The 72,089-nt window shown below is 40.9% G+C and overlaps 1 protein-coding gene across 1 annotated transcript; it reads right to left on the bottom strand.

The window, feature by feature from the left end:
- Positions 1-535: 535 nt before the first annotated feature.
- LOC133763626 (fatty acid desaturase 2-like protein FADS2B) lies at positions 536-37,164 on the bottom strand. The gene is made up of 12 exons (XM_062197424.1): positions 36,844-37,164; positions 26,918-27,028; positions 22,049-22,246; positions 20,386-20,487; positions 12,168-12,293; positions 10,254-10,314; positions 6,247-6,323; positions 5,982-6,079; positions 4,917-5,013; positions 3,341-3,420; positions 1,926-2,051; positions 536-587 (listed from the first exon to the last, which is right to left on the bottom strand). The coding sequence occupies exons 1-12, from the start codon at positions 37,162-37,164 to the stop codon at positions 536-538; spliced, it is 1,449 nt and encodes a 482-aa protein (XP_062053408.1).
- Between the last annotated feature and the right edge of the window lie 34,925 nt (positions 37,165-72,089).

Genomic DNA, 72,089 nt, shown 5'->3' on the forward strand with positions numbered 1-72,089 from the left:
TTTGAAGAGATTTTAATGTTAATCATGTTTAATTTTAAAGAAAAAGTTCTTATATTTGAAAAGAAATAAACAAAAATTTGTGTTTCAATAGAAATTTGTTAAATACAACATTGTTTTCCAAAAGCAAGTACATTTTTTTCCAAAGTACCCCATCAGATGTTTCCGCTTTGGCTTTCTCCACTTATCCTATTTCTACTTCTTCAGTAAAACTTTTACCTAGTTCCTGCACTCTGCCCCTTGATTGAGATGACCCAACTAAGGTCTGTTAAGTTCAAGACCCTAATGAAAAAATAAGAACAATGAGCTCCCTTTTCCCTTTTGTAATCCTGGACAAAGTAATCTTGTGTTCGTTCTGTTTCTCATTCGCAGAGATCTTGTTGGAGAGGGTTATCATGTCTGTGGGACAATTATTCCTGGCACACTCAGGCATGCCAATGTGCTAATTAATTCCCAGTTAAGCAGGGAGGAGCTCTTGAACATCCACCACCCCCCATCAGAGATGCAATTAAACACATGTTAAGGCAGATGTTCTGCTTCATGTTTCATAGTAGGCATCCATCCAAAGGGCTGCAGATTTCTTCAAGGCCCTGTGGGTGGAGCAAATAAAATCATCAGGCAGGTGCAATTCTATTGAAACAAGAATTCATCCATGGAACATTTGCTTGCTTGCCTGGTTCAGATCAATCTAGTAGTTTCCAGTTTTATCAGACATTCTTGTTTGACCAATAGAAGCAGTTAAAGATATTGAGTTGTTCTTAACTGGTGCACTTTTTTTTCCTTTCATGGAGGGGATTGAACATTTTTCCCATTTTATTTTCCTCTGTAGCTATAGACTTATATGGCAATCCCTCCTTTATCTGCCCACCTACCCCAGTTTCCTAATGCAAAAGATAAAATTTTTCTAGACTAGGATACAAAAATGGAGAGGCCAGATGAGGAGTCTTTTTCTCACAGAGTTCCTCATCTAGCTTGGCAGACATGGAAAAGATAATTTATTACAACATGTTATGTTACCACAAATGTGGTGTGGAAAAGATCACCAACGAAGAGATCCAGGTCCTTCAAGAATATGTGACAAAGGTAGTCTTGGGGACCAGTGAAGACTGAAATAAGGAAAATATCTTTGAGATGAACCTTGGAGATAGAGTGGGAATGGACAAAGTGACATAAAGGGAGGTTGTGGTTTGGAGGAATGTTCCAGACAGAAGAAAAAGTGGCAAACAAACAAAATGACCAGGAGAGGGGAGTTTTGTAGCAACCGAAAATGGGTCACAAATCTGGAGGACAGAGATGCAGGAAAAGAGCAGTGGAGCAGTGAGGCTGAGACAGTAGGCAGAGATTTAATCACATCAGGCCTCTCCTTGTTGGTCGTATTCAAAATACATTTTGATTTCCCCATCCTAAAAGAAAGAGAAAGTTGTTAACCCCAGACTAATGACTGCTATTTTGACCAGCACAATATTCTGAAGGAAACTCAATGTAAATGCCTCTGGATGAGTATGATTTTTCAATTTCAGTAAGCTTCACTACCCTGGACTGGCCATCTCAGTCTAATTTGCACATTTGCTGCAGACACCTTAGGTTGCAACACTACACCAGGTGACTTGACAAACTTTTAAAATATGTGTGAAGCCCTTTTGGGGGTGCAAAACCAAAAACGCAGCCTTTTGTTCCAAGAAGCTTGAAATATCATCAAGTAGTAAGGCATATTTACTAAGAAGTTCCCAAAAGCAATAGGAAAATGGTTATGTATTTCCATTATCATTGATTTTGTTGCTGTTGATCCCTGCAGAGTGTTGCGTCCATCTTGGGTTCAAGGGTATCCCATAATGGCTCTTGGGTGAATGAAAACAAGCCAGTGAATAGTCTGGGGGTGGCAATGAAAAGAGATGAGAGCTATAAGCTGGAAGAAATTATGTTATTACCTGACGATATCTCCAAACGCTCGCAACATGGGCTTATTCACGTACTTCAATCCATGCTTGGCACACAGTGATCGCACTAGAGGTGCCACTTTGTGATAATTATGCCGAGGCATCGTGGGGAAGAGACTAGAGAAACGGACAAGAGATATGAAACAGATCTAAACAGAAATGCAAAAGAGTTCTCTTTCTTCCATTACCAGAAATGAAGACCCACCTTGACTTTGCACAATGTTTCTGTTCTAGGAAGTTCAAAAACTCTTGACAAAACACTCTTCTCTTATCTCTTAACATGTAAGCCATGTGGGTGAGCCATGTGGGTGTTAAATGTTTGGGAGATGCTAATAGAATAAATAGTAGCTCCACTGAATATGTTTATTTTTGGTCAAGGTTATCTACTGATCAGCCAGGTGACTGACTTGGGTTTTAATCTCTCCTTCTCTAAAATATAAATAATAATCCTTTAATGTTGTGCTGAGGTTTCAAAAGACTATTATAAAAGGAAGGATGAGAAAATCTCATGAATGGGTATAAAATCTTTCTTTTTCCTGATTATTCCAGATAAAGAGAAAGTGGAAATTTCTCCCCTGAATATTGTGGAGAGATTGACGCTCCAAGGATTATCCTTTTTTTTTCTTTATTATATGTTTACCTATTGCCAAAAAAACCTTTTAGAAATTACATCAGGAACTGGTTTTTATTGTTGGTTATTTTATAATTTTGCTTGAAAAATATATTTAAATTAAATTGTAGTTAAATTTCAACACAACTTGATTACCCAAAGAGTATTCTCTTCCTCAAGTTTCACTAGCAAAATAAAGGCACAGAGAACAATGACCAATTTCCAAGTCTGTGTGTCTGGAACTGAGTCACGTTCAGATTCCACTTCATTTTATCACAATTGTTAAATCCCCTTCCTTCCCTCTCTCTCTCTGTCTCTCTCTCTCTTTTTATTTATTTGACAGATAGAGTTAGACAGTGAGAGAGAGAGACAGTGAGAAAGGTCTTCCTTCCATTGGTTCACCCCTCAAATGGCCACCATGGCTGGCGCTGTACTGATCCGAAGCCAGGAGCCAGATGCTTCCTCCTGGTCTCCCATGCAGGTACAGGGCCCAAGGACCTGGGCCATCCTCCATTGCTTTCCCGGGCCACAGCAGAGAGCTGGACTGGAAAAGGAGCAACCAGGACTAGAACCCAGTGCCCATATGGGATGCCGGCGCCGCAGGCGGAGGATTAACCAAGTGAGCCATGGTGCTGGCCCTTCCTTCCTTCTCTTAACATTATGCTGATAGAAAGTAGCCTTTAGAGGAAAAGATTTATTTTTCTCTTTTTCTGAAATTCTGAGCTTAGAGCTCTGCTCTGAACTTTGGGGCTAAATGACTACCTCTATCCTACCATGAACTGTTTCTATTACTCACTGGTGCTCGATTTGGAAGTTCAGGTGCCCTGTAAACCAATCGTTGAAAAAGGACTGTTCAATATTACAAGTGGCCAAAACCTGCAAAGAAAAAAGGTCACATTAAATATAAATGAGCCAAAGTATCAAACAAAGGACATGTTTATTTGTTCTTTTACTCAGTCAACCCTTCTTATAAGTGTGTATTGTATACCTATGTTGTATAAGAATCTGTAAGGATCCTGAATCTGTATATATGAAATGCATGAAATTTGTATAACCTAATAAAATTTTAAAAAAGAAACTATAAGGAATATTAAAGACATACAATCTTAAGTCTCAGGAATTTACAATTTAAAAAGGCAGTAAGATTTTTCTATTAAGTACATAAAAGGCAACAGATATGCAAAACAATGCAGGATTTGAGGAAGAAAGTCACTATTGACCTTGGTGTCATGAATGAAGACTTTGGAGGTGGGATTATTATAAAACTGGTTGAGATTGTCGGGGTTGTATACCATTTCCACAGAGTTAACTTGAAGGAATTCTGAATGAGAAGTGAGGCATCCAAGGGTCTAGCCAAAGGTTCTATGCACAGAAATGTGTTCCAACATAAATAGTTTTCTTGGTATTCATATGTATTTTATTTGAGGCATTTGAAAAACATTATCTTGAGAAGGAGTTCATGGGCTTCTCCAGACTGGCAAGATTAACATCCAAATGAATGCCATCTTATTCAATGACTTTTGAGGTTTAATTCTAGCTGAGATTTTTGTCATTTTGAATGTTGTATGTGATCATTCTATGTTAGAGTTATCCAAAGTGCAATTTAGAGAATCTTGAGGTCTCCAGGTCACCTTCATGAGACCTGCAAGGCCAAAAACTATCTCACTTCTTGTTCTATGGTGGAATTTTCCTGATGTTATTAAACTTGATATGGCATTATCACTCTGATGATATCATGTTTGGGCTTTATTCTTGTTATTTTAACATTAATGAATAAACAGATATTTATTAAATTTTTAATTATCCATTTTCACTTCAAATACAGTAAACATCAATGGATAAAATCCTACATAAACAAAAGCTCTTTGAGGTTATCAGTATCAATAACTTTTAAGAGTGTGAAGCAGTTGTATTATTTTGGTTATTATAAGAGAGACAGAGGACATTGGAAACACCAGAAATCTGCCAGGCTAGTGAAGGAGTCTTCCTAACTTTAGATGGTAGCTATAGACATGAAGTGATAATGTACTATTTTAACTAAATCTCTTGAAGTGACTTGGGGAATAACCATCACAGAGTAGGCCAGATCTGTCCTCTGGACTTCAGTTGGCTAATCCTTTGTTTAGAGCAGAAAGGCTCTATAATTAAGTTGCGTAGGTTCAAACTTCCTAATTTTGACCTGATACAAGTGACTGAATCTTTTCATGGCCCACTTTTATCATCTGTAAAGTCACAGTAATCATAGTGCCTACCTTAGTAGCTACATGGCCCCTAGCAAGCATTCAATGAGGATGAACTGTTAGTATTCAAGGTAACTAAAATTTAAAGAGGTATGGTTTGAAGGAGTCTCCCTTAGTGAGTCCAGCATTTACCTGAGTGCTGAGCCAATCCCGGTTCTCCTCTTTGCTCATTTTCATTGGAATGTGGCTCATCTGGGTAACATAGGCAATCCAGGGACTTTCAAGAAACCTTTTGGGAAGTGAAAAAGAGGAAGTGATGACTCTTGGAGGTATTTCAGTTGCAATCGCTGGGCTTGCATAACCACTTGCAGAGCCAGCTGAACACTGGAGGAAATGGAAGAAGTTCAAAGGTTCCAGTAAACGGAAGTCATTCATTTTCCTTTTTGAACTTCTTTTCTATCTACAGGTGCCACACTAGGACATTCAGTCTATCCTGAGGGCGAACGTATGGAAGCAGCACTTTCAACGGTTTCTGTAGTTTCTGTGAAATAATAAAAAATGCCAGGGTCTCCAAGGACATATGCAAATTTGTTGATAGCCTGGATTTTGTCATCAAATAGAGCTGGGTTCAAGTTCTTTGGCCTTGCCCTAACCTGTTTTATGACATTGGGCAAGTGGTTTAGTCTCTGTGAGCTTCACTTCCCTTAACAGAAAAATAAAAATGATTCTATCAACACTGTAGGATTGTACAAGGATTACATCAAATAAGATAATGCATAGAAAGCCTTAACAAAGTGTCAGATGCATAGTAGCTACCATTATCCTTATAATTACATAGGATTTAGAGTAAGAGTGCAACGGAATGAGGGAGGAATAAAGTGGAAAGTTGAAGGGTGTAATTTGCTAAAAATCAAAGTCAAAAGCCATTTGGTTTTGGGAAAATCTATTCTTGGAAAAGAACTTATAAAATTCCTGTGCTGTCAGGGGTTATGATGTCCATTCTAAAGGACTTGGTGGAGGGAAACAGAAATGCTGCAATTAGGATCACAGCAAATGGAAGAAATATGGACCAGAAAAATTCTTGCAAGGAGCTTGTGTTTATCACTGATTTCACTGTTTTTATTTTTCACATTTGCTTGAAAATACCTCTGTTTCAGGACATGGGTCATGGCATCCTAGTCTTCTGCTTATCCCACATACCCTAGTGAGAAAGGTAAGAGGACCATCTAGGTTATGAGAATAAAAGAATATTCTTACTTGACCAAATATATGAGCAGAAAGCTTCCAAAAATTCCATAGAAAGTGCTGAATGTGATGAAATATCGGATATAAAAGCTGCTGACCCAGGCAATGTCCTGCAAAGAAAACAGTTGAAAGTTAGACACTCCAAATATAATTTCATTTCCTCTTCAGTGGCTGGGGTCCCTTCATTTGCTGTCATCTTATGCTTTGTTACTCAAGGAAGCTATGTCTGGAGGTCACCAAGTAGGTTCACTTTCAGAGGCTCAGCCAAGTTACTCACCACCCAGTACTTCTTAAGATACATCATTTGCATGGATTGCAGATTGAAATACACAGGCATGAGGAGAGGGAGCCCAACTGCAAAAGGACAACAATAACAACAAAAGACAATGTCAGTAGATGAGCAGAATCCGACCCCAATGCAAGTCATCAGGAGTCTGTCTGTTAACATGCCACTCCTGGATGTTGGCTCTGGACAGGACGCAGAGTGCAGATCCAAAGCCACATCCTGAACTTGGGCTTTCCAAGTCTAAGTTCTAGATTCAAGCTCCTTAAAAAAGGATTGAGAAGTTTTGAAGACTTGAATCATTTTTTTTTTTTTTGACAGGCAGAGTGGACGGTGAGAGAGAGAGAGAGAGAGAGAGAGAGAGAAAGGTCTTCCTTTTTCCCGTTGGTTCACCCCCCAATGGCCGCTGTAGCCGGTATACTGCACTGATCCGAAGCCAGGAGCCAGGTGCTTCTCTTGGTCTCCCATGCGGGTGCAGGGCCCAGGCACTTGGGTCATCCAACACTGCACTTCCAGGCCACAGCAGAGAGCTGGCCTGGAAGAGGAGCAACCAGGACAGAATCCAGCACCCCGACCAGGACTAGAACCCGGGGTGCTGGCGCCGCAGGTGGAGGATTAGCCTAGTGAGCCGCGGTGCTGGCCTTGAATCACTTTTGATGGAGGCATCCTTGAAATGCGTTTGCTGTGAGCTTTTAAATATTGTAAGGCCAGGCCATTGGAACCCTTCAGTTTCCCCATATGCTCAAGGTTGGGCTCTATCACAATATGTTGGGGTGGCAGAATTAACAACAGTGTGCTCAGTTCCTGGCCGGAGAGCGATTTGTTTGCTTCTACCTCAGAATCATCAAAGCCTTTGAAAGCACAAAAGAATCTTGTGGTCCTTTGCTTGTGGCAAAGACTCTCCCTTGACCAAACTGTAGTCATATCCTCCGAGCCCTCTTCTCAACAAGGGCTCCATCCTTGGCTATGAAGACCACAAACTCTTGGCACAAATGATTTCATTTGCTCCCCATCCCACCACACACCCACCAAGAAACTTGAACAAGCACCAGCATAGTCTCTAAGCATCCAAGGCCCTATCACTGGAATGATCCCAGTCCTCTTAAAATTCCTGTCTGAAAAACTCAGTTGCCAAAAGAATTTTCTGTTTGTTCCAGGCAAAACATGACTGTAAGTACCTGCTCTTCCTCTTTTTAGAGCATTTACTTCAGAAACTGACACTTGTAAGGCCTTTTCTCTCCTTTTGAGATATATTTTCTACAATCCAGAAATATCTTTCTCAGGGACCTAAAAGCTGTCCTTTGGAAATGTAATCATCAAGTATAGAGCCTCTGTCTCTGTGGGAGGGCAGGGACTTAACTTCAACAGTGCCAGTTAGCAAACTCAGATGGCCTGACCTAAGCACATAGACCAACTCCGCTACTCGCACCCCATTCCCTAGTGTTTTCTGTTAAGATATTTTGGCCTTTAAAATTACCTTCTCCACTTTTGTTTCTGCAGAGTTAAGCTCAGCTTATACTGATGTTTCCTCTATTGAAGTAGCCTGAATCAAATTTATCTTGTTCCTTTTGACAAATGTCCAGCTCATTTTCTCTATGACTTGTTAGTATCGAAGATACTAAGCTGGCATTGAAGGGGAAGGTGAAAGAGCTCTTGGTAGTGGTAGTGGCGGAGTAGGGTAGTCTGCTTTGTAAGGGGATCATGCTACAGTGAATAAGCATGGTTAATGCATTCCTTATAAACTAAGGGCCTATTGCACTATCACACAGGGGAGGCAGATTAAAGAAGCACTATATATTTTTTAAAATTGAGAAAATTCATCACTACCAGACCAGACTTACAAGAAATTACAGTAGAAACAGCACCATGGAAACACAAGACACTACCAAATTCACTAACAAAGCAAATACTATCAATAACTAATTAACAAAATGACAAGTATTAGGTCTTATCTATGATCATTAACCTTGAATGTAAATGGATTAAATTTTCAGTCAAAAGATGAAACATTGGATAAGGAAACAAGGCCCAACTATATGCTGCCTACAAGAAACTCACTTCATAAGTAGACACACATAGGCTGAAAATGAAGGATTATAAAAAAGATATTCCAGGCAAATGGAAACCAAGAACAAGCAGGAGTAGCTATATCCATATGAGATAAAAGAGCCTTTATATCAAGAACTGAAAGAGACAAAGAAGGACATTATATATTGATAGAAGGATTGATTTAGCAAGAAGTAACAATGATAAATATATGTACACCCAACATAAGACCCCCTGGACATATACAGAAAAAACTATTAAAGACAGAGAAAAGTTCAGAAAAGGAACTTCCTTGTGCAAACACACACCCGGTTAGACAGGGTTCCACTCCCTTTCAAAATGGGGTACCAGTGTCCTTATTTGTCTTGTCAGTCATGTGGGGATGGGGCAGAGGATGAGTGTGTGATGAGGAAGAGGCAGCAGTGATAGTCAACCCCAGCTTCCCAGCATTTTACTCAGCAGCTGTCCTTCGCAGGCAGGTTTCAGTGTTACAGTGGTCTAGACGTGGGCAGATCGCTCCATCTGCAGCAGGGTTTCTCAGCCTCAGTGTGGGTGTTTGGAACCACACAATTATTTGTTAGGAGAGGCTATCATTTGCATTAGAGAACCTTTAGCCGTCTCCCTGGCTTCTCCTCACTGCCTGTCACTACCATTTCTCCCCATCCTTTGTGATAACCAATAATGCCACTAGACATTGTAAAATGTCCTGGGTGGCAAAGGGGAAGGTGGATTTCCCTTGGTTGAAAACCTTTTGTCTCTAGGAAACATTTGGTTTCTTTTCCTGATTTTGGTTTATTTCCCAAATGTGTAAATAGGTTTTTGATAAGAAGATGTGGGCGTTCTTTAAAATTTTTCTTTGTGAGTTGTAATGAGGTTGATTTTGGTTAAGGACAGAAGCTCTTACTTATAATGTTCTTTTATGCATGTCAGAATTATTCAGCTACCCTTATATTTTAAGTCTATCCCACAATCTATCTCTCTCTCTCTCCCTCTCTGTCACACACACACATACATGCACACATACATGTATATGTATATGTATGTGTATACTTATTAGTCAGATTTTCATTACTACACCCAAATACCTAAGATGAAGGAAGGAAGTTTATTTTGGTTCACAGTTTTGGAGACTCACAGTCCAAGAGGAGGTGTACACTACTGGTGAGACCATGTGGTGAGGTCGGAGGATGGCAATGTCAGAACAAGTATGGTAGAATGATAACACAGAAAGCCAGGAAACAGAGACAGTGGCTATGCCCAACTTGGCTTTCATAACCACCCCTCTCGTGAGCACTGTCTTTGGAGGGCATGCCCCCAGTGACTGAAGGAACTCCCTCTAGGCTCTCCTCCTAAGCACCATAATTGAATTCCACTTTCCTAATACCACCAACCCACAACTCAGGATTTAAATATTTGCACACATTTGAGAGTTGAATCCTATTCCAACCATAGTGGCCTCATATATCCTACAGCCATATGTAAGCCATGGAGGAATAGCCAGTTCTCTTCCACGTGGAAGCTTGATCACTGCCTTTTGTTTATGGACTTGATCTCTTCCTGATAGCATACTATAAATGCTTTAGCATTATTTTCCAGTCTCTTTCCTCTCTGTGTGAATACCACTGTTTCTTTCTCTTGAGAGGTGTTTAGTCTTTCCAGGATGAGAGTGCCAGATGGAACACCCCTCGGCTGGCATTCTGCCTTCCCTCCCACCTGGAGCATCCCTTTGCTTTCCTGCCAACACCGCAGAGTGGTGCAATACCTGCTAGAAATGCTTATTTGCTTTTCCATTTTTCTTCTCAGCCTTGGGAGTCTGAAGTTAGACATGCTACTTTTCTCAGTAACAGTAAGCCGTCGCCTGAACTCTGTGAGGAATTCTAGTCACTTATTTGGGCTCAATAAGGGCTGGCTTTAAGAAAATGGGATTATTAGGAATGTGGCTCTGGGAGACTCACCCATGTAGAAGTACAGGTGCTGCTTTTCGTAGTCAATGTATTTGATTTTCTTCTTGCCATACTGAATGGAGAGAGAATAAAACCATAATAAGAGGCAATACTTCTGGCTTCACACTCAAGATGTGTGTGTGTGTGTGTGTGTGTGTGAAAGAGAGAGAGAGAGAGGAGAGAGAAATCTTCATGGAAGAAGTCATCTGATCAGTACTCACTGACTGTCAAACCTGATGAATTTGAAGAAACAGAGTGGGATAGGAAGGAATATTGTGGCATCTTTTTGCTATAATTAAAAGTGGACAATTCTTGCATGGATGGATTTTTTCATTTGACTATGGGAATTGTGGTCTTTTTTTTATTCTTATAGAATACATTTTGAAATTTTTCCCCTTGTGTGATGCAGAATGGTGGTTGAAAAGGCGATAGTTCAGTTGAGTTTTTCTGGCTCTTCTTCAACCTTACTACTGTATTTAGGATTCTCCTTCAAGCTGTGCTCCATCTCCTTTCATTTATCTGACAGTCATTGGTTGTGTAACAAGAGATATAGGCATGTCCCCCTCCTATCTGTCTCATTTTTCCTCTTTGTGTTCTCCTCATGGATCTCATGCTATGATTTACTAAGACATGATGGCATGATATATATTCATTATATATTAAGTAATAAATTATTATTTGTAATAATTGTTATATTTCATTCACTATTGAGAATTTGTGATTCATTTCCTAGGAGTCCCCTTCATTAATTTGACTTGTTCTCAGTTCACAAAGACAGAATATGCTTTGTGAGGAGACAGAAATAATGGCTGTATAATAATGTAATGTCTGCTAGGTTAGGAGTACTGAGTAAACTATTTATTGAAGGAATTGATGAGTGAATGATAATTTGTACCCGCCATATATTTTCTCCTATATTCACTCACTTATAACTCTATGGGCTGATTAAATTCCTGTTTTTCCCATTCCTTTTTTATATTCCTTCTTATATATAGATTTTTCTTTCTATTTGGAAAGTTTATAGTTGGTCCATTCTTCTCTTATTGTTACAAACAAAAATATGGTGATGAAATAATACAATTATTAGCAGTTACTTCTTAGCCTTCAAATATTTAAACAGTGGGAAACATGGGAAAACGACTAATAAAATGCCGGGACTTGAAAAACCTAAATGGACTGGTTGAGAATTGTCTCCCTCCTAAAATCTTTGGTAATTTAAATAGTCCTTTACATGTTGGTTTTTAGGGTGAAGTATTTTTAAAAAATCAATAACTAAGAAACTTTAGAGATAAATTTTTTGCTCCTTTTTCTGTTGTTTAAGAAGTTCAAATCGGAGTTGGAATCTCTGGGTGTTTTACCTATTTAGGCTGTGGTTCATATACAAATGAACCAAAATGAACATGAGATAAAAGTAAGCAGCATAATTTTTTCTAATTGGGCTAAAATTAGTTGAAATAACTAGGTATTTAGATGTTTGTGATACTGTGCTTAGTGAATGTATGGATTTGTCTTATCTTGGTGAACATTTGTCCACATCCCTTGCTAAACTTCAGAGAGCCATGCCATCCCTAGTTCCACTATCTATTAGCTTGTGTTGCCTCAGAGTAGTGACAAGCACTGGGCAGGGACCTGTCATTGAGATTGCTCAAGCAGAGTGATATGGGTTATCAAACTCCTGTTGTGGGAGGTTTGACTTGATGACCTTTACTGTCATTGAGTCATAACTTCAAATGCCCTTCTATTTTTACAACCCCAGAATCCGTTATTTTGTATATGCATCCTGGACCTAAAAGGATCAATGTACTCAGATCATTCTCGAAGACAGAAGTCCATCTGTATTTTTTTTTTTTCTGAGTCAAGGCTGTAAGTTGTTCTAGAAACCTCTTCCAGGAACACTTCTCTGATGTCACAGGATTTGAAACATACCTTGACAGGTTGCGTCTCTCCAAGCAGAAAAAGTGGGCCCATGTCAATATCTGGGTCTTTGGGGTAGATGTTTGGTTTTACATGGTGTTGAAAGTGTCGGTTATTCCACCAGTTTACAGACAAGCCCTAGAAGAAGAAAGGGCTCATTAGGTGAAAGATTTATTTTCTGAAATACCCACAACTGTCAGACTTTTGTGCACGCATTCCTGTAGTCAAAATGAAATATTTGAGTTCTTGAGTTGCTTCTTCTGCTGGGCCACAAGATGCCTCATTGGACAAAGTATATCACAGATTACAAAGAAAGAATTCTCTGATCCAGGGATGTAACTTCAGGCTAAAACAACTTTTGATAATGAAAACCATTAAAACCTGTTGAGACAAAATGTTTTCCCATTCTTCTCATATTTGATCTTTTTTAAAAATTCCAAAGGTAGGTGGAGCAGAGTATTATTCCTATTGCACACATAAAAAAGCCTTAGATTCAAGACTTTAATTAGTTCTGGGGAAAAAAGCAGCCCCAAGTATCTTTCGTCAATGAATATTTCAAAGAATCATAGCACTGAGTGATCTCCTTGGGGGGCTTGGCTCAGATCATTGTACGGCTCTGCTTCAGTACTTTCATATAAAAATAAATGAGAATAAAAACATTTTAGCTGGTGCCAAGCTTGAATCCCTCTGATTAGGTTGTTTGTGATTTCTCTCTCACTGAAAGTCTGTAGGTTGCTGGTGGTTTTCCCTATCACTGAAAGTCTAAAAGTTTAAATAGAGAATAGGGTTTGGAGGTCAATCAACTTAGTTTCATCCAAGTGGATGGCTACTACTGTGTGATTGGGGCAAATCACCCATATTCTTTGAGGCTCAATTCCATCTCCAGTAAATACAGCCCAATGACATTTGTCTATCTGGGTTGTTTGAGGAAGATACGGAATACTGATTTTAAGATGTTGGCAGATTGCATTATTATAAGTTACAGAAGAATAAACAGGAACAGTAAATTTTTTTTGCATATTTGACATCTCTTAAAAAACAAGATCAAGAGCCGGCACCACAGCTCACTAGGCTAATCCTCCGCCTGCAGCACCAGCACCCCGGGGTTCTAGTCCTAGTTGGGGCACCGGATTCTGTCCCGGTTGCTCCTCTTCCAAGCCAGCTCTCTGCTGTGGCCTGGGAAGGCAGTGGAGCTTGGGCCCTGCACTCGCATGGGAGACCAGGAAAAGCACCTAGCTCCTGGCTTTGGATTGGCACAATCCGCTGACCATAGTGGCCATTTGGGGGGTGAACCAACAGAAGGAAGATTTTTCTCTCCGTCTCTCTCTCTCTCTCATGGTCTAATTCTGCCTGACCAAAAAAAAAAAAAAAAAAAAATCAAGAATTCTACAGCTACAATGTCTAATACAGTAGCCACTAGCCTCATGTGGCTATTGAATATTTAATATCTGACCAGATTAAGATGGGCTGTAAAGTATAAAATAAATACTGCGTTTTGAAGGTTATATGAGAAAAGGAATGTAAGATACGTTATTAGTTATTTCTATAGTGTTTACATATATACGTGATAATCTGTTGAATAGATACAGGGTGATAAAGTTGCCATTCAAATGTGACAATTAGAAAATTGAAAATGACATATGTCATTTTAATGTGGCTTGTGTTATATTTCTGTTGGGGCATGCTGGTCTATATACTATACATCCATGGTAGGAGGGGATGAATGTGTTTGAACCCTTAAGGTTAGCATTGTCTTCCATGGTCTTTGCAGAGTCCTCTCTTAGCAACTCCCCACCCACCTCCTGCCAGCAGGAGCAGTATTCTCATCTCCAACATGCCCTAATATTCTTGTGGTGGAATCTCTCCTCCAGGCCAGATCTTCCTTCTAAAGCTCATGCAATTTCTAAATATTTTCTTTTGTTTAGCTCATGAATCGCAATCTCAGAGCATCCCAAATTGAACTCATCATTTCTATTCTCCCTTTTAGAGCCCCTTACACTCTCAACTTCTCCCAGCCAATTGCGTATGACCTACTCACTCTTCTGATTGTGCATTCACTCATTTATCCATCTGCTCATTATTTTGAATCAAGTCCCATGTGTCAGATTACTGAGCTATGTATTTGGTGTGTCAAGACAAACATAATAAAAATGAGGTTTCCACACTTATAAACATGTAATCTTTTGGGAGCTATAGATAATTAAACAAGAACATTGTGGTAAGGAATGATTCTTTTTTTTTTTCAATTAAGCCCTCTGAGAGCTAACATTTGATTTTCTCCACCAGTTGACTATATTCTTTCAGCCAATGACTGTAATAATTGGTAATTGCGAGACAGGTTTTAAGTCACAATAGGCTAAGGACCAGATCTTAATAGCATCAAGCCTTTGAGATTAGAACAGTAGTTACAGTAATTATAGGTGTGATCCGAGTAACTGACTCCACCCAGGCCCTCCTACCTTGAAGCCAGTATTACTGAAGAAAAAAAAAAATGAGTGTGTGAGAGAGGATGACAGCTGTATGTTGGCTCCCTGTATCAGGCCTATCTATGCAGGAACCACCCTGAATCATTCCTCACTGCCAAGTTGGGTCCTTCCTTGGTACAGGAGGAAGGGACAGGCTTTGGGCCAAAACCAACTGAATTTGAATCTCTCTTTGGCAATCTGCTAGGTGTGTGACTTTGGACAAATAACATGCTTGACACTCCTCTCCTTACCAGTGTTTTACGATGCAGTCACAGAAAACCTAATAGGCCAGCTATTCTAGGAAGGTCCTATTTCCAAAGATGCGGGGGTCTTCAAATGTTCATGGAAAATTCACTTTATCAAAAACCTATGGATGAATTTCAAAATTTTTATGCCAAAATAAATATATTTAATTTCATCTTCCAACAAAGGTTCTGAAGAACCCCTCTAATTCTGCCTGCAGTATCCCTATAATAGTGATGAGGGTAAGGCAAGGGGTCAGGAAGGGATAAGGAGCTAAAGATTGCTAACATTCAAGCATTGCACCACCCAAATTGTCATATCTTCCATGCTAACCCGGCATGAGTGAGGACTCAGCACAGCCACTCTTCATCATGAAGCTAAACCTCAACTTACATCAGTTACCAGGTGCCATGACATCTTCCTAGAGACCATCATATATGCTGAAGCCCTACCCAAAATCCTGTCTCTTTTGGATCCTCAGTCAGGTACTGCCCTGAACCTTACCTATGTCTCTAGTCTGAGTAAGGACAATTCTCTCTCTTGAGGTTGCCAGCACTCACATCTGAGCATGTACTGCCTTCTGCTTTTTTTTTTTTTTTTTATAAATCCTAATCTTCTGTTTATTTCTACCTACATCTCCCCATTGCATTCTTACACACCGGAAGATAAGAGCCTGGGTGAAGTACGGCTGTGACTACAGAGTACACATTGAGTATCATTTATCCGGAATGCTGTGGACCAGAAGTGTTTCAGATTTCACTTTCAAAGTTCGGAATATTTTCATATACAAAATAAGATATCTTGGGGATAGAACCCAAGCCCAAAGATGAAATTCACTTGTGTTTCATATATATTTTATACACATAGATTGAAGGTAACTTTATACAACATTTTAAATAATTTTGGGCATGAAACCATGTTTCTTAGCATGGAATTTTCCACTCCTGGCATCTGTCAGATTGGTACTCCAAAAGTTTTAGATATGGGGGCATTTCAGACTTCAGATTTTTGGATCACAGATGCTCCATCTGTACTGCACGAAGGAACAAAACGTATGCAGATAGTTCATGGCTTATTTTCACAGGGCTCTTTTATTGTGTAAACACTGTAAAGACCAGAACATAGATATTTTTCCACAGTTAGCAAAGGAAAATCCCCGAAGTCTCAGTATATATGCCTCTGGGGGAGGGTGGTAGTGGTAACTGATTTGAAGTTAAGATTTGAAACTCAAGTTGTGATACATGTGAAAGGCAGGATATTCCTTTGTTGCTTTGTATCATTTTCTTAATCATCTTGTTCCTGTCTATCTTTTTTCTCCATGAGTAATTTTCTCTTCTGCAGGTAGGTGATGCCTACATTCATACTACTCATGAATCTCTGGTTTTGCCTGAAAAAAAAGGCAAGGTATTTTTGATTTTCTTTTAGAGTCATTTCCCATTCTCTCATTCTAGTCACAAGTCATCAAGATTATGTTCGTTTCAACTAATGAAAAATTGTTTTTGGAGACATAATTTACTTAGAATGAACTAGGAACAGATTTAGATCGATGGGAAAGCAGTGACTTTTAAAAGTGCAAGCCAGGGTGGGGCTGATCTGAAATATTCTACATATTGGCACCAGATCAACCACCAAGTTTCTCCAGGGCAGATGAGTCCTGCCCTTCCTCTGACTCTGAACAATGGAAGGAAATAAGGAGGGGTTTTTGCCTGACTCTTCACATCGACATAAAGGTTTATCCAGTGGTAGGTATTTCCGAGTCAGTCCAAAAATGTCTCATCTATCGAACACTGGTGAACGGAGAGTAAAATGGTGTCCTACAGGAATTTTTTGGTTAAATGGAACCAGCTGATTTCAAGCACCTTGCAATGATGCCGAGATTTTTGGTCTACTTCCCTATTTTCATAATACCATCATGATTAAACATATTTTTTAATGATCCCGAGTCCTTATTTTGACTATGGAAAGACTGTTACTTAATATGGTAATAGCCAGCTATCTGCAGCTTCACTTTTTACAGTCTCAGGCACCCAAGGCCAACTGCAGTCCAAAAATTTCATGTAGAAAATTCCAGAAATAAAACATTTGTAAGTTTTAAATTATCACTGTTCTGTGTTGAAATCTCCTGTATTTCTGCTCCATCCTGCCTAGGACATGAATCATCACTCTGTGCAGTGTATCTGTGTTATGTAAACTATTTGCTCATTAGTTGCCTACAGTATTCAGGGTTCCACATTATCTGTGATTTCAAGCATCCACTGGGGGTCTTAGAACATATCCCTAGTGGATAAGGGAGGACTACACTTTAATACCTAATAATTATCAAACATCTCCCATATTATAGGTATTTTGTTCATCATGGCATATGAGTATCACATATAATCCTAACAGTATCCCTCTTAGATGAAGCCATCATGGCCCCCGATTTTATGGTTGAAGAAACTGAAGGTACAAGACATTAAATAACGTGCTCAAAGTGACTAGCTCACTGGTAGTCAAGTTCTCACAGAAAGCAGGTCTGTTATTAGAGTAGCAGTTTTCAGTGCTGGCTGAGAGTTAAAACCATGTTGGGAGCTTTGAAAAATATGCTCATGGGACCAGCTGATTTGGTACCGTGGTTAAGGCTTGGGTTGCCTACAACCCATATTGGAACTTGGTTGGAGTCTGAGCTACTCAACTTACCATCCATCTTTCTTTTAGTGTGTACTCTGAGAAGCAGCAGATGATGGCTCAAATACCTGGGTCTCTGCTACATACATGAGAGAATATGATTGAGTTCTAGACTCCTGACTTTGGCCTGGCCCAACCACGGTGCTGTGGGCGTTTAGGGAGTGAAGCAGCATATTGTAGATCTCTATCTCTTTTTCTGTCTGTCTGTCTGTCTGTCTCTCTCTCTCTCTCTCTCTCTCTCTCTCTCTGTGTTCCCTTCAAATAAAATGAAAATAAATAAGTAAAAATTGAGAATGAGACATGCCAATATACAGATCCAACTCACTGCGGACGATACTGCATAGGCATCAGTGTTTCTGAAAGGGTTTTCAGGTGACTTCAGATGTAATAGCCAGAATTGAGAGGCCCTGGTCTAGAATCTGCATGTTAAGAATTCTTCCACTTGAAAGCTTATGACCATTGGCTTTAAGTTAGCCCCTTTGAACATTCATCTCAGCTGGAAATAAAGGTGCTGCAGTCTCTATCTCATGGGAATTACATGAACCAAGAACCCAGGACGCCAGTTCTGAATGTGAAACTTGGCAGACGCTCATCAGATTTGAGTTCCATCTGCGCTCCCTTATCACTTGCTGTCAGCAGACACTGACTGCTTTCTGTGGGCCTGCTTCCAGCATTCTCTCATGCTCAATCCACTAGAGGCTGGGGAACCAGATAACCAGGTCTTTTTTGTTTTAAATATGTGAATGTACTTCAAACACTTCATGGGAAATGTGATAAAAACACATATTTTGTGGAAAACTTTTTTGAAGCCTGTGCATGCAGTCTTCAAAAAATACATGGAAAATGTGTATTATGAAAAAAACCATGCATATATTTTAAATAATGTTTTCATCAAAATCAACATTTTCTGAGTCCATGATCTGTTTTGAAGTATCTTCACATATATATGTATATATATTTTTGAAAAACCTTTGTGTCCCTAAATCTGTATAATGAAATACATGAAATTTGTTCATTTGAAATAAATAAACATTTGTAAATAAAAACATATATTAAAAAAATCTCTGTGAACAAATAGACTGAGTCAGTGCCTATGGATTTTCCTGAGATGCTTGGCTTGAAGCCAAGGATTTGGTTTATTGGGAGCACTGGCCCCTCTTCTGGGACACAGTACATAGTCACCAAATGCTACAGAAGTTATAGAAAGGCACAGACTTAGTTTAACTCTTCATATTACAGATGAAGAATACAGAGGGCCAGAGATAGAATACAATTTGCTCAAGATCACACAGTGAGTGCAGTCAGAGCCAGGGCTAGAAGCTTCTCTCAGAACAGCTGTTCTGTTACATGGGTTCCTTCCTTCATTCAATAGTTGGTTATTGAAGGTCTTGTATGTGCAAGGCGGTTTGCTAGGGGTGGCATTGTGGTAGTGGATAGGACAGTGTTCCTGCTTCCAGAAGCTTATGTTGGGGGATAACACCAGCTGCCGACGTTATTTAAATAAGTTTTTTTTTTTTTTTTGCAAACTCTTGAACAGAATCATCTGGCCTGCCCTATTTCTCTTACTTTTCACTAAAAAAACAAAAACAAAAAACTATTAACCTTCATCTTTTCCTTTATTTTTTCCAGCCCCCCTTGTAGAATTAATCATGACTTCTGGATTTCCCTAGCTTCCCAGCAATGACTGTTCAAATCCCTCCAGAGAATATTTTAATTCAAGATTTTAGAGAGATCGTTTTCATTTTGGAAGGCACAAACTTTCTTCTGTGATGTTCCTTATGGTAATGGGGTTCCTGGGATTGAACCAAATAGTTTATCAAAATAGAACCAAATAGTTTAATTATCAGGATAATTAAATATGAGTTTCTTAAATAAATGTTTTCCTCATAAAAATTAAAATGATTATTTTAGCACATTACAAATATTATATTGTATATTAGTATATATATATTATCCACACAATATACTTATATTTATGTATATATTACTATAAACAGTTTTTACATATATGAATAGCCATCAGAAAGTTCATGGGGGCCAGGCACTTGGCATAACAGCTAAGAAACCACTTGTGATGTCTGCACCCCCTATTGGATTGCCAGAGTCTCAATCTTCAATCCACTTCTAATTTCAGTTTTCTGCTAATGCATACCCCTGGAAGGCAGGACTCCAAGGTGCTGGCTCAAGTACTTGGATCCTGTCATACACAGAGGAGACCTGGGGAGTTACAGATTCCTGGCTTTGGCTTGGTTCAGCCTTGGCTAAAGAGGAAATTGGGGAGTGAACCAGTAGATGTAAGATTTTTCTCTGTCTGCCTCTGTATTCTGCCTTTTAAAAAATAAATTAGTATTTTAAACTATTTATGGAAATCTGTATTAGGGAGAAACTGCATGGATTTCAAAAAATTTTTGCACCAAAATAAACTTATATTTTAAATAATTATTTGAGAGAGAGAGAAAGAGAGAGAACTCTCTCATTTACTGGCTCACTCCCCAGTTTCTCTCATCAGCTGGGCCTGGGCCATGCTAAAGCCAGGAGCTTGGAACTCAATCCAGATCTTCCACTAGCAGCAGAGATGCAACCACTTGAGCTATCACCTGTTGTGTCCTAGAGTACATATTGGAAGGAAACTGGAATCAGGAGCAGAGGGAAGACTTGACCCTAGACACTCCAATTTGGGATTCAGGTATCTCAGCAGCTAAGCCAATTACCTGCCTGTAAACTTATCTTTTATTTCCATTTTCCATGAATTTTTTTGAAATTTCCTCTCACGAATTCAGCTAAACAAATGCGGAAGCCAGTGCCTTAGGGAATGACACTGAAAAGTCGCCAGCACACTCCATGGTATTCTGTACCTTGAGATGACACATCACAAATTTGTGCATCAGGTGGTTCCATTTGGACTTCTTAAATATGGAAAGGTGTCCTATGTCATGCTGTAAAAATGAACTCTGAGCCTAGAAGAGATGAAACTGTTGTTAGAGAAGTTAGGAACTCAAGAATAAACCAGTACAGTAGTAGATTTATGAAACCATTTGAGAACAGTGGGAGATGATCACAAGCCAAGTTTAGGTTTCATTTCCCACAGATATTGTACAACCCCCCTTCTTTATGCAGGTTGTTCTCAGACTAGAATGTTCTTGCTGTTACCCAAATCTTCCAGTGTGGAATGGAATGAGCATGGACTCCGAATCAGAAAGGCCTGTGGCCTGCACCCACGTGGGAAATCAGGAAAAGCACCTGGCTCCTGGCTTTGGATCAGTGCAGCGCGCCAGCCGTAGAGGCCATCTGGGGGGTGAACCAATGGAAGGAAGACCTTTCTCTCTGTCTCTCTCTCTCTCACTGTCTAACTCTGCCTATCTAATTAAAAAAAAAAAAGAAAGAAAGAAAGGCCTGTGTTCTAAACCGTTTTTCACCACCTATGAGTTTCAGGGCTGTGGCGGTTTACTTGGTAGCTTTGACTCTCAATTCTTTACAGTATAAATGAGGGTAATAATATCTGACCCACGGGGCAGTTGTGCAACTTACATCTGAGTGTACTTTGAAACCTTCATAGAAAACTGGAATTAAAGACAAGTTTATTTTATAAGATTTTTGAAATCCATGAGTAGATTTTTCATACTATGCTTGTTATGAACTTTTTGAACATTGTATATACAAAGTGCCTAGCTTATGCTGAGCACCAAATAAATGTTGATTGCCTTTATTGTTTCCAAAAGTTGCTTTTCAAAGAATAAAGCAAATTGGATTTTCAAGAAAACACTTAACATAATAACGTCTGGAGTCCAGTGCTGTTAATTCTCTAGAAGTCCTTTCTCAACTGTTCTGCTAAGAATTGAATGCCCCTTTCTCCTTTAAAAGCAAAAGCTTGTTCTTTTCATTGGCATTAATACCATTTTGACATGTTTAGCTAAACTAGACTTGACAATGACTCCCACTTCATAACCTTTTCTTGGGGGCAAGTAGAATGTGAATTCCCCTTTATATCCACAACATACTGTCGGGTGCTTAGAAGCCACATTCAGAGATTCAGACTTCGTTCAATCAAGATTTACTAATGTCCTGCCAAATGCCAGTAGATGTTTGCCACATATAAGAAAATCTACATGCCCTCCTAGTTCTATAATGGAATACCGTCTCTGCTATTGGGGAATTCATGGTCTGATACATTGATAAATGTAGCTTGGTTATTGAATGAGAAGCAAGGATGAGTGTTACATGGTTGAGGACAGGACTTCAGTTACAGAAATTGTAACTGAAGGGAAAAAACAACAAATGGCACAACTCAGCCTTTATCACATGTCAGATACCATGTTAGCTAGGTATTTAGTGTCATTCTCACACTAAGGGTGATAGAACCAGAACCCAAGGAAATTTGTTAACTTGCTGGTACTTGTCTAACATTGACCAGCAGCTTCGCAAGAAGTGTCAGGCAGTGGCTGACATCAATATCAAATGAGAAGAAAAAAAGACAGCCTTTCCTCAAGGCCACTGCCTGGGTTTGCGGTATCTGCTTACCTGAGAAACTGTGAGAAGAAAGGCAACGAATATTGTAACAGTCCAGCCATTGCCAAAGTGATATGGGATCAGCCAGGCCAGGACTTCTAAAATCAAGATCTGGGCGAGGTGAAGGAAGAAGAACCCTAAGTTAGCATCGAACATGTTCATAGCCTCTAATGTCCTCCGCAGTTCTTGGAAATCTTCCACCAACTGTGACTGTGAAATAAATAAGCAAACGAGGAATTAGTTCCTACAGAGTGGAAAGGGAACACTCTGAATATCATTAATAATTTACTATATCAATTAATATAATTACTATATTTATTTTATTAATAGTATTTTATTAGCATCAATAAATTTAATTGCTCAGAATTAAAAGCAAAAGAATAAAATGAACAACAAAACCTTTGAAGAAAGCTTATGATTAGTTTCTTTTTATAGTTTTGTAGAGAAGAGAAAGATGAGTAGTGACTTCTCCACTGTTCAAACTGCTATGGAGCCCAGTGATACTAGTTTTGGCAAGATAGGAAGGAGAGGAATGGTCAGCAGAGGGAAATGCTAGCTCATTAGTGGGTGCAGAGGTCCAAGGACTTGGGCCATCTTCTACTGCTTTCCCAGGCCATAACAGAGAGCTTGGTTGGAAGTGGAGCATCCAGGACTCAAACCAGCACCCATATAGAATGCCAGTACTGCAGACGGCGGCTTTACCAGCTATGCCATAGTGCCAGCCACCATTAGTTGCCTTTGAAACCATATTATTTCAGGAATTGCTTGAACTCTGGTCATGCTTTGAAGGACTTGATTGTCTATACAGCTTTGTGTTACCATGGTTATTGGTATAGCTTACAAAGTGCTTTCCAAGTCTTTAAGTGTTTGATCCATACAAAGGGCTCTTTCATAGTAGATGATCAACAAAGAACATAGTTCACCTTTAACAGCTCTGAGGATCAATTTTTTCTTTTTTGAGAGCTTTCCAGTAAATCACCAGAAACAAGACGTCTCTAGTGGCCTTGGGGTGTGTCTGCTGGTTACACTGGTTCTCATAAATGTGTTGTGTATATATTCTTGTAAAATGCGAGCCTTGGTTTACAAGCTTCCACACCTTATCAGGGAGTATGCATGGATGGGAAGAAATATGTCTTGGTGGCCAGCGCCGGGGCTCAATAGGCTAATCCTCTGCCTTGCGGTGCCGGCACACCGGGTTCTAGTCCCAGTTGGGGCGCCAGATTCTGTCCCAGTTGCCCCTCTTCCAGGCCAGCTCTCTGCTATGGCCCGGGAGTGCAGTGGAGGATGGCCCAAGTGCTTGGGCCCTGCACCCCATGGGAGTCCAGGAGAAGCACCTGGCTCCTGCCTTCGGATCAGCGTGGTGCGCCGGTCGCAGCGCGCTGGCCACGCCGGCCATTGGAGGGTGAACCAATGGCAAAGGAAGACCTTTCTCTCTGTCTCTCTCTCTCGCTGTCCACTCTGCCTGTCCAAAAAAAAAAAAAAAAAAAAAAAAAAAAGAAAGAAATATGTCTTGGCTTAATGACTATAATGGATAATAAAATAGGACTCTTGACAAAGTAACTAGGTTATAAGAAAGATAGCAAGCATGTACCAATGTGAGAAAGGAGAGAAATTGGTAATAACGAAAAACAGTGCAATGGAAAAAATTTTCGAAGCCAAAAATCTCATTGCAAAATTCATTAATGTAACTTTTAAAGGATTCGCTCCATACAAAAGTCTAGATAATCTCTTCTCCAAATCTCCATTGACCTTGGAATATTGGTGGTCATAAATAATTTTTTAAAAATTTTTTATTTTTTTAACTTTTATTTAATAAATATAAATTTCCAAAGTACAGCTTATGAATTACAATGGCTTCTCCCCCATAACTTCCCTCCCTCCCGCACCCCTCCCATCTCCAGCTCCCTCTCCCATTCCATTCACATTAAGATTCATTTTCAATTATCTTTATATACAGAAGATCAATTTAGTATATATTAAATAAATATTTCAACGGTTTGCACCCATACAGAACATAAAGTGTAAAATATTGTTTGAGTACTAGGTATAGCATTACTTCACATTGGACAACACATTAAGGACAGAGATCCTACATGGGGAGTAAGTGCACAGTGACTCCTGTTGTTGACTTAACAATTGACACTCTTATTTATGGTGACAGTAATCACCCGAGGCTCTTGTCATGAGCTGCCAAGGCTATGGAAGCCTTTTGAGTTCGCCAACTCCAATCTTATTTAGACAAGGCCATAGTCAAAGTGGAACTTCTCTTGTCCCTTCAGAGAAAGGTACCTCCTTCTTTGATGGCCCCATTCTTTCCACTGGGATCTCACTTGCAGAGATCTTTCATTTAGGTCATTTTTTTTTACCAGAGTGTCTTGGCTTTCCATGCCTGAAATACTCTCATGGGCTCTTCAGCCAGGTCCGAATGCCTTAAGGGCTGATTCTGAGGCCAGAGTTCTGTTTAGGACATCTGCCATTCTAAGTGGTCATAGGTAATTTTAATTATTGTCTATTATTATTGGCTACTCCTTGGGTATCTCCCAGCCTGGTCATTTGTCCTAATTTATTCATTGTACAGAGCATGGTGTCACCAAAGCCAAGAATAGATTATCGGTGAGTGACAGATGCTGGACTTCAATCCAAACCTCCTGATACCCAGTTTTGTGCTCAAACACTAATATTTTTTATATAGAGCAACTTGAATACTGCATAGATGTCCTAAATAAAATGTATGGTAGACCTTTCTGAAAGACAGATATTCTTTTAGATAATTACTGGATTATCTTTAGCTCTCATTCATTAGAGGAGTTTTTTTTTTTTTCTTACAGAATTTTTTAAAGAAATAATTAAATTTTTCATTACTTTCTTTTTTTAAGCTAACATCACCTGCTCCAAACCATAGGGATACAACTGGAAGTTTGTAGATTACTGATAAAACCATGGATCCGTGGTAATAGTACATAATATGTATTGAGCATTCGTATGTTGCAAACACTGTTCTAAATGACTTCACTTCAGTCATCTTCCCAACTTCTTATGAAATTAGTACTATTGCTGTTGCCATTTTGTAAGAAGAAAAGCAGCAATGAAGAGGTTTGGAAGTGACCTAAACTCATATAACTTGAGAAAAGCTTGCTGAGGGTGTGAGTTCAGGCTGTGTCCCCTGTGCGGAATGTACATGGGCCTAAGGAGATAGCCTAAGTGTTCATCTTAGATGTGCACATATCTGGGTCCATGTCCTCAGATTCATCCCGATACCCTCTGTGACTCTATCTCCTCCTTTCCTAAAGAGGGAATAAAACATTCTCTATCTGCTTTATGACGGTATGTGGATCAGTATTTTGTAGAAGTAATTTCAAAGGAATTCAGAATCAGGCCATATAAGTTGTTACAAAAACTAAATTGCCAAAAACATAATTGCTTGGCCGGCGCCGTGGCTTAACAGGCTAATCCTCCGCCTTGTGGTGCCGGCACACCGGGTTCTAGTCCCGGTTGGGATGCTGGATTCTATCCCGGTTGCCCCTCTTCCAGGCCAGCTCTCTGCTGTGGCCAGGGAGGGCAGTGGAGGATGGCCCAAGTCCCTTGGGCCCTGCACCCCATGGGAGACCAGGAGAAGCACCTGGCTCCTGGCTTCGGATCAGCGAGATGCGATGGCCACAGCGGCCATTGGAGGGTGAACCAACGGCAAAAAGGAAGACCTTTCTCTCTGTCTCTCTCTCTCACTATCACTCTGCCTGTCTAAATAAATAAATAAAATTATTAAAAAAAACCATAATTGCTTGATATTTAGTAAAACACCTTTAAGCTGTATGTAAAATCGTCACAGTGAATTATCAGTCTTACAGAGACCCTGTTCTTAAGAAGACAGAATTGCATGGAGTCACAATATTACAGAGAGAATGACATCCATCCTTGGGAACACCTGAAGACTTACAATCCCTGTCTGTGATATACCAGAACCAGCCGTGGGAATTTCAGAAGGTAGCATATTCTCTCTGAATGATATTTTCAAAAGTAGTAAGAGTAGTAGTTAAGAATATATTCACATCTTTCATTCAGTAGCTATTTATGGAGTTCTTACTACCTATCTGATCCTGTGTAGGTAGGTTCTAAGGACACATGGTTAAGCAAGATAGTTATATTTTCAAGTCTCATGGAACCTAGTTTAGCAGGGAACACTGACGTAGACATTAAGTGCATAATTACAAGCAGTCGCTGAAAAAAAATTATATGTGTGTGTTGCCTAGCTCGAAATAGGTGCTTAAGAACATGAAATTACTGTTTGATGCAGGGCCAAAAATTCCATTAGTTTGTATCACAGAGGATTAAGACTTCTGAGGTTCTAAAAAGGCTGGCATTGTTTTCAAAATATGTGGAATGCACTCATTTACAGTAGCAGCACTTATTTGTGGTTGTGCTTCCGAGGTTTCAGTTATCTGAGGTCAGCACTGTCTGAAAATGTTAAATGAACAATTCCAAAAGTAAATAGTTCATAAGTTTTAAATTTCATTCAGTCCTGAGTAGCATGACGAACTTTCACACTGTTCCATTCCATCCTTCAACGGGTGTGAATCATCTCTTTGTCAACAGTATGCGTGTTGTCTGTAGTACCCACCATTGATGACTTAACAGATATTTTGATTATCCGATTGATGGTCATGGTGTTTTCAATGCTTGTGTATAGGATTCAACACTATTCAAAATTTCAGGAATCTACCGGGATCTTGGAAAATATCTTCCATGGCTAAAGAAAATTGATTGTTCTGTATTGTGGGCCCATTCAGGCAGAACGCCTAGTTTCTGATAGAAAATAGTACAATATCCTCAAACGATGCCTTGTCCCCATCCCTCCACACACTTGGAGTCTGTGACCACACTCACATTTTTGTTTCTCTCCTGGCTGGGTTCCTCTGGGGCAAGCTCGCCAATGAGCAGTGGCTTAAGGTACAACTGTACAACGTCATGCTCCAGGTGCATGGCTCTGAAAACATCCTGTAAACCACAGAGATGGTTAGAGGCTTAGAAGACATGTTTATCCACATATAGGTTCCTGTCTTTATACCTCATCCTGTGCTTAGCCTGGCAGCTGGCACAGACTCCCATTACAGAGGATTTACTTCCAACTCAGGTTGATGTTACTAGTTGATGGATCAAAATTATACTGGGAACCCCGCTGTGAAAGCCTCATTCTGGAGGCCCACCTACTGAATGCATTACTTCTCTAGGAATGACCATGATAGCCAGGTTCTCCTGGAGTATTGATGACATCACTGTTTTGTTTTGTTTTGTTTGAGCACCAGAAGAAACAGTTACTTGACTTATGGGCCATGATGAATCTTTAAAATCCAACATCAGTCTTGGTGTGGAGGTTGATCATACTACCTGAGGCATGTTGGCTGCATCTTGGTTCTTGGTCAAGGCCCAAGTTCTCTTCTCTTTTCTAGAGAAGAACAGGTTAAAACTGACAATTGTGGCTTAAGGTGAAGACATGAGAGATCATGGGAGAGCAGTCCTTGAGCCCTTGGTTAAATATGTCACTTAGAGAATCTTATCACTATAAAATTGCTGTAATGATCTGTTTCAGGCCTTGGTGCACCAGGCACAGAATAGAGATGACTGGCTATATTTTTTAAGAAAGATTTTAAAAATTTATTTAAAGGGCAGAGTAACCCAGAGAAAGGGAGAGGCAGAGAGAGAAAGAGATATTCGATCTGCTGGTTCACTCCCTAAATGACCACAATTGCCAGGGTAAGGCCAGGCTGAAGCCAGGAGCCTGGAACTTCATTGGGTTCTACCACATGGGTGGCCAGGACCCAAGTACATCAGCCATCTTCTGTTACTTTCCCAGGCGCATAAGCAGGGAGCTGGATCAGAAGTCGAGAAGCTGGGACTTGAACTGGCATTTTTTTTTTTTTTTTTGACAGGCAGAGTGGACAGTGAGAGAGAGACAGAGAGAAAGGTCTTCCTTTGCCATTGGTTCACCCTCCAATGGCCGTCGCGGTTGGCGCGCTGCGGCCGGCGCCCCGCGCTGATCCGAAAGCAGGAGCCAGGTGCTTCTCCTGGTCTCCCATGGGGTGCAGGGCCCAAGCACTTGGGCCATCCTCCACTGCACTCCCGGTCCACAGCAGAGAGCTGGCCTGGAAGAGGGGCAACTGGGACAGAATCTGGCGCCCCGACCGGGACTAGAACCCAGTGTGCCGGCGCCACAAGGCGGAGGATTAGCCTGTTGACCCATGGCGCTGGCCCATGAACTGGCATTCTGATATGGGAAGCTGTCATCATAGGCAGTGCCTTAACCTCCTGCACCACAATGTCACTCTCACCAGCTGTATTTTTATCTAAGATTCAGGTTAAGTAGCAATCCCGTGTGGTAATGATAAGCAACTGTGGTTCCTATATCCATATCCCACCTAAGTTTGGAAGAGACTCTTCCCTCCCAAGAAATTTAATAATTCTAGGGCAAAAAGGATTCTCCAAGAGGGAGATTCTAGACTTCTTGTGATTATTGTTTTGGGGAGAGGGAGTGATTACAAATGAAGAAATATACCCAAAGTTGTAACTTGAGTGTATGAAACTCACACAATTCACTGTGGAGAGGTGGTGTTGCATAGTACTGGTTAAGAAAGTAGGTTGGAACCATCTTCCTACATGTAAATTCTGGCTTTGCGGTTACTAGCAGTGTAATAATGGACAAGACTTGTCAACAATGCTTCTGCATTCTCTTCCCCAGATGAGAATGAAGATAATAGGCACTCAATTCATAAAGCTATTATGAGGATTAAATGAATTAATTATAATGCTGATTGGTACATTCCAATTTTGCAATACATATTGGCTGTTTTTCTGCTATGTATACCTATAGTGATAAGAACTTACACTTACCTTATCTTCAATTCAGAAATTCAGTTATTTTCTTTTTCTTTTTTATTATTTAACAGGTAGATTTATAGACAGTGAGAGGGAGAGACACAGAGAAAGGTCTTCCATCCACTGGTTCACTCCCCAATCAACCACAATGGCAGGAGCTGTGCTGATCTGAAGCCAGGAGCCAGGAGCCTCCTCCGGGTCTCCTGTGCGGGTGCAGGGGCCCAAAGACTTGGGCCATCCTCCACTGCTTTCCCAGGCCATAGGCAGAGAGTTGGATCAGAAGAGGAGCAGCTGGGACTAGAACCAGCACCCATATGGGATGCCGGCGCTGCAGGAGGAGGATTAACCTCCTGTGCCACAACGTTAGCCCTCAATTCAGTTATTTTCTTCCTGTATCCTAATGCCTAATGTGGAGTGAGCTCTGAGTTATATTAGTGAATATCATGAATTCTACATTTTCAAAGCCTGAAGTGACTTCAGATTTACCAGGAACTACCTATGAGCCTACTTGAAAGAAGATGCTCATGTAATGAATAAGGTTCAGTAGAACTCTGCAACATCAACTCCTTAGATTCACTTCACCTAAGGGTCTCTGGATACAGTGATGCAAAGAGGCTGTTATCCGTTAGAAAAGGTCCAAGCTCCGGGGTTCATCTTGCTTCTGTATACTTTTTCTGACCATATGATTTCAAAGGTGGCTTTTAATGTTTCACATCTCTGATACTAAAACTTAATTTCCTTAACCAGGTAGAGTGTGATTTAATGATTAAAAAAGTGATTAAAATATTTCAATATGATCCAAATGGAAAAAACCATGTTCTGCTTATTGTTTTGGAGCAGATTGGATGGGACATATCCTGTTGGGTTGTGATCAAGGTGCAGAAGAATGTAAAAGATTGAAATTTCATCTTATTCCAAGCAGCCATCTAGAGTCTTGAAACAGTTTTCTGAGAGTAACATTGTCCTGGTTTCACTGTTTCTTCAGATCCCTAGGAAGGTTCATAGGTTCATACTATGACAATAGATATTAATAAGCTACAGAAGTTTTTAGAATAGTGGGTATGCTAAGTGAATTATTTCCATGCATTAGAACAAAGGACTTTAAATAGCTTTAAAACATTCTACTTAAAAGAATTTCCTAACAGAATCTGGATTCCAAGTAAGTTGTGAAGCCTCCTTCTTGAGAGGCCTACAAAAACCAGATGCTATCATCAACATTCTGGGACAAGACCATCCTGCTGAAGAAAGGAGAAGGGATGAAATGATATGGGGAAGAGGATAGTGCCAGTGATTATAGCATGAGTCTTATGCACATGACAGTCTGTGGGTGGACTCATAGCCATCACCTTCCTTCTGTCAGGACCCATCACTTCTGTTGCACAGACAAGGACAACAAGTCTCAAAGGGGAGAGATGTCTTGCCTTGAAATGTTAAAGGCAAAAGCAGAGCCAGGATTTGAACTCAATGCATAAAGCCATAAAGGCCCATTGCAGCCTTAACATGTACAATTATTTTTCTGAAAGGCTTCTCAAGAGAAGAACAATGATAGATTGCTTTGGAATGATGCTAAGATCAGTGTGGGCCTACTGGACAGAAGGTAATGATGTTTCCTCATCTTAGGCCTTAGTCACATGAAGCTCTTTGCCTACAGCTCCATCCTACCTCCCTAGTTTTTTTGCTTGTTATCTTCTCTACTGGAGCCTCCCATTCAATAATCATCTCCTGTCCCTCTACACATTCTCTTCCCTTTCCTTGACCACCTTTTCCATTTCCTCCTCGTACAAAGTCCTCCTCACCCTTCAAGATCCAGGCTAAATATTGCCACCACTAACTTAGGAAAGTTACTCATCATCATTCTTGGGCTCTTCTGATGTTTTTTTCCTAGAGGTTTTCACATTATATTACAATGAATCTGTATCCTTGTCCCTTCTCTAGTGGCTTAAAAAGTTTTTGAGCACTGGGTCTATGTATATAATTAATCACTATAGTTTATGCCTACGGCTGTGCCTGGAATATAGCATGTGACCAACACATGCCTAATGAAAAACGGAAGGTGGGTTAATAGAGCAATTTTTTTTTGACAGGCAGAGTGGACAGTGAGAGAGAGAGACAGAGAGAAAGGTCTTCCTTTTTTGCCGTTGGTTCACCCTCCAATGGCCACCGCGGCCGGCGGGCTGCAGCCAGCACACCGCGCTGATCTGAAGGCAGGAGCCAGGTGCTTCTCCTGGTCTCCCATGGGGTGCAGGGCCCAAGCACTTGGGCCATCCTCCACTGCCCTCCCGGGCCATAGCAGAGAGCTGGCCTGGAAGAGGAGCAACCGGGACAGAATCTGGCGCCCCGACCGGGACTAGAACCCGGTGTGCAGGCGCAGCAAGGCGGAGGATTAGCTTATTGAGCCACGGCGCCGGCCTTAATAGAGCAATTCTATAATGAGTTGGGATAATTGACGTGTAGGGTTCAGAGATACAGGTATTAAGCACTACTGTCTTCCTACCTTCAGAGTCTCTATTTTTTGACTTTTTTCTGTTTTTGCTATTTTGGCATTTCCCATGTTCATTATTTAGACTCTCCCCTTTATTCAGATGTATCCATTTATTTTAAAGGCAGAGCCACAGAGAGAAAGGGAGAGAGAAAGAAAGATGAGAGAGAGGAGAGAGAGAGAGAGAGAGAGAGGAAGAGAGAGAGAAAGATATCTTTTATCTGCTGGTTCATTCCCCACATGGTCTCCACAGCTAGAGCTGGGTCAATCTGAAGCCAAGAGCCAGGAGCTTTGTCTGGGCCTCCCAAATGGGTGCAGGGGCCAAGTGCTTGGGTCACCCTCCACTGCCTTCCCAGGCACATTAGCAGGGAGCTGGATGGGAAATGAAGCTGGGAGGCAAACTGGCACCCATATGAGATGCTGGCGTCACAGGTCAAGGCTTTGCCAGCTGCGCCACACCGCCAGCCCCCTTGTTAGCCTTTTGACTCCCTTTTCATTCAAAAACCCTATTCCTTAGCTTATTCATAAACATCTTGAAATCAGTTATTTCCAAGATAACATCAACACAAGAAAGATGCAGTTATCAGTTTGCTTTGACAAATACATTGGGAATCATGTTTTTTTTTTTTTTTCTGTTATTTGTTGGGGGATGGAGAGAAGTAATTTACTATAAAGGTAGTATGACTCTTATCAGAAGAGAATAGTAGGTAAAGTCAGAAGGCTGAGATAATATTCTGCTATTGCAACTTAAATGCTGCATATATGTTTTGCCCTGCACAAAGACACTTGGCCTGCAATCCACTGGGCATTCCTCTTGCCAAACTGTGAGACTGGGGGCTATAATAACCCAAAAACCATGCCTTTCTTTATCCACAGTAAGGCACATTATAGGATAGCAGAAGAGTAGGCTGTTTCATATTGAACAAGTTAATTTCTCTGTATTCTAAATGTAGATAATACTATCCAGACTGCTTCATGGACTCATTAGTTCTTGCATTCATTCATTCATTCAGTCAGTCATTAAAAAACCTACTGAGGACCAACTTAGTGGATAAGGGTTTAGGCTTTTGAATAAAACATGAATAATTGCTCACAACTCTCTATTCTTATCACTTCATTCAACTGAAGCAGTTGAAATTTCCCATGAGAACTTCACTAGGGGACAAACATAAATTTAGAAAATACTCATGGAAAATGTATGTAGTAGCAAAACCAGATAATTAGGTTGTAGACCTTGATTTAGTCACCTCACAAAAGCTCATGAGAAAATTCTCTACCCAACCACAGATCAAGACACCCATTTGCAGACTTCTGGGTAATTTTTCTTCTGCTTCCTCTGGGATATAAACTACTCCAAGGCAATGGACACAAATCTCATCATATTTCAGCTGGAGGGTGAAATAGGCTGATCTGTGAAGAGAAAGGATCTTTAACACAGCCATGAGAGGGCAGCTTTGGAGTGGAGAATGCTCACATGAAGTCACTGGATTTATCTTTAGCCAGAAGAACAAGAAGAGGGTCATTTTCCCACTGCAACTCATTCAATTATTTGGAAAATTTCATTATTTGAAAGTTCTTCCTTACATTGAATTTTTTTCTAATCCAACTTCTGCCTCCCCATTCTCTCTTTGCTCTCCTCACTTTCTTGTCCCCCTCGGTCTCTGCACCCTGTCTTCTAAGCCTACACATCCTCCTGGCTCCCCTATCCTGTAATAGACATCATTACTCTGTTGCCCAAGTCAGATATCCTTATGGCAATTTAGACTCCTTCATCCTGCTTACTTATCCAGTCACTCAGTCTTGACAAATATCAATTGTCTGCCATCAATATCCTTCTCCCTGATGGCTTCTCCATTCTTGCTGTGAATGCCTTGTTTGAGTCTTCAGCAAATTCTCTGAGCTCTATCTTGATCTGCATGTTGACCAGTTCTTACCATTTTCATCTTTTAGTTAACTGGAAGGCTTCCTTTTCAGAAAGTCATCATCTCCTCATGGCCCATTTTCATTTGTTAGCCCTTAGACCTCCTCATCTTTCTCCTCCATCTATATCTAGTTTACAACTAGAAGCACAATTCAAGTGAGAACCAGATCATTTACAAAATGTTGACAACACAGGAAAATGCAAGTATTACCCATTATTTCTTCCCTTTCAACAGCATCTGAGAAACATTGGCTTGTTTTTGTGAAGTTGGGGTGGGGAGCAGTGCTGTGCTAGGTGAGTATCATCATGTGTATGTAGTAGAAGGAGAGGCAGCCATGCAGCAAAGGTAAAATGCAAACTTCTTGGCTCAGCGCTCAAGATCATTTCCCCTCCTCCTTTTTTCTCTTTCCTGCCTCTCTTCTCCCTTCATCTTCTCTCCATCTTTTTCTTGCCTCATTATCATGCCGTGATAGTTGTATTAATTGAGCATGTACTTTGGCCAGCATTGTGCTAAGCAAAGAAATTGGCTAGATGGTTGGGTGCTTTCTGGAGATACGAATCATAAGTGTACTCCACCTTTGTACACACCCTCTTACCCGCTTCCCCAGCCTTGCCTGTGTTAGCTCTACTCATCCTAAGCCACATGGGAGACTCTTTTTCTGAAGTGGTTCATACTGTTGTCTTATACAAACTTGTGGCCAACTATTTATTCACATGTATTTCTCATCATCAAATGCTTTGCAATACTCATTTTAATGGTTGCAAAATAGCTCATCATACCTGTACTTCTAATATAATCTATATAATCAATTCTTTTTGAAGTTTCGGGTTGGCTCTGTCCTTTTCAAAGTAACAGGCCTAAACCATAGTTGTTAGTGCAGTGACAATACTTTTAAATTATATAGCATGAAAACAACCAGATAACTCCTATCTGTGCATGCAATAAGAGCATGCAGGTTTATTTTTCTTAGTAACATTTCTTGGATAATATTAAATTCCATCTCAAAGGAATGAGGAAATCTGTTCACCTTATATAATAAACAAATTAAAAAATTTTTAAATTATAACAGCTCTTATTTTTTGAGAATATAATCTGTGCCAAGAACTGTAAGGAGTACTTCATTTTCTCTCTATTGACTTTTGTGACAATGCCAAGCAGCAGCTATGGTTATTCCTATCTTTTAGGTAAGATGAGACTCCAATAACTTACACAATCTTCTCAGAGGTTCCCTTTTTGCCCAGAGGTAAACTAGACCCAATTCCTTCCCAAACTTGTACTTTCAGCCATTAGCCTGGATCCCTAATAAGTGTTTCAGAAGAATTGACTGCATGAATGAATGAATTAATGACCCCATGGGACAGACTACTCAGGTGTCATTATCTACCTTTTATGAGTCCCGGGAAAAGAATCTCTTTGTAAGTAAGAAAAGATGCTCCCTCTGGGCAGGTGCAGCTGTAGGGCTGGGGCTGACACACAGAGCCTGCACTTTGGTCCATATTTGCCATTTAGAGGACCACCTGCAAACACCTCGGAAGCTGGAGAGTGAGCACTTGAATTCCGGCCCTCTGTCACTATGTTCCACTCTTCACTACAGAGAGCGATGTTTCCTTATCACAGGCCCCTCGGGCAGCAGTCAGATGACACCAAGCATCATCAGGTTTTCTATGCCAGTGGTGAACAAGCAGCAAGCACCAGTCACACTGCTGAGACTGTATCTGCCTGTGATGTGAATAATGCTAGCTACAATTTAATGAAGTTTTACCGTGCCTGTCATGATGCCAAACACTTTACTACAGGAACCATAAGCCAGTCAGATGGGTAATGTCTTCCTCATTTTGCAGATGATAGATTGAAGCTTTGGGAGCCTGGATAACTTTCTCACACTCACTAACCACTCAGAAGCTCTGAGTGGCCATGGAGTTCCAAGATTGTCAGGATTTTCCTGGAACCCCCACTCCTCATTCTTCTGGAAACATCTTTCCTCGGAAAATCTTTTCTCTGAAATCTTTCAGATTTACTTTCCTGGAGTCTAAGACAAAACAAATCCGTGATGGCCTGGGTGTTGATCTTTAAGGTTGCTATTATATTGATCAATTCCTTTTCCTGACTTCTGGGAGATGAAAAATCATCAGCAAATTACAGCAGTCTCCCCTGGCTGCCTCACGCTGAGTGAGACTATCAGTTCACTTCAGGATGGTTAAAGGTCCATGTCCTTGACAGTACATCATTCGAGTTAATTCTGGGACTGATCAATGTTTTCTCTGAGTTGTGAAAAGACTGATCCATATGTTCCCCAAGTTTTGAAAAGTTGAGTCTGTAGTTTTTTTTCATTTCATATTTGCTAATTTTTTTCCTTGTTCTCATATAATTTCCAAATACATGAAACACCTCTTGCTAAAAGCCATTGTTCATTTTCTCAAAGAAAGGAAGAAAGGTTGAACTTTTTTTTTTTTTAAGTAGCATCTGACACAGTGATGAGGGTGCAGAATATAGAATGAAACAGGAAGATGGGGGAAGAACAGAGGCTAGACAGAGAAGGGGATGAGGAATTTCTATGCTGTTATGTAATAATTTTTCTGACCTTGATTTAGTAGTTTAGTTCCTCTACCTCTGTTTCCTCATGTGTGCAATATGGAAAATAAAATTCCCAGTTGAAAGAAATCAAATGTTATTATGGAATATTCATATTTAAACAGGATTTTTAAATGCACTTAAGAGTCTGGGAGAACTCCTTATCAAATGTTAAGTGGAATTTTTATGTTTTTAATATCTATTCATATATATATATATATATGCCATAGTACAAATCTACAGTCAAACTAATTTCAGAATCCGACGCTGTCACTTGCTGATGGTATGACCTATTATTTACCACTTTGACTATCAGCCACTTCATCTGTAACACATGAGTAACATGTAGCTTCCTCATGGAGAGGTTTAAGTGAAGCAGAGCGTTTGAATTTGCCCATGAAAGTGGTTGTGTCATCTGTATCCCACAGAAGGAGCTACAGGAGGCGGAGGAGGTCTTCAAACTCTGAAAATGCAGGTACTTGTTGGCTTTCATCCTCATAACAGCATTTTGATGACACTGGGTGAACTGCTTATTTTCTTCAGACACTGTAATTGTAAGAGTCTTAGAATTTCTATTTGTGTGCAGATACTCTTTCCCCAGGTAATACTCACCAACTTGCAACTGTCTTTTTGCCAGACAGGGACTCCACTTCAAAGCAAAGCAAAGCCAAACACCAAGAACAAAACCAAACCCAGAACAAACACGGTGTTCACCGTCAATGCCTGAGATCATCTCAAACCCCGTATAACAATAGCTGAACCGTGAAGCTGAACCTGCTTCCTAATTCTTGCTGGATAGGAATCCTGAAAAATTGGTTTGGGAGGAGATGAGTGACTGTGGAGCCTGAACATGTACTTGAGTGCTTTTGGGAAGACAGCCAGGATCTCAGGCACTCTGTAGCTCAGAGAGAGAGAAAGAGAGAGAGAGAGAGAGAGAGAGAGAGAGAGAGAGATTTGGAGTTCCTTACCGTGGCATCTTCCCCGGCATAGTGGTTGAGGATCCGGCGCCCACCTGGATGCCTGTCAGCCCAGGCTGTGACGTTGTAAACCTTACGACTGATCACTAGCCACTGGTCTGAGTCCTGATTGTGTCTCTGGATCTCTTGCCAGGTGTACAGGTTGAGACCTCTCCTGGGCTCCTTGCACTTCCCATTTGCCTCTTGCTTAACATAGACCTCAGCTTTCCCATTTGCCTTTGGTTTCCCATTTGCCTGGTGATTTTCACCCAGGTATGGCTGACTCCTTCCTACCACGCTCCCATTGCTCTCTAGTTTTTCTTCAAGCTTCATTGCCCTTGAATCCCTGAGATGTCTGGCTGACTCCTGAAACTGCTAATTTTCTGATTGGTTCCTAAAATGACCACTTTTCTTCCCTTTCATTCTAATGCAGCATGATCCCTAGAAAGCAGACTTTGTAGTCTACTTGCCTCCTAATAAGCCCCACAGTGAGCCCCTCCCCAGCCTCTGGCTTCTCTTGGTGTCCTGACTCTTCTGCCCTGATGGAGGCTCCACCACCTTTCTCTCTTCACTGCTTTCCCGGCTGGCTGGCCTCAGCAGCATCCTCCTTCATCATTAAATGTGCCTTGGGAAAGAGCTGGGGCCAATGACAGTCTGGCCCAAAGTTGGGACCTGCCTTCAGCAGGGAGGGGCTGAGCTCTGGCTGTGGCTCCTGCCCTGCATCTGGGTGGGTTGGGTTCCCATGCTCCCTGGTGCCTGTGAACAGACTTCAGGATTTGTTAATTCAGCTTGTGAGCACAATCCCTCAAAATCTCCAAGATGATATGAAAGTTTGCCGGACTAGGGACATATTCTTTTGACAACTGTCATTTCCACCAAAGGTTTTTAAAATATTTCGCACATTTTTTTAAGAAAAGAAATACTTAGTTTTTCTTTAACAAGAACAAAACTAAACAAAAAAATCGTAAGCCAGTTTTTTCTCATTTGCTTTGAAAGCTGTAAATCTGTCAGCATGCCTAAAGGAAACAACAACTAACATGTGCGAGAACACATGATGGCTTACAAAGTCCTTGTCACATGTTTTATCTGATTTAATCCTTGCATCAATCTTTTGAGGGAGGTGCTGTTAGTGCGCCACATTCCAGGTGAGAAAACAAGAGCCAGAATCACACTGCAAGTGAAAAGGAAACTGGTTCAGGAGTCCTCGTGCCAAGCACTCTCCATTCTATTCCCTTTTCTTTCTTTCTTTCTTTTCTTTTCTTTTTTTCTTTTCTTTTCTTTTTTTTTTGACAGGCAGAGTGGATAGTGAGAGAGAGAGAGAGACAGAGAGAAAGGTCTTCCTTTTTGCCATTGGTTCACCCTCCAATGGCCGCTGCGGCCGGCGCATCTCGCTGATCCGAAGCCAGGAGCCAGGTGCTTCTCCTGGTCTCCCATGTGGGTGCAGGGCCCAAGGCCTTGGGCCATCCTCCACTGCCTTCCCGGGCCATAGCAGAGAGCTGGCCTGGAAGAGGGGCAACCGGGATAGAATCTGGCGCCCCAACCGGGACTAGAACCCGGTGTGCCGGCGCCACAAGGCGGAGGATTAGCCTGTTAAGCCACAGCGCCGGCCTCTATTCCCTTTTCTTACAGTCCAGGTATTTCCTCTTCTCCTCCTTTTCCTCCTTTATCATCTTTTAAAAAAGATTATTTTCATTTTATTTGAAAGACAGCAAGAGGGAGGGAGGGAAGAGGAGATACACACATATGTATACACATACACACATGTATGCACATACACATGCATGTATACACACATATACATATATGTACACACATACATATATGTATATATATGAGAGAGACAGAAAGACAGAGATAGGATTTTCCATCCCCCTGGTTCATTCCTTAAATTTTGGCAACATTTGGGGCTGAGCCAGGTGGGAGCCAGGATTCTAGAACTCCTTCTGGGTTTCCTACATGGGTGGCAGGGACCCAAGGTCTTGAGCCATCACCTGCTGCCTCTCTGGGTGCAGGTTAGCAGGGAGCTAGATCCAAAAGAGAGGAGCCAGAACTCAAACCCAGGCACCAGGGTCTGGGATGTTGGCACCTCAAGTGGTGTCTTAACCTCTTGTGTAGCAACTTGACATGGTCGTGTAGAAACAAAACAGAGGAAGATTCTGGGGTGGTTGTGACGGTGGTGGTGAACAAGGGTCTTAATCTGAAGAAAAGAAGCTACATTAAAAATAGAAAAAAGCACAGGGCCGGCTCTGTGGCATAGCGGGTGAAGCCGCTGCTTGCAGTGCCAGGATCCCATAGGGTGGCCAGTTTGAGTCTTGGCTGCTCCACTTCTGATCCAGCTCTCTGCTGTGGCCTGGGAAAGCAGTAGAAGATGGCCCAAGTCCTTGGGCCCCTGCACCCGTGTAGGAGACCTGGAGGAAGCTCCTGACTCCTGGCTTTGGATCAGCTCAGCTCTGGCCGTTGTGGCCATTTGGGGAGTGAACCAGCGGATGGAAGACCTCTCTCTCTCTGCCTTCTCTCTCTGTGTAACTCTGTCTTTCAAATAAATAAATAAATAAATAAATCTTAACAATAAAAGAAAAAAGCTACATTAAAAACAGAAAAATAATTTTAGGATTAATCTTAACTAAACATTGGTAATTCAGTCCAAGAGTTATTCCAGCATTATTTATAATTATTAAAAATCAGAAGTGGGGGCTGGTGTAGTAGCATAGTGGGTAAGGCCTGACCACCTGGGATGCCTGCATTCCATAGGGGCACCTGTCAGAGTCCTGGATGCTCCACTTCTGGTCCAGTTCCCTGCTGGTGCACCTGTGGAAGCAACAAAAAGTGGCCTGAGGCCTTGGACCCCAGTGACCAAGTGGAAGACACAGAGGAAGCTCCTGGCTCCTGGCTTCAGTTTGGACCAGTCCTGCCCATTGCAGCCATTTGGGAAGTGAACCAGTAGATGGAAGATTTTTCTCTCTCTCTCTGTCTCTTTGTCTCTGTGATTCTGCCTTTCAAACGGATGGAATAAATCTTAAAAAAAAAAAATCAGAAGTCGCCTAAACCTTCAATAATAATAAGAAAACTTGCATTAATTATGCATATATTGAATATTATGTGATTAACAAGTCTTTTATTAAAACATTTATAGCATGAACTCATAGAATAGCAAAGAAAGAATTAGTCAATGAATTGTATTAACTGAATGACATGTGATTGGAAGCAAATATGCCCACATGTTGCATCTCTTTGGATTGTAGTGTTATTCAGTATTATTTTATTTTTTAGTTTTTCGTAGAAGCTTCCAAGATCCTACCAAAAAATGAGGGTTCTTTTTTTTTTTTTTTTGTTTTTAAAATTGGGAACCAAAGAAAGCAAGAGAAAGCTTTGATTTTTGAAGCTAGATGTATCTGGGATCATATTTCAGCTCTATCGTTTATCAGCTGTAGCACATCAGCCAATTTATTTTGCTTCTTTGGGCTTTAGTTTCTTATCTGTAAAATGTAACAATTCTTGGGATTGCATGAAATTAATGTAAGTGCCATGGTATTTACAGAAACCCTCAGTCGTTTCCATGAGCCCAACAGAACACATTCAATATTTGTAGGTCACATGTGTAAATTCAGGGTAGTTCCAGACTTCAGGAAAAGTACTTTGAGAGAAACAATCTGCTTGGAAGTTTGGTGGGGGCAAGTCAGCAGCTTTCCGAGGGGCAGTCACCTGGCACTTCATGTGAGCTTGAGATATTGTCATGTTATATTATTGTACCACACAGATGTCTTGATGGGAGGGGTGCATGTCTCTGTGTTAGAGTAGTTAAAGACCTTCATATCCCTCATAGCCAAGCATGGGTAGCATAGCTTTGTGTCCCCAGTTATCGAGAGGACTTAGAAAGTATTCATAACAAGGGTTCTCCTAGCTAAAGTCCTTGGTACACTTGGCCCCCGGCCAGTGTTCCTTTTCGGAATGGACGCAAGTCACAAGAATAGGGGTATATGAGGCTGTATTCCAATCTTCCCAATTCTTGGATGGGCATGTCTCACTGTATTAGAGATTTAAGTAAATAGGTTATGATTGCAAAAAGATGTGTTGAACTCAAAGATTCTTTTAAAGATAAGATTCTGAGATGGAAGTCTCACAAAGAGCCTTTGAAAAGCTTTTTTTTTTTAAACCAGTGGAGGGTGAATCATTCTGCCACCTATTGATAAATCCATCCACTGAGCCCATATGGAGTGGGCTGGCCTTGTGACTTCAGGCCTTTTCACCACCTTTAAAAACAATGGAGGCTTTGGACATCATTGCACAGCTGGATATCAGAGTAGGAGTTACTATAACTGGACTACGTGTCCCTGGGCCAGGCCACTTTGATCTTCAAAATGCCAGTATCTGCCACTTCTCAGCCGGAAACTAGCCAGAGGCATCATGTTTCTTCCAGCCATCAAGGACTTTCTTTTTCATTTTTTCATTTCATTTTTGATTCATCAGGAATTCATTTTTTGGGGGGTCACCATGCTAGATAACCTGGAACAGAGAGATGAGCAAAAACTTTCTTTTTGCTATTTGGAGGGCTGTTGAAAACAAACAAAACACATCCTCAACGTTTTCCTGCTCCAGGTCCTGAGTATTTATTTTTTGTAGACAACTTAGACGGCCAGTGTTCAAAATTCAGAACTTCCATGTCTAGTGCTGGGAACTAGCCCCTTAGCCTCTCTGTACTCCAGTTTTCTAGTCTCTGAAATAGGGATGAAGTTAGTAACACTATCTGATGGATTTCCTATTGTGAAAACTGAGTGTAAGAAAATTTATGGGGCCAGCGCCGTGGCTCACTTGGTTGATCCTCCGCCTGTGGCGCTGGTGTTCTAGTCCCGGTTGCTCCTCTTCCAGTCCAGCTCTCTGCTGTGGCCTGGGAATGCAGTGGAGGATGGCCCAAATGCTTGGGCCCTGCACCTGCATGGGAGACCAGGAAAAAGCACCTGGCTCCTGGCTTCGGATCGGCGCAGCACTGGCCATAGTGGCCATTTGGGGAGTGAACCAATGGAAGAGAGACCTTTCTCTCTGTCTCTCTTTCTCACTGTCTATAACTCTACCTGCCAAATAAATAAAAAAGAAATTTTTAAAAAGAAAATTCATATGAAATGCTGATGAGAACACCTAGAAATTATCCATTAATGCTATTCACTAGCATTCCTCTTTTCCAATTTTATATTTAAAACTTTTACATGACTGTTTTCTATAATGGCTGTGCTAATTTACACTGCCTCTCAGCAGCATATGAGAGCTCCCCTTTCTCCCAACCCTTGCCAGCATTTGTGAGCTCTGAGTCAGAATAGTGTCCAGTGACAGCAAATATTATTGCCAGGTACTGAGTCTTTACAACATTTCTGTCTTCCCAAAGGAAGTGTGAAGACAAATTGACAAATGGACAAGAACAGTGGGCAGACACGTCCCAGATCAGTAAATAAAGTGGGAAAAAATTTGTCAGGTGTAAAGCACAGACTGAGGAAACAGCCTGATCTGTCCTTCCCCCACGGACAAGGGCTGGGTTCCATGCATCTCAGCTGTTATCACTTTGGCTTTCTCTTCTCCAGGCTCTTTGTCTCCTAATTCAATAAGTGAGCATTCTCTGGCCTCGCAATCTCATAAACTGACCAAAAATGATAAAACGTATGCAGAATCCCATAGGCATGCCCCGAAAAGCACAGCATTTTTTTTTTCTGTAAAAACAGAAGTCACTGAAAAAGATATTTTGCAGCATGCTTAGATGCCAGGGTCCTGAAGATTCAAGCTCTATATATAATGGAGAAAGAAGGTCTTTGAAGCCAGAGCCCAAAGCATGCAAAAGCTCTGATCTAAGCACCAGCGGAACGGGTCATGCCTCTTTTATGCTATTTCCTACTTAAAAGCTGTGCATCTTTATATGCAGCCTGTTCTCTCTGGACCTCTGAATTGATTATGCTACCAGGTCTGCGTGTCTTTAAAAGGTTGTTGTGAGACTCAAAGGAAATATGGAAGCCGGGAGTATGGTTTTAATGAAGAAACGTATTTTTATTAGACATTGTGCAAGATTTTCCAAGTTCTCCATGGGAACTAGATCCTCTGTGACACAGAGAGAACAATGTAACTCCTCTTCATGGAGCCATGTAGAATAGTTCATTGTGTATTAGGGGATTTGATTCTTCCTTTGATTCGTGATCTACTTACTTATCTGTTTATGCAGTAATTTGGGCTCTTGGAGAGCTGACATTATGTAAGTGTGTTTGCATATGTAGCTATCAGGATAACTGGCCAATCTGCTCTGCATTAGATTTCTTGAAGGCACGCCCTGGCCCTGTGTGTGTGAGTGACTGTGTAAACTGCACACCCATTTTTCTCCAGGGCATTTGTTCTGAAGCACTACTTTATCATTTCAACAAAGTTTCAAAAACACCCCAATTACCCAGTGGCTGGGGCCTTGGCTTAGAAGAGTCTCATTGTCTGGAGGCAGAAATTCAGGAAGAACTGCTTCAGCTGGTCGCCTGTCAGCCTGCGATTGGCTGGCCGTGGTCCTGCCACGGGCAGGATTCAAGTGGGGCAGCACAGCCTCCTTTTCTCACAGTCGGGACACAGTCATTTACCCGTGTGGTCTCAGTGGCTGCCTTATCTCGGAGGCAGGAAGAAGAGAGGAGAAAGAAGTGGAGATTCAATTCTGATACCCAAGAGTGCAGGGATGTGTGGCTGCTTTGTTCATTGCTGTGTTTGTAGGGTCTATCATAGGATAACGTTCTCTCCAAATATTCGTTACATAAGTGAAGAAGGGCATGAATGAATGATGAAGGGTATAGGGTCTAGTTTCAGGGTTAGCAGTGACCTTGGCCAAGGGTGTGAGAAAGCGAAGAGAAGAGATATTTGTCAGGCATTTGTCATGCACCCTTCATGTTTACTGATCTCATTTTACTCAATTCTCACAACAGTATGGGTGATGGGTGTGATGAATGTCACTTCTTTTAGAAGGAAAATGAGACTCAGATAGATTAAATATCACGCCAGGGATCACACAGCCTGAGATTGCTGGAGATGGAGGTAATTGCGTAAACTTTTCTTTCTGAAGACTTTTCAGTGTTCATGGGAAAGAAGTGCAATCTGTTTGTGGCATGCTTCATATGGCTGCAAGTGACTGGTTAGTGCGGTTTTACTTGAAAACTTCATGGCAATTTTGTGCCCTTATTAATATCCAGCCTCACTTTTGTTCTGGGAGCTGCTGTAGGTTTACCCTGGGAGTCCATGAAGTCTTGGCCCAGGTGTCTGGGTTTGATAAGCCTTGAGTGATTTGATTTGACATCCAAGAAGCAGGGGACAATTTAGTGGCATTTAGATACCATGCCTACATATCAGCATGAATGCATGCGGTCAGGGTGGTGGGCACAGTGATTGTAACTGGATTCGTTGAAACAATCCTTTTCCCTGCAATGCTATCCAGTGCCTTCTCTCTTTTTCCTTGTCATGTTTTTTCATCTCTCCTTATCCTTTTATTTCCCCTATTCTCACTCTCTTTTTTTTTCCTTTTTGTAGACTTTTCAGAGAACCATAAAGCATCCCTCTTTCTCATGTCTCTTTGGATGAAAGAAAAAAAAAACAATACTGTTTGTTTCTTGAGCTCTTCCGCCAGAGCCCCCATGTATGAATGTGCATGAAACTAATTAGAGTAGGCTACTCTGCAGGCAAAGTCTAAGCATGTGTGTGTGTGTTTTAAGATTTTATTTATTTATTTGAGAGGTAAAGTTACAGACAGTGAGAGGAAGAGACAAAGGGAAAGGTCTTCCTTCTGTTGGTTCACTCCCCAACTGACTGCAATGGCCAGAGCTGTGCGGATCCGAAACCAGGAGACAGGAGCTTCTTCCCAGTCTCCCACACGGGTACAGGGGCCTTAGCACTTGGGTCATCTTCTACTGCTTTCCCAGGCCATAGCAGAGAGCTGGATCAGAAGTGGAGCAGCTGGAATTAGAACTGGTTGCCCATATGGGATGCTGGCACTGCAAGTGGAGGATTAACCCACGGCACCATGGCACTGGCCCCAGCATGTGTTTCTGTGTGAATAAAGAAATCCACTGTGGTGATTCATATGGTATGAAAGTAGGGGAGGTGGTAGAGTTTTTTTGGAACTACATATTAAAAGATATTCTCTTTTTAAATAAAGGTTTATTTATTCATTGGGAAGGCAGAATTTAGAGAGAGACAGAGGCAGAGACAGCGTAAGAGAGAGATCCTCCACCTGCTGGCTCATACCTCAAGTGGCCACAATGGTTGGAGCTGGGCGAGTCTGAAGCCAGAAGCTTCCTCAGGGTCTCCCACATGGGTGCAAGGACCCAAGGACCTGAGCCATCTTCCGCTGTTTTCCTAGGCACATTAGCAGAAAGCTGGCTCTGAAGTGCAGCAGCCAGCATTGCAGCATAGTAGTGAAAGCTGCCACCTGTATCAGTTACATAGTTTGCAAATATTTTCTCCCATTCTGTCAGATGCTGCTTCATTTTGCTGAGTGTTTCTTTGAGGTGCAGAAACTTCACGGCTGGATGCAGTCCAATTTGTTTTGGCTTTGGTTGCTTGTGCTTCTGGGGTGTTTTTCAAGAAGTCTTTGCCTATCCCACTGCCTTACAGTTTCCTCAATGTTCTCTAATAATTTGATTGTATCTGGTCATAGATTTAGGTCTTTGATCCATTTTGAGTGGATTCTTGTGTGAGGTGTAAGATAGGGGTCTTGTTTCATACGTCTGCACCTAGAGATCCAGTTTTCCCAGAAGAGAGTGTCCTGAAAAGACAGAATCGTATGTTCTCCCTGATCTGTGGCAACTAATAGAGTACTTAAAAGGTAATCTATAGGAGTGAAATTGATACTTTGAAATGCAATGATCCTTAATAGTCCTTGTCTCAACTGTTGAGGAACAGTGTTTTTTCTTCTTAGTTTCTGTTGAACTCTTAGTATAGGGTTAATCTTACATATATAAAGTTAACAAACTAAGTCTTTGGTAAAAATAAGAATGAGAATAGGAGAGGAAAGAGGAGGAAGGGTGGGAGTATGGGTGGGAGGGAGGGTAGGGTGGAAAAAGTATCACTACATTCCTGAATCATATGAAATTTGTATACCTTAAATAAATAAACAGGTGATATCTGCACTGCCAGCATATCCTATGGGCATGGATTTGAGTCCCGGCTACTCCAGCTCCCTGCTAATAGCCTACAAAAGCAGTGGAAGATGGCCCAAGTGCTTGGGCCCCTGCATCCATGTGGGAGAGCTGGAAGAAGCTCCTGGCTTTGGTCAGGCCCAGCTCTTGTCATTGTGGCTATTTGGGGACATGAACCAGTGGATGGGGGATTCTCTCTCTCTCTTTCTGTTATTCTGCCTTTCAAATAAATAAAATAAATTTTTTAAAAAAGCCTGGTGGGTGGTCAAGATGTGATATTTATAAATCAGTGACCATTGTGTTTCTTGATTTTAAAGAGAAATGGACCTTTTTTTAACTTTCAGAGAATTAAACTATTTATTTTCACTTTACTTGAGGGCATCCACTGGTTATTCCCCAAGTGCTTCACAACAGCAGGGGATGGGTCAGGCCAAAGCCAGGAGCCCAGAACTCAATTTGGATCTCCCACATAGGTGGTGAGGTGTTAGGGGCTCCCATGTAGATGGTAGGCAGGTAGGCAGGTAGCAGTCACCTTCTGATACGCAGGATGCACATCAACAGGAAGCTAGATAAGAAGAATGACCAGGACTCAAATCAGGCATTCTGACATGGAAGATGGGCACCCAACATGGCATCTTAAACACTGAACCAGAGGGTTTTTGAAACCCACAATTTAAATCATTGTAGAACCAAATAATTTGGTTTGCTTTTCATCAATGTCTTATTTTTAAAAATTTCACATTTACAGAAAAATTGCAGGAATAAGTAAATAAATGGTCATATACCCATCATCTAGGTTCACAAAGTGTCAAAATTTTATAGCATTTATTTATTTCAATTTGGGTCATCTGTCTATCTGTCCATCTATTGTCTATCTAGAAGTATTTATATCTAGAAGTATATACCTAGAAGTGTGTATATATATATATATATATATATATATATATATATATATATAAGTTTCTTGTAAAAATACATATTTTTTTAACTTTTACTTCATAAATATAAATTTCCCAAGTACAGCTTGGGAAAGTACCCTCCCATCTCCCACTCCCTTTCCCATCCCATTCACATCAAGATTCATTTTCAATTATCTTTATATACAGAAGATCGATTTAGTATATACTAAGTAACGATTTCAACAGTTTGCACCCACACAGACACACAAAGTATAAAGTACTGTTTGAGTACTAGTTATACCGTTAATTCACTTAGTACAACACATTAAGGACAGAGATCCTACATGGGGAGCAGGTGCACAGTGACTCCTGTTGTTGATTTAACAATTGGCACTCTTATTTATGGTGACAGTAATCACCCGAGGCTCTTGTCATGAGCTGCCAAGGCTATGGAAGCCTCTTGAGTTTGCCAACTCCAATCTTATTTAGACAAGGTCATAGTCAAAGAGGAAGTTCTCTCCTCCCTTCAGAGAAAGGTACCTCCTTCTTTGATGGCCCCGTTCTTTCCACTGGGATCTCACTCACAGAGATCTTTCATTTAGGTCATTTTTTTTTCAAGAGTGTCTTGGCTTTCCATGCCTGAAATACTCTCATGGGCTCTTCAGCCAGATCTGAATGCCTTAAGGGCTGATTCTGAGGCCAGAGTGCTGTTTAGGACATCTACCATTCTATGAGTCTGCTGTGTATCCTGCTTCCCATGATGGATTGTTCTCTCCTTTTTAATTCTATCAGTTAGTATTCGCAGACACTAGTCTTGTTTGTGTGATCCCTTTGACTCTTAGACCTATCAGTGTGATCAATTGTGAACTGAGATTGATCACTTGGACTAGTGAGATGGCATTGGTACATGCCACCTTGATGGGACTGAATTGGAATCCCCTGGCACGTTTCCAACTCTACCGTTTGGGGCAAGTCCAATTGAGCATGTACCGAACTGCACATATTTTCTTTCTTTCTTTTTTTTTTTTTGACAGGCAGAGTGGACAGTGAGAGAGAGGGACAGAGAGAAAGGTCTTCCTTTTTTTTGCCATTGGTTCACCCTCCAATGGCCACTGTGGTAGGCGCGCTGCGGCCGGCACACCGCGCTGATCTGATGGCAGGAGCCAGGTGCTTCTCCTGGTCTCCCATGGGGTACAGGGCCCAAGTACTTGGGCCATCCTCCACTGCACTTCCCTGGCCACAGCAGAGAGCTGGCCTGGAAGAGGGGCAACCGGGACAGATTCCGGTGCCCCGACTGGGACTAGAACCCGGTGTGCCGGCGCCGCAAGGCAGAGGATTAGCCTGTTGAGCCACGGCGCCGGCTGAACTGCACATATTTTCTTTAAATTGCATTCTCTACAAACTTTTTGAAATGTCAGACTAGCAAATGTCCATATAGGGACAGTCCATAAAAATGGGCTTATTTTATAGAATGGAATTCTCTTTTCTTTTTTTATATCTTCTGCTTAGTATTGTTGTATATAATAAAGAGATAAAAATTTCAATTGTCACAGTAAGAAGAGCCACGTAGTATTACCATGTTGCTTTATAGGAAAAAAATTAGAGACCAGAGAAGGTAAGTGATTAATTCTAAGTCACACAGCAAGTGAGAGGGAAATGGGGATTCTGAGCACCTTTCTTACAGAGTTATTATGCAGAGTAAGAAAATGCATTCAGCTTAATGACTGACACATGGGGGAAAAATAGTGATTGTTAGTTGGTCAATGTTAGTTTTGTACAACAAAATAAGGAACAACAATAATGGTGACTGTCACAGAATGAAGATGAGGCATCTCTCAATTTCATTTCCCTGGGTACCCTGAAGTTCTTAAACCACACGAAGGTAAGGACTAGCACCACAAGTACCTGGTTTGGGACTTTTTTTTTTTTTACAATGGGGTTTGAAGCTATATATAATATATGACTTTAAATACAGAGATGGAATTCATTTAGGATGGTGATAAAAGGTGAAAATTTCAAGGACTTTTAGAAGAGTGGGAGCAGCTGAAAGCAAAATCCAGGAAAGTAGTTTAAACTATTTTGAAAATTAATTTTTAGTTGTGGAGTACTTTTGCTGTTGTTTACTGCTTTAAGACTGGACCATATGGTTAGTTGGGTTTTGCAATTTTTAAATTCTAATTGAGAGGCGAGCGAGGAGGGATAGAGAGAATCGTGTATCTGCTGTTTCACTTCCAAAATGTCCCAGCAGCCAGGGCTGGGTCAACATCAGAACCAGAAGTCGGGATTTCCATCCTGGTATCCCATGTGGGTGGCAGGAACCCAATTACTTGAGCCATTACTGCTGCCTCCTAGGGGTTGCATTGGCTGTAAGCTGGAGTGAGGAGCCAGAGTCAGAACCAGGGCCCAAACCTAGGTACTTCAATGTTGAATGCAAGTATCTTAACTACCAGGCTACACACCTGCTTGTGTGTGTGTGTGTAAGTTTAACAGTTTTACTGGGGTATAATCTATGTTGAAATATAACTGTATAAAAACTGACCTACACTAAACTTGACGTATTGAAAGTGTACTGTTTGATGAGTTTTACAAGAGTACGCATCTGGGAAGACATCATCACAGTCACAACAGTGAACATTCCCATTGCGTCCCCAAAGTTGCCTTGTGTCCTCCTGTAATCACCTGCTTGTCCCTCGTCTTCAGCCCTTCTGTCCTCTTGTAACCATTTTCATCATGTTCCCATCATCAGGAATGAATAATCTTCGTTCTGTCAGTTTTATATAATTTTATATAGATGGAGCCATAGATTGTATATCTGTTTGCATCTAGTTTCTTTTACTCAGTAATTATTTTGAGATTCATGTATGCTGCATTGGCTTTTGAAAGTGTCACAAATGGACATTTTTTTTTTGACAGGCAGAGTGGACAGTGAGAGAGAGAGACAGAGAGAAAGGTCTTCCTTTGCCATTGGTTCACCCTCCAATGGCCGCTGCGGCCGGCGCACCGCGCTGATCCAATGGCAGGAGCCAGGTGCTTCTCCTGGTCTCCCATGGGGTGCAGGGCCCAAACTCTTGGGCCATCCTCCACTGCACTCCTGGGCCACAGCAGAGAGCTGGACTGGAAGAGGGGCAACCGGGACAGAATCCAGCGCCCCGACCGGGACTAGAACAAGGTGTGCCGGTGCCGCTAGGCAGAGGATTAGCCTGTTGAGCCATGGCGCTGGCCCCACAAATGGACATATTTTCAAAGATAGGTCTAAGAAAAAATTGTTGAGGATAAATCAGTATAGAAGATGGAAGGCCAGGATATTAGCAAGTGAATTTTCCTGAGAGGTGACTGAGGAAGAAAACAAGGATGAAGGGGAAACCATCATTTTTCACATATATTAGAGATGATTCTCTCACTAAATTGTTTTTCTGGAAGGGTGATTTTCAGCAGATCACAGCCTTATCAAATCAAAACCACAATGAGGTTTTACCTCACCCCAGTTAGAATGGCTCACATTCAGAAATCTACCAACAATAGATGCTGGAGAGGATGTGGGTAAAAAGGGACACTAACCCACTGTTGGTGGGAATGCAAACTGGTAAAGCCACTATGGAAGTCTGTCTGGAGATTCCTCAGAAACCTGAACATAACCCTACCATACAACCCAGCCAACCCACTCCTTGGAATTTCCCCAAAGGAAATTAAATTGGCAAACAAAAAAGCTGTCGGCACCTTAATGTTTATTGCAGCTCAATTCACAATAGCTAAGACCTGGAATCAACCCAAATGCCCATCAACAGTAGACTGGATAAAGAAATTATGGGGCATGCACTCTATAGAATACTATACAGCAGTCAAAAACAATGAAATCCGGTCATTTGCAACAAAATGGAGGAATCTGGAAAACATCAGACTGAGTGAAATAGGCCAGTCCGAAAGGGACAAATATCACATGTTCTCCCTGATCGGTGACAACTAACCAAGCACAAAAAAGGAAATCTGTTGAAGTGAAAGGGACACTATGAGAAACGGTGACTTGATCAGCCCTTGCCCTGACTGTTGATGTGCAATTTAATACTTTATCCCTTTTAGTATTTTTTTTGTTCTATTTAATACTATTGGTTGAACTCTGTAATTAACACACAATTATTCTTAGGTGTTTAAATTTAACTGAAAAAAGGATCCCTGTTAAATATAAGAGTGGGAATAAGAGGGAGGAGATGTACAATTTGGGACATGCTCAATCGGACTTGCCCCAAATGGCAGAGTTAGAAATGTGCCGGGGGATTCCAATTCAATCCCATCAAGGTGGCATGTACCAATGCCATCTCACTAGTCCAAGTGATCAATTTCAGTTCACAATTGATCACACTGTTAGGTCTAAGAGTCAAAGGGATCACACAAACAAGACTAGTGTCTGCGAATACTAACTGATAGAATCAAAAAGGAGAGAATGATCCAACATGGGAAGCGGGATACACAGCAGACTCATAGAATGGCAGATGTCCTAAATAGCACTCTGGCCTCAGAATCGGCCCAAAAGGCATTCAGATCTGGCTGAAGAGCCCATGAGAGTATTTTAGGTATGGAAAGCCAAGACACTCTGGCAAAAAACAAAACAAAAACAAGAACAAAACAAAACCTAAATGAAAGTTCTCTGCGAGTGAGATCCCAGTGGAAAGAATGGGGCCATCAAAGAAGAAGGTACCTTTCTCTGAAGGGAGGAGAAAACTTCCACTTTGACTGTGACCTTGTCTAAATAAGATCGGAGTCAGCGAACTCAAGAGGCTTCCATAGCCTTGGCTTCCATAGCCTTGGCAACTTACTGACACCATAAACAAGAGTGTCAAATTGTTAAGTCAACAACAGGAGTTACTGTGTACTTAACTCCTTATGTAGGATCTCTGTCCTTAATGTGTTGTTCAATGTGAAGTAATGCTATAACTAGTACGGAAACAGTATTTTACACTTTATGTTCTGTGTGGGTGCAAACTGATGAAATCTTTACTTAATATATACTAAATCAATCTTCTATATATAAAGATAATTGAAAATGAATCTTGATGTGACTGAAATGGGAGAGGGAACAGGAGATGGGAGGGGTGCGAGTGGGAGGGAAGTTATGGGGGAAAAATCCATTGTAATCCATAAACTGTACTTTGGAAATTTATATTTGCTAAATAAAAGTTTTAAAAAAATTAACTTAAATCTTTTAGAAGTCACACTTTGAATCAAAATAAATTTCTTATATTAATTCTGAAAAAAAATCTTTTTTTTAAATTTTCTTTTTGACAGGAAGAGTGGACAGTGAGAGAGAGAGAGACAGACAGAAAGGTTTTCCTTTGCCGTTGGTTCACCCTCCAATGGCCACCGAGGCTGGCGCGCTGTGGCCGGCGCACCATGCTGATCCGAAGCCAGGAGCCAGGTGCTTCTTCTGGTCTCCAATGCGGGTGCAGGGCCCAAGCACTTGGGCCATCCTCCACTGCTCTCCTGGGCCACAGCAGAGAGCTGGCCTGGAAGAGGGGCAACCAGGACAGAATCCAGCGCCCCAACTGGGACTAGAACCCGGTGTGCTGGTGCCGCTAGGCAGTGGATTAGCCTGTTGAGCCATGGCGCCGGCCAATAAAAATTTTTATTGCATGTAATTGCTAAGCCCATTAGCCTGACAGCTAAGATTTTGGTCCCACCTTATGCATTCCTGCTTCACGACACAGTAACTCTCTACTCAGTAAAAGCATCTCACCAAATGCTTTACATCTGTATCTCTGTAAACCTCAGCCTACTTCTGGCTTTATGTTCAACCTCTCTGTTGTTTCCCCAAGGCCCAGCTCTGACATTGGTTTTCTGAGAAGCTTTTCCCAGTCATGTAGGCTGAAAGTGACTTTTTTCTCTCTTGATTCAATAACTTGCACAGTGCCCTGGGGAGATATTGTATGTATCCGTAATGACTCTGTGAATTGAAAGAGAAAACACAGTTCCAATTGACTTAAGGAGAATGGAATTTATTGCCATGTGAATTTAAGGCAAAAGATGACTTATTACCTCATAAAGTAGAAAAGTCCAAGACTACGTATGTCTTTCAAGCATGGCTAAATCTAGGGTAACAAATCATTTTTTCAAGATTTAGTCCTTGCCTCTTTCAATGGTCAACCTGGTTCTTTTCTGCATGTTGACTTTGTTCTCAGGGATATTATTTCCTTGGCAAATGCTCAAATCTATACAAATAGGCCCTCTTTGTATAGATTTGTATAGGTATCTAAAGGGGAAATAGATTGGCTTACACTTAGTGGTCCAAAGAAGAGAGCTATCCAGTTAGCTGGCCTGGATCGAACACTCCACTCATGATTGAACCCAATATGTTGCAAGTCCATCTGATGAGGTCAGTTTCAAGGAATAACATTCATGTTGATCAGACAATGACAATGATCAATGATCAATGACATTCATGTTGATCAGAAAGAGGTGGTTCCCTGAGTGAGAGCACGAGACAGCTCTCACTGTCTCTCACTAGCCAGTGTCGAGTGCTCACGTTGTGTTTTATACTTTTGTCATGTATAAAGTGTATCGCTGCTGGGCCTTACCTCTTTTTGAGGTAGAAACCTATCAGCTATCGTTATAAATCCCTCTAACTCTACAGAAAATGCAAAGATTACTTAAAAATGACCTTTAATTCCACCAGATATTGGTGACCCCATCCCTTTTGGGAAGTTCACACACACACACACACACGTGCACACACTTTTTTGTACATATATATGACCAACGTACATACATGTCCACCTAGTCACATCTTTTTATTTTTAATTAGTCTGTGGGAAAACATTTATTTATTTTCAAATGGCTTCATGCTAATTATTTTTATTTAAAATGTTGAGAGATGGAGATAGAGTGATCACCAATCTGCTGGTTCATTCTCAAATACCCACACTGAAACTCTGGATGGGCCAGAGCTCAATTTAGGTCTCCTTACAGTGGTGGCACAGCCCAAGTACTTGAGCTATCATTTCTGCCTCCTTGGACGCACAATAGCAGGAAGCTGGAAACAGAAGTGGAGCTGGGTGGGACTCAAACCCAGGCACTCCAACGTGAGATAGGGATATATCAAGTGGCGTCTTAACTGCTGTATCAAATATTTTCCTGAAAAATATCTTCTAAATTGCACAAATTAATACTAATTACTATAAAAATTAAATGTTGTATTATTTTTAATTATGCTTTTATCTACCTAACATCTTTTTATTAATGTTTTCTGTATGTAAAATATTCCCTGAAAATGTGTAAGTCTAAGTGACTAAATAGTTTTCCATGTTATGGATATACCATCCTTTATTTGTAAACACTTATTATTATGTAGATGATCCTCAAATTATTTTAGGGGCCGGCGCTGTGGCGCAGTGGGTTAATGCCCTGGCCTGAAGTGCTGGCATCCCATATGGGTGCCGGTTCGAGACCTGGCCTTTCCACTTCCGAACTAGCTCTCTGCTATGGCCTAGGAAAGCAGTGGAAGATGGCCCAAGTTCCTGGGCCCCTGCGCCCGCATGGAAGACTGAGAAGAAGCTCCTGGCTCCTGGCTTTGAATCAGCAGAGCTCTGGCCATTGCAGCCAATTACGGAGTGAACCATTGAACGGAAGACTCTCTCTCTCTCTGCCTCTCCTCTCGCTGTGTAACTCTGACTTTCAAATAAATAAATAAATTTTTAAAAAATATTTTAATTATTAATAATGAGTAATGGAATTCTTGGGTAAGTTTTTATTTCCATTATTCTCTAGAGGAAATGATTCCAAGAGAAAACTCTGGTTCAAAGGGTTTTTCAGTTTATAAAGTCATTGACTTCTTTTATTATTACCTTTGAGGATTTACACTGTTAGCCCATTCGAAGTTTAATAATTACAAAGTCAAGCCTTTCTGAGATCCTTGATTCAAGTTACTGTTTATCTACTACTGCATTACTTTCCAGACTTTACCACCTCACTAACGGATTCATTGTTTGGTGATATACCCCTCTTCAGGATTTGAGTTGGTACTGAGTTCCTAGGAGGTCCGGACTCACGATGCCTGAGGGTTTACTTCCGTTGCTACTACATAGATTGCCTGAATAGAGCAGATCTCAAAGAAACCAACAAACAGAGCTCATGAGTTTGTTCTGTAGGAAATGTCTTCTGAGCAACATTTTCAACAGTACATTAATAAAGATGATTCAATAAACATAGAATAATTTTGAAAGAATATGGAAGAAACGAGTAGATCTTGAGTGTTTATGGGGAACATATTTTCCTTTCTACTTTCTACCTTATTTTAACTTTTGAGAATTTTACTAGTAGCATGTGTTGCTTTTATCGGAACAATTTTTTAAAACGCAAACACAACAACAACAAAAACCCAGCAGACATGATGATTGGGTGATCCGAAGTCTTCATGATTTTCAAAGGGATAAAGATTTCAAAATAATCAGGTAAATTTTAAATTGGTTGCCTGTCATCATTCTCTTTTGCTTCTGCATCATGGATACTTTACAGACAAAACATTGATGGTGACAAGCGCACCAGATAACGCTTATGGAGTTTCTGCTATTGACTATGTGCTCCCCATTTGTTATATATATATATTTTTGACAGGCAGAGTGAACAGTGAGAGAGAGAGAGAGAGAGAGAGAGAGAAAGGTCTTCCTTTACCGTTAGTTGACCCTCCAATGGCTGCTGCAGCTGGCACGCTGCGGCCGGTGCACCATGCTGATCCGAAGGCAGGAGCCAGGTGCTTCTCCTGGTCTCCCATGGGGTGCAGGGCCTAAGGACTTGGGCCATCCTCCACTGCACTCCCAGGCCACAGTAGAGAGCTGAAGAGGGGCAACTGGGACAGAATCCGGCACCCCGACCGGGACTAGAAGCCGGTGTGCTGGCGCCGCAGGCGGAGGATTAGCCTAGTGAGCCGCGGCGCTGGCCCATTTGTTATATTTTTTTCTTCTTTGCAACAGAAGGTGCTTACAGACAGAGAAAATTAAAGTATTCACTATGTCTCAGGCATTGTGTTAAATGCTTTATACACACTTTATCAAATTGCATTAAAAGAATGTGGTAAGAATTATTTGAAAATCATAAAGATTCCAGATCATCTAATCATCATATCATTCCTTGACAGATCCAGGCACTTCTTTGTTTGTTAAAACTACTGATTTTTCATGTAAGGTCAACTAGACTCACTGTGATGTCACATTCTTTGCACTCAGCTGGAATTAGTTCATCTCAGGATAATGTCATGAATCATCACATGTGGATCAGAACCTACGTACTTCAAAATAAAAACTGGGGCAAATGTTTGGCCTAGCAATCAAGACGCTGGTTAAGATATCTGTATTCCGTATCAGAGTTCTTGGATTCAGTACCTGGCTCCTGACTCCCAGCTTCTTGCTAAAGCAGACCCTGGGAGGCAGTAGTGATGGCTCAAGGAACTGAGCCCCTGCCAGCACGTGGGAGACCTGGTTTCAGCTTGGCCAGGAGCAGTCAGGCCTTTAGGCAGTGACCAGTGGATGGGAACTCTTTCTGGGTTTCTGTCTTTCTGCTTCTCAAATACACAAATAAATAATTTAAAAGGAGAAATAAAAACTGGAAGCAGAATTCTGCCTTTCAGAGAGTATATATAGTATATAAGTATATAGTATATAAGAGATACTATTTTTTGATTGAGGATTTTCTACTTTTTGAGGAAAAACGACAACTGTTTTATTTTCTTTAGTAACTGCTACTGTCAGTGATCTTTAAAATCTCTTTCCTGGTTGGCAGTGGGTTCCATTGATATGATTGCAGTTATTTGTCTTAGTTGTTCCATCAGTTTAGTTATTAAAACAGATCCCATCTGGGTTATTTAGACACAGTACTTTCCATTTTAAAGCTTCCACCTCCTAAATGGATCTCTTGTGTGTTGTTGATAGAATTGTAAAAGGGTACAGACCCACTGGAAAACAGTGTGGCGGTTTCTTATAAAGGCAAATATGCTCCGAACATATGAATAATAAAGCAATTGCACTCCTGAGTATTTGTCCTAGAGAAATGAAAACTTATGTCCAAGAAAAAAACCTGTATACCAAAGTTCATGGCAGCTTTGTTTATGAAAGCCACAAATGGGAAAAAAAACCCGGATGTCCGTCAAGAAGAAAATGGGTGAATACAGCTGCTGGTGCATCCACACAACGCAACAATGCTCATTAGTAGGAAGGAATGAAGTACGTTCCACAATTTTTTGTACCAAAATAAGCTTGTATTTTAATTCTAATTTTCATAAACTTTTTGAAGTACCTTCTTTCATTTTCTAAGATTTATTTTATTTATTTTAAATGCAGAGTTACGGAGAGAGAAATCTTTCATCTGCTGGTTCACTCCCCAAATGGCCACAACAGTAGGTGCTGTGCCAGGCTGAAGCCAGGAGCCAGGAGCTTCATCTGGGTCTTCCATGTGGGTGCAGCGGCCTGAGCACTTGGGCCATCTTCCACTGTTTTCCCAGGTGCATTAGCAGGGAGCTGGATTGGAAGTGGAGCAGGTAGGGCTCGAACTGGCAGCCATTTGAGATGCAGGCATCACAGGCAGTGACTTACCCACTAAGTCACAATACTGGCCCCTGAACGACCTTCTTGTGTTTGCTGTTGCCCTAGGTGAGTTGGGTCCTTTTTCCTTTGTTGTTATGGCTGTCCCCTTGTGTTAGGGAACATTTCAGCATTACTGACTTTTTGAACCACATAAATCTTTCCTGCTGGGGCAGGGCAGTACCGAGGCTGCCCTGAGTGTGGTAGGCTGTTTAACAGCATTCCTGGACTCTACCCACTAGATGTCAATAACAAGCTTCCCCCCTCTCTTCCTGGTAAAGTTTTGACATGCAGCCTGACTCCAGATAGTTTCAATTATCACTGGGGACAAATTCATCCTCCCTCCCCGCCCCGCCCCACCTGCCGTTGTGAATCATTGCCTTAGATGAATTGAATAAACTGTTTAGGAGGCCGTTGGTTTGGGCTGGGCATATGTACTAGGCCCAACCAACCAAATCAAAACAAAGTTATGATGCTAAAGTTCCACCTTACCAAGCAAAACAAAGTTGCCTATCTGACCTTCTGAAAATCAGGAGGGTAAGAGATAATAGCTGAATCCTCAGACAGGCCAATTTTAGCTGGCACGACAAAGAAGTTCGCTTCCACCTCATCCTCCCTCTCCCTAGCACTTCTAGTCTGCTTCTATTCATTTGGTATATGGCCAAGGTGACCTGGATTCTTGATTTACCTGATGAACTGTGTCTACCATATACCATCAAGAACCAAGACCATAGACTGTTGGATAAACCCAAAGAGAATGAACCCGAGAGAACTTACAGTTCAACATTCTTGTTTAGCAAGTGAGGAACAGAGAGATGGGGACTTAGCCAGTTTCCTACCTAGAGTACATTATCGTCTCAGGCTGTACTGACGATCAGTGACCCAGAGTCAGTGACCTCTTTCTTAATAAAAGTACTTTTGAAGCAAAGGCTGTGTGGCCACACAATGCAGTCATGAATATTAACTCTGAAGCCAGATGAATATTGGTTCAAATTTCAGTTCTACCCTTACATAGGCTCTGTTGTGTGATGTTGGGCAAAATTTGTCACCTCTCGGAATCTTTCCTTTCTTTTTCTTTTTTTTTTGACAGGCAGAGTGGACAGTGAGAGAGAGACAGAGAGAAAGGTCTTCCTTTTGCCGTTGGTTCACCCTCCAATGGCCGCCACGGTAGGCACGCTGCGGCCGGCGCACCGCGCTAATCCGATGGCAGGAGCCAGGTGCTTATCCTGGTCTCCCATGGGGTGCAGGGCCCAAGGACTTGGGCCATCCTCCACTGCACTCCCTGGCCACAGCAGAGAGCTGGCCTGGAAGAAGGGCAACCGGGACAGGATCAGTGCCCCGACCGGGACTAGAACCCGGTGTGCCGGCGCCGCAAGGTGGAGGATTAGCCTAGTGAGCCACGGCGCCGGCCACCTCTCGGAATCTTATGATGGAATCTAATTTGTGAAATTGTTGGTGATGATGATCTAAAATAGTGCATTTAAAATGTTTAGGATGTTGCTTACCCCACGGTAAACACTTCATCATCCTCATCCTTGTCTTCATCATTATCACATCAGCTGTTTTGGAGTTTGGAAAACTTTTTCACATACATTTAATCTCCCCAACCCACAGTGGCTTTTGGAGGTAGGTGTTAGTTCCACCTTACATAAAGATGAAGAAACAGGCTCAGAAAGGTGGAGGCACTTGTCTAAATCCACACATCATGTAAACATGATAACACAACATAGGTCTTCTGACACCTAGACTTGTGCTTCTGCTCCAAGGCTTCCCACTTCCCAGTTGAGATTTTTGTCTGTGATCAGGGTTTTGTATCTGGTAGGTGTTGGATAAATATTTTTTGTGGCCAATTCTATTATTTCTTGTGTGCTCATCCTGCCATCCACCAACACATTCAAGTAGAAATTCTTAGAGGGCAAATCCTTATCTCAGTTATCTAATGAACTACAGACACAGTGTTTGCAGCTGAACCTACAACTTATTTTCCATAAATACTTATTGATGCAGATGAAGTTGCAGTAACCAAGGGAGATGTGATGTGAGCTCTGGTGTCTGGGGAGCTAATCAGCTTGGGAGCTTTACAAAGGTCAGACGCAGAGGCCCAGGTGAGAGCAGAGGCCAGGCAGGTGGCATAGAGCAGAGAAAGATCAAGGACCTTGCTTCATTATCTGCTAGTTGTCACACTGATTCTCAGCAAACAAAATAAAACAATGAAAAATGAATAAGCCAAGAAAGAGAATATATTGGGGGAGATAGTGGAACTTTATTCAGTAATTCAAAATTCCTGAAGGAAAATGTGATTTTTATCATAGGGTTAATAAAATAACATGTTTCTTTGATTTTCTGTTGGTACAGCATAAGTAATAACAACTCCTACTTAATAAAGTCTTAACATGGAGTTGAAATTTATATGACTTTTTATTATCATTTAAATGAAGAATTCCTCCTCTGAGGTCTGAGTGATGACTTTAAAGAGCTTATTAGAGAAATAAAAGTGAGATCTGTGTAACTGGAGCCTCCGAGTGAGAGTTAGGGCAGTAGAATGAGAAAGGGAGGCAACAGACGGGAGGACAGTTCTGGTATCTTGATGAGGTTTGGGTTTTAATTCGAACTGTTCACCACTGAGAGGTTTGAAGCAATGGAGGGACATGAGTTTAGGGATGGAGGGATCTGAATTGAGATTTTCAAAGTTCATTCACTCTGGGTACTGTGAGGATGACGTTGAAAAAGAATATGAGTGGAGAGAAAAGCTAGGAATTTCTTGTCCAAGCAGAAGGTGGTTACAGATTGGATAACTGGAGTGGTGGTAGAAATGGAGAGATTGTGCAATTGAATTCATCCTTTAAGATTCTTCTCTGATACACTGCTTTCTTTAAAAAATGATTTATTCTAGAAGAAGAGAGTCAGGAGCCAGATATCTAACCCAGGTACTCTGATATGGGACACAGGGAATATAATCAGTGTCTTAATCACCAGGCCACACATCTGCGCCCATTGCTTTTTTTATCCAGAAATAAAAAAGTTGCGTTTTAAACAGGTACCTCCTGGGTCCATGTAATTATTTGGTTCAACATAAGAAATACATTTACATCAGTTGAACATGCACTTATGTGTCTATTATATTAGCCTTGTGCTGGTCCCTGTTACATTTTATGAGTCTCTTTAATAATCCGGCTTTGCTCTCACACAGAGATCTTCCCCCACTTACAGGCAGATCAGCAATTCCAATTGCCTGTCCAAAGACTGAACGGCTTTAATAGGAAGCCATGTTTAAACTAGGAGACAACGTGAATAGCATCAGTAAAGAATGTGGCTCTGGGATGGATATTCTAGTTTAAAATCTTACTGTCCTAATTATAGATTATTAGTTGAGGATATGAAAAAAGAGAATAAATAGAAAGAATTCTGTAATTTCTACCAAAAACTAAGAGATCATTGATCTCATCCCTGAGCCAATGTCCTGAATATGTAGGAAATGGTTCTATAGCTGAGATCTAGTTGCCAGTGTGGTGTATTGTTGTGTTTTTCAAGATTACCTAATGTTCTAGAATATTCTTCCCAAGTAAGGTGATTGGATTCTGGCTTACAGTCTCCATGGTGAGGACTGGGCTGAGTGGTGCATCCAATCAGAGTCTTTTTACCAAACAAAGCAGAATTGACTCTGTGTGACCAGTGTATGCAACTTTGCAAAAGTAGCTTGTAACCTCACCTGGGCCCATTGCTATGTGGGACAGGGATTTATGGGGATTGAGGTTACTCTGGAGTTTCTCCTGCTGATGTTAGGAGATCTAACCATGATCTTGTCAACAGCCTAAAGCATGTGATCTTTGAACCTCCTACTGCATATTCTGGAGCAATTCCAAATCACAATCGCTGTGGGATGATGAACAAACGAGCAGTCCTCTCATAAGTAAAACTTTATAAACATACCTGAGAGTAATACGTTTGTTTGAAATGGTGATAATGACCCATGGCTTGATAACAATAATAAAACATTGATTAAGTATCCAAGATAGGCCAACACTATTCTAAACACTTCATGTGCAATTAAAAAAGCATCGTTACATCAATCCTATTTGTTAAATATGCAAAATTTTAGTAACTTGTCCAATTTTATATAGCTCTTAACTGGTAGGAGTTGTCACTTTTCAATCACTAATATAGTGACTTTTCTTCCCCTAAACTTCCACCCATAGTCACTACTTCATTAATTTCTTCTGTTACACATCTCTTAATTTTGTTTTTTTATGATATACTTTGTTAGGGAGATGCCTCATGCAACTCAACCTAGAAAATACTTTTGCATACATTACAATTCCACTTAGGGAAACCTGTGCGTTTCTCTAAACTTCCCTTGTGCTTCACTGGCAGTCGGTACATGCCTCCATCACCCTAGGTTTTCCTTATGTGTTGTGTTCATCCCTAATCTTTGAGCTCCAAGAGGAACAACACTATGCTTCTTTGTTCTTATCTCCAAGACCTGAGAAGTCAATGTCTAATAAGAGTTTTGTGAGTGAATAATAAAAAGACTGAATAAAAATAATTCAATTGTCTGAAGAGTGCCAAGGTTCAGACAGTAGAACAAATCTCTCAATAGCCCCAAATGAATGGCACAGCATTCCTGCTCGGAAATGCACGCATTGTCATCAGGGAAGTGTAGTTGGAATGGATGGAGTTATCTATCCATCATCTCTTTCTTGTGCTTTTGTCCCAACCTTTCTCCAAAGGCATGTTTCCACTGGAGGAACCACATCTCTGTAGTGTAACCCCTTTCCTCCAGATCACAGTGTCTGGCCATGATTGATACTCAATGCAGTTGCCTAGAAAGCTTTTTGAAACTTCAAGTTCTGGGTACCAATATGTGGAAACTCCGATCTAACTAGCCCACGGTGGAGTTCCAGAGTCCGTATTGCCCTGAATTCCCCAGGTGATTCTGATGAACAGCTAGCTTCTTAGAAGTCCACATATTCCCACTCGTCTCCCAGTTCTAAATTATTTATAGCACTGAGTGGGTATTTAGGTATCATAAATTTGTCACTCATTCAGCAACTACTTATTGTCAAATGGATGTAAAGCATGTTGCAAACTGGCTGTTTGATCTGTTTTTAAAATTTCCTAGCTGAAGAGCAATTACCATCTCCTTTTGATTAAAAATGAAAGCAATCTTTGCTTTAAGGTTGGAATTTTTGTAATGCTATCTCTTTACAAGATAAGTAAAAACCCCTCTCTTATTTATAAAGTCACAATTTCCACTCTAGGAAAGATTCAGTCACATGACTTATAAAACAACTATTTTACACTATGCTGGAGTCATTTATTCTGACCTGTTCTACCTGCTTCTTGGAGGGGCGAGGCACAGGTCTAGTTCAACATAAAATTGAGACTGAAACTCTGGCCATAAAGGCAGGTTGCACAAAATGAATTGTAAGGTGAATTTAAACTTGGATCTGGCTCTCCATGCCTAAAATACTCTCATGGGCTCTTCAGCCAGATCTGAATGCCTCAAGGGCTGATTCTGAGGCCAGAGTGCTATTTAGGACATCTGCCATTCTATGAATCTGCTGTGTATCCCGCTTCCCATGATGGATCGTTCTCTCCCTTTTTGATTCTATCAGTTAGTATTCGCAGACACTAGTCTTGTTTGTGTGATCCCTTTGACTCTTAGACCTATCAGTGTGATCAATTGTGAACTGAAATTGATCACTTGGACTAGTGAGAAGGCATTGGTACATGCCATCTTGATGGGATTGTATTGGAATCCCCTGGCACGTATCTAACTCCACCATTTGCGGCAAGTCCGATTGAGCATGTCCCAAATTGTACATCTCCTCCCTTCTTATTCCCACTCTTATATTTAACAGGGATCACTTTTCAGTTAAAATTTAAACACCTAAGAATAATTGTGTGTTAATTACAGAGTTCAACCAATAGTACTAGAACAAAACAAAACAAAAATACTAAAATGGATAAAGCATTACACTGTACATCAACAGTCAGGACATGAGCTGATCAAGTCACTGTTTCTCATAGTGTCCATTTCACTTCAACAGGTTTCCCCTTTGGTGCTCAGTTAGTCATCGCCGATCAGGGAGAACATATTATATTTGTCCCTTTGGGACTGGCTTAATTCACTCAGCATAATGTTTTCCAGATTCCTCCATTTTGTCGCAAATGACCGGATTTCATTGTTTTTGAGTGCTGTTCTATAGAGACACTCTCTGGAAAAAAAAAAAAAAAGAAGACCTAAATGAAAGGTCTCTGAGAGTGAGATCCCAGTGGAAAGAATGGGCCATCAAAGAAGGAGGTACCTTTCTCTGAAGGGAGGAGGGAACTTCCACTTTGACTATGACCCTGTCGGAATAAGATCGAAGTCGGCGAACTCAAAAGGCTTCCATAGCCTTGGCAACTCATGACTAGAGCCTAGGGAGATTACTGACACTATAAACAAGAGTGTCAAATTGTTAAGTCAACAACAGGAGTCACTGTGTACTTACTCCTCAGGTGGGATCTGTCCTTAATGTGTTGTCCAATGTGAAGTAATGCTATAACTAGCACTGAAACAGTATGTTTCACTTTGTGTTTCTGTGTGGGTGCAAACTGATGCAATCTTTGCTTAGTATAAACTAAATCGATCTTCTGTATATAAAGATAATTGAAAATGAATCTTGATGTGAATGGAATGGGAGAGGGAGTGGGAGATGGGAGGGGTGCAAGTGGGAGGGAAATTGTGGGGGAGGGGAAGCCATTGCAATCCATAAGCTTTACTTTGGAAATTTATATTTACTAAATAAAAAAAAAAACAAAATACAAAACTTAGATCTGTATTTAGAGTTCTGGAAAGTTCATAGTTCTGGAGGCTGCCCCTTCGGAGGAGGGGTGGCTGTTCTGTCCCACAGCAGAAATTGATTTTAGGACCTGGATTTCTAGTCCCCAGCACCAACCAGCCTGACACATTGCCAAATTATTTTTCCTTTCTGGGTCATCTCCTAGCGAGAGATTGCATCAGATAAAGTTGTTTCCCACGTGAAGACTCAGGGATCTCAAAGAAGACTAAAATAAAAGTCAAAAGCTATCACTTTAGCTAAACATCTGGAGTCAGGACTTTTAAAACCAGACACAAAACTTGAGTATCAAAATTGTGTGGCAGCATTTGATGATAAAATGATCATCTTTATATAAATATATATAAATAATTTTTATAATTTGAATGAAAACAAAGCTTCTTGTAGAGTAGCTGGGGATGCCAAGTTCAGAATCACTATATTAGATAATATCAGAAGTCCCTCCCACCCATGGCCTTGCCACAGCAAGTACCTCGGAAGGGAGCAAGCTGGCCTGACTGTTATCAGATCATGTTCAGGCAGCCTGTCTTCTCCTCCTGACCAGAAAGACAAAGTTCATTTATGAATTTGATCTGCCAGATATAGAGATTAAGTCCACAGATAATGTGGGGTTTAATAACAAACACTTATCTGGTGAGACCATGTTATGTGCCAAACAACCTACCAAGAATTCTTGGAAGACACAGCAAGAGGGATGGAGCCTCTGTCCACCAGTGGTTTGCCATCTGCTGACATCTTGAGTTTTCTTTGCTCTACAATTTTCCAAGGACTAGACTGTGTGTGGAGTCACAGAGAGGCACTGTGCCTTTGCCTGTGTGGTTTTTATTGCCTGGAGGGCCTCACAACATTCTGCCTTCCTAGAGACCCCTTGTCCATTTTTCAAAACTTGGTTTAAACAAAACTTTTCTCTTACTATCACTCTTGATAGAACTGGAACTCCTTCTTTGTGTTCTTACTGTACCAGAGGTGTGGTGTTATTGAAGCTCTTGTCATAACTTGTTTGTCTTTTTGTTGTTGTTTTCTCCAGGAGACTGTGAATAGTTTGAGGACAGAGATCATGTCTTCTTTACTGTTCCATTTCTCACACCCAGGACTAATGTGTACTACACAAAGGCTACCTGTGATGCCAGCATCCTGTAGGAGCACTCATTTGAATCCTGGCTGCTCAAGTTCCCATCTAGTTTCCTGCTAATATGCCTGAGAAGGCAGCAGAAGATGGCTCACCTACTTGGGTCCCTGCCACCCATGTAGCAGACCCAGATGGAGTTCCTGACTTCTGGCTTCAGTCTGGCCCAGCCCTGGATTTGTGGCCATTCGGGAAGTGAATCAGCAGATGGAATCTCTCTCTCTCTCTTTCTCTCTGTAGGTGTCTCTCCCTTTCTGTAACTCTACCTTTCAAATAAATAAAAATAAATCTTAAAAAAAAGGTGAGTAAATGTAACAATGACTAACAAAAGCTGAAAGATGTTGACATTCTACTCTTATATTCTCTGGAATGAGGAATTCTGGGTGCATGGTTACAAATTTCAGTGAAAAAAAAAAAAAAACAACTCCACACTCCCTTCTTATTTTAGCAATGCCTGCCTGATGTCTGATGTAGCATCATCCCTGATTATTGTCTCCCTCTCCAATTAGAAATGTCCTTAGATATTTCATTCCAGGTGCACACAATTTTTTTTGGATGTGATGATTGTACTCTCATGTCATTTACATCATCACGTTTAGATCTGATGATTGCAGAACCTGAAAAAAAAATTCTCTTGAAGGGGACAGGTACTTTCTGAAGGTCTAATGACTCCTTCAGGTGACAAGATAAAGACCCAAACCTCTCTTTTCAGAGAGGTACTTACTGCAAGTGACAGTTTCATGCCTTGGAGCTGATTTTCAGTAACACATATTTAGCTCTGTGGTTGATTTTCTGATTCTTGTCATTGTTTTACTTCACACTACACAATACCATGTTCCAAAATATTAACCGCAATTTCTAAAGCATTCTCAACTGTGGACCCTCAGACTCATTTTACAGGTGAGATCCAGAACAGACAAGAACCTGCTCCAAGTCATACCACGGGAAAGTAACTGGGATTCTGACATATTGATAGCTGGTTTCATAGCTGAAGTTATTTCTATTTTGATGCAGTGTCATTTAGCTACAACTGTTCTTATTGAATGTTTATTTATTATCAAGCTACATTCTAAGGATCTTTTCCCTTCTATTTTGACAGTGCCTTTGCATGTTATATAAAGGAATTTCTTTTCAATTTCCGGCCTATTATCTATGAGGGCCAGTTTTAACTGGATGAGTTGAAACTGTAGTAAGCATCCTTCAGCCTGTCTTGTCATCAAATATGGTACTGAACATTCCCTGTGACCCAGGAGTTGTAGTAGGCTCCATAGTAGGTTTAAAAATCAATGTTAGTTCTGCCTTCTCAGAGCTCATGGTCTATATGGGACAATATAATTTCGTAAATAATGGTATTATAAGGCAGCATTGAAAACTGCCATGAAAAAATACAAACAATTCAGAACAGTGTGGACTTAAAGAAATGATGACTGCAGGGTCTAAGTCAGCCAGGTTGCAGTCTATGTTGTGAATGGCCAGAAGCTCATTCCCAAAAACATGACTTTTTGGCAAACTCTAATTCTGATCGAAAAGGAGTGAGTTTTGTATCCTAGGTCCACTAAGGAAGAGTGATTCAGGAGGACCCCATTGTTGAATATTCCCTGAATATCACGCTGTGGGAATGTAGTGTATATACTTGTAAATCAATAACCAAGCTGTTACCTGTTACCAGATGTTCTTCAATTTCAGTGTGATCAATAAACACACACAAGTCTGTGAGGTTTCAACCTGATTCAATACATACACTCACCCTGAAGAGATACACTCACCCTGAAGAGAAGTATAAAGCCTCATCCAAACTCAGGCTTGGGAGCTGCCAGCTCAGGCAACTGCTTCCTTTCCAGGTTTAAATCCTCAGTGGGACTCACTGGATAAACTTGAACTTTGATTCTCCAAGTAGACTCTGATTATTTCAGTTGACAGTTGGGAGTTGAAGTTGGAAGAATTTTCATTTCCTTGACACAATAAAGGAAGGCTTTGTGAAGGAGATGATGTTGAACTGGATCATGAAAGAGATTTCCTATGGCAGTGGTCAGAGAGAATATGTGGCAGATATAGCAAGATGAACAAAGACCTATATTTGAGAAAATATACAATATGAGGTGGAGATGAGGAATGCTCAACAATTTTGGATAATATCATGAACTAATCAGGGGTTTGGAGATTAACTGGGAGTTATAATGTTAGTATTGGATTGCAAAAGGCTTTGACTGGCAAATTTAGGTAACCGGATCTTAACATTCTTAGAGATGTAGTGATTTCTGCAAATTTTACTTGGAAGGGGAGCCTCAAACTGTGTGAGGGAGTGCTCTTGTGGTTTTCCTTGAAAAGATGAATTGGTCAAGGCTGTAGAGGGGATTCTGGGATAGGGAAGGACTGGAGGCTGAGAGAAGTCAGGAGGTTTGTGCAATGCTTTGAGGTGAGAGGTAGCAAGGTCTTCAAAAAGAACGGAGGTGGTGAGAAGAGACAGCAGAGGTGCTGACATAGCTCAGCCTTTTCATTCCAACCACAAGCATCATCCTTTAACTCTTATTGAGATACCAATGAAGCAGGATTCATGTACAAAGACACCAAAGCCTTTTAACAGGAAGTAATCTTTAGTTACGCTGGCATAAGGCCTAGGTAGAATTTCTTATCGGGAAGCCTGAGCCCGGAACAGAGGGGATATTTCCTTATGTAAGGCTTTAACCTCTTTATCTCCCTTTTATGGCTATATACGTACATTTGATTGGATATTCTAATGTCAGACAGTGGCCACAGGAATTGATACAATAATGTGCATGGGTAGGTAGTTACTGGTGATGTATTTTCCCCACACACATACCGAGTCATAAGCTGTCCGGAAAGGGTTAACATCATTGCTCTGTGCTAACAAGCAGAACCTGAAATGGTTACATATAAGCAGATAGTAACTACAGTTGAAGCATTCATCAGTGAATAGATAACAATCACATTTCATTCCCAGGACAGGTTTCTCCCTTTTTCTTCTTCTGACTTTGGGAAGACTTTGACCACACTTTAATCATGCCAATTAGAAACAAGTTTAAATAAAAAACCAAAGCCTCTACCATACCAAGAAGTAATACTTTGGGTGGAAGCTTTAGTTGGTAGAGCTATAAAAATATTCACTCTTCCCTTCCCAGATTCCACCGAAGCAAATGAAGAAGACACCCTGAGCAAGTTTTGTAGATCTCTTTGTCTCATGAGTAGAGAATATAAATGAATGGAAATCACCTTCCAACTTCCCTACTTTTAAAAAGAATATCAAGTACACGAGAGAGAACTTATGGATGGAGATTAGGGTTAGGTATGATGTACTACACTGGAAAAAGCCTGGATTGGGAGTCAGGAGATTGGATTTCCTGTGATGGCTCTGTCTCTATCAGAATGTGGCTTTGACCAAAGCATTTATCTTTTCTAAGCATTAGTGTCTTCTGAGATCAAACAATGGGTCTGGAGTTGAGGGTTTTCACTTTTTACCGATGATGGCTTGGTATTTACTTTAGATAATTTTTTATGAGGAATTCAAGATAATAGGTAATTGGAGAATGTAACGGTGAGGCTGGGGTGAGGAGTGTGACTTTTTCTTGCTCAGTCTCTTCAGACTTCCCCTCTTCCAATATCTGGGGCCCCATGAGACCTGGTCAGAAATCCAGTGAGCACTGAGGGTTGTTAGATGACCTCAGATGGTCATTTAAGGCCATTATAGTTACATGTGGGGCACCATGCACAAGTTACACACAGAATTCCTCAACGTCTTTGTGCTCCTGAGTTTGTTAGAAACAAGGACCTGTTGGTTAAGTGATGGCTTTCTTCTAATATGTCAAACTTGTTCCCAATTCATGCCTTTGAACAAATAATTCACTTTTCCAAAAATATGTTTTATTCATATTTTGAATGGTTTACTATTTTCTCATCATTTAACGCTCCAAATATTTTCAAGAGTCCTTCTTTCAGAAGCAGACTTGTCAGGAAACTCTGCACTTGAATTGGCCACATCTAAGGCTTTTGGAGGGACCCTAGCAGTGCACTCATGTGACCACACGTTTTGTGAAATTTGCAAAGTAAGGCATTTCAACTGCACTCAGTTATGATTACTGTCTGTTTCTTCTCTCTCTTTTCTTCTCTGTCACATCTATCACATTTCCCTCATGTTGGATGGCTTTTGAAAATTTCGTGTTTCATTTTCCTCATCCATACAGTAAGAATAAGACTGATACATACATCCAGTGCTGTTGTGAGAGTTAAATATGTTCATACATGAAGCATATTTAGAACAGTACCTAGTAGACAATAAATGCTCATTATTTAATTGTTATCATCATACATAGGCATTGACAAAATAATAGTCATACATACTTCTGGCCATTAAGTGCTTCTTTCTTTTTTGTTTTTTAGATTTGTTTATTTATTTGAAAGGCAGAGTAACAAAGAGGCAGAGGCAGAGGAAGATGCACAGAGAGAGAGAGATCTCTCATCCACTGGTTCACTCTCCAAATGGCCACAATGGCTGGAGCTGGGCCGATTCGAAGCCAGGAGCCAGGAACCTCCTCCCAGTCTCCCGCGTGGGTGCAGGATCCCAGAGATTTAGACCATCTTCTGCTGCCTTCCCCAGGTGCATTTTCAGGGAACTGGATTGGAAGTGGAACAACAAAGACTTCAAGGATGGTGGTAGAGCAGGTGGTGGCTTTACCTGGTATGTCACAGTGCAATCCCCCATTAATTACTTTTAATATCAGAGCACGAAGGGTCTAATTTGCCTGTGGAGTTTGTGTACCTAAGGTCCAAGGGATGAAATGAGTTGCCCAAATGTCACAGGTAGGACAGGTAAGGGTCTAAGGTAGGATGAAGTTCCAGGGCTTCTGTTGGAAGGTGAAGTGTCTGCCAAGCACACCATTGCACGCCTGTGCTTTGCAGGAGACAAGTTTACTTGGAGTAATGCTCAGACCATTTTTTATCAAGCTGTGGGTTTTTACTCTATAGATGAGGCCAGAGAAGAATGGGGGTGTCCTAAAACAGCCCGCCCCAAACCTTGAAGGACCCTTCGACACTTAGGGCCATAAATCTGATTTTGAATAGGCTAATATGTATTTTACTTATTATTTTTAAAAAGATTTATTTATTTATTTTGAAAATCAGAGATACAGAGATAGAGGGAGAGGCAGAGATCTTCCATCTGCTGGCTAACTCCACAGATGGCCTCAATGGCTGAGGTTGGGATAGACCAAAGCCAGGAGCCAAGAGATTCTTCTAGGTCTCCCACGTGGGTACCAGGGATCCAAACACTTGGACCATCTTCTGCTACTTTTCCCAGGTCATTTTCAGGGAGCTAGATCAGAAGTGGAGCAGCTGGGACATGAACTAGTACCTGTATGGAATGCCAGCATCACAGGCAGTGGCTTTACCCACTATGCCACAACACTGGCCCCTATATATGTTTTTTAAAATTTAGGTAGCTTTCTTCTTGGGGCTGCTGTCTGATTTTAAGGCACAGCTAGAGAATGTAAGCAGATCTGAATTCATGTCCCATTTCTGGGAAGTCATATGCATACTTCTTTACCAAATGCAAAGGTAAATTCCTGGTAGTAAAATGACATTTATGTAAAAAAAATACAATCAAAATATTGCTAGAAAAGTGCCTGGGTGAATTTTTTCTAATCCTGAGTTGGAGAGGACCTTTGTGACTATGATATAAATATCTATAAACTATAAAAGAAAGATTAATAAATTTGACTGTCTTAAACAACAAAGACATAATAAAAGGTAAAATGAAGTTGTCCACATGACAAAAAGACAGAGAAAAACAAAATCCAGAAAACTCACAAACGCCTTAAATAAAATCAGATGACAGATGTTAAACTGAGGAAAGAAATCATAGCTCATATCCTGTACAAAAGACTAATGTTCCTAATATAAAAAAATTAATTAAGGCAAAGAGATCCATTTCTCACCAAGCAAAAATCCAAAAGCTTATGCATCAAGTTTCTGATGAGCTTTTGGAGCAAATGATAAAGTACTAATGCGAATAAAAAATTTCCCCGATGGAAGTCAATAAGGCAGTTTTATCAATTACGCTGATACAGCGATCTCACCCATGCAAAATGGAATAGGATAAGATTGTTCATTGTTTTTTATTGGCAAAGAGCAGGAAACAACCTCGACGTCTATCAATAGAGTATTGATTACATAAATGATTGTTCATCTCACAGGGGAGCAGTGTATGCCAAAGGAGAAACTCTGGGTATTACTATGGAAAGTTCATCCAGGGTTTACTTTAAGTGAAACAAAGAAGTTACAATATGTGCATCTTATGTAGTACTACATTTGAATAAGGAAGGGATGGTTAGAACATAAAACTCTATTTTCTTGTATTTGCATAAACATTTGAGTGATAGCCAAGAAACCAAGACTAAACCATTTGTTGTTTTCTTCAAGGAGTAGGAATGAGGGATGGAATGCTGTGTGCAGGGACAAAGTGGGACTGAGAAGGCCTGTCCACTAATGCCTTTATACAGTGCTTTCACGGATGTGTGAATAATTTGTCTACACCCAAAATAAAAATAAAATGTAATGATTTTCCAGCAGTGGCACCTATTTGTAAAGTAACTTTGAGCAAGTTGTTTAAAATTTATGTGCTTTAGCATACCCATCTATGAAATGGGGAAAACAGCCTCTCCTTAGAGCGTTCTTTCACTTGT

Source organism: Lepus europaeus, chromosome 7 (genome assembly GCF_033115175.1).
Source record: "Lepus europaeus isolate LE1 chromosome 7, mLepTim1.pri, whole genome shotgun sequence".
Taxonomy (NCBI): domain Eukaryota; kingdom Metazoa; phylum Chordata; class Mammalia; order Lagomorpha; family Leporidae; genus Lepus; species Lepus europaeus.

What these genes read in the sequence shown, in the direction of transcription:
- LOC133763626 (XM_062197424.1), bottom strand. Translation starts at nt 37,164, where the DNA reads ATGAAGCTTGAAGAAAAACTAGAGAGCAATGGGAGCGTGGTAGGAAGG. An exon ending in ATCTTAAGAAGTACTGGGTG is followed by an intron (nt 6,080 to 6,246) that starts GTGAGTAACTTG and finishes TTTTCTTTGCAG; the next exon opens with GACATTGCCTGGGTCAGCAG. An exon ending in CTGCTCATATATTTGGTCAA is followed by an intron (nt 5,014 to 5,981) that starts GTAAGAATATTC and finishes ACTTCCCAAAAG; the next exon opens with GTTTCTTGAAAGTCCCTGGA.